Below are 72,089 nucleotides of genomic sequence, written 5' to 3' on the forward strand. Positions count from 1 at the left end.
TAAACCAATATATGCAATGTGTTAGTCTAGAAGAAGAAGAGGGAAAAAAGGACAGAGAGCTTATTTGAAGAAAAAATGCCTGAAAACTTCCCAAATTTGATGGAAGACACAAATATTAACATCTAAGAAGCTCAAACTCCAACCAGGCTAAACTCTGAGACTCACACTTGGCACATTATAATCCAAGTGTCAAAAGCAAAAGCAAAGAGAAAATCTTGAAAGCAACAAGACAGAAGCGACTCATCACATACAATGGATCTCCAAAGATTATCAGATTTCTCATCAGAATCCACAGAGGCCAGAGGCAGTGGGTTGATATATCCAAGTGTTGAAGGAAAAAAACCAAGAATCCTGTAACAAGCAAAACTGTCCTTCAAAAATGAGAGAGAAATTAAGACCTTGCAGATAAATAAAAGCCAAGGAGTTCTTTACTACTAGATGTATCCTGCAAGAAATGCTAATGGGGGTCCTTCAGGTTGAGATGAAAGGACACTAGATAGTAACTCAAAGCCATTTGACCAAATAAAGATCTCTGTTAAATTAAATACACAGACAATTATAAAAGCTAGTAACTTGGGTTTATAACTCCACCTTTTGTTTTCTACATTTAAGAGATTAACACATAAATAACAATTATTGACCTAAATTTTTGGACATACAACACACACAAGATGTAATTTCATGATATCAATAACTAAAAGGGATGGGGACAGAGTCATATAGAAGCAGAGTTTAAAAAAATATGATTGAAGCTAAGCTGGCATAAATTCAAATTAATTGTTGTAATTTTATATGTTAAATGTGAACCCCATGATTAACTAAAAAAAAAACCCAAAAACAAAACCCTCTAGAAAGTATACCAAAACAAAATGAAACAAAACCGCCCCCCCCCAAAAAACCCAACAAATCAGAACATTTCACTACAAAAAGCCAACCGAATACAAAAGACAGTAATGCAGAAAATGAGGGACAAAAAAGCTACAAGGCATATAGCAAGCAAATAGCAAAATGACAGAAGTCCCTCCTCATCAGTAGTTACTATAAATGTAAATAGATTAAACTCTAAACAAAAGACAAAATTGGTTGGATAAAAAACATGATCCAACTATATGCGGTCCATAACACACTCACTTTAGACCCAAAGACACAAGTAAGTTAAAAACGACTGCTTGGAAAAACACATTCCATGCACATAGTAATCCAAAGAGAGCAGGGGTGGCTATACTAATATGAGACAACAGAGACTACATCACAAAAGGTTATGAAACAAAGAAAGACACTATGTACTAATAAAAGGTTCAAGACACAAGAAAAGATAATAATTATAAACTTTTAGGCACCTATGACCAGATAAAACCTCTGTTAAATTACAGACCATCAAAACCTATAAAGCAAAAATTGACAGAACTGAAGGGAGAAATAGTTCTAAAATAATAGTTGGAGACATCAATGCCCCACTCTCAATAATATGGAATAAACACACCAAAGTAAGGAAATAGAGGACCTGAACAACACAATAAACCAAGTAGATCTAGCAGAATATACAGAATATTCTGCCCAACAGCAACAGAATATACATTCTTCTCAATTGCACATGGGACATTTTCCAGGAGAAAGCATATGCTCAGCCACAAATTAAGTGTTATTGGATTTAAGAAGACAGAAGTCATGCAAAGTATCTTTCTAATCACAATGGGTGATGTTAGAAATCAAAAACTGAAGGAAACTGGAAAATTCACAAACCTATGAAAATTAAATCATTTTTAAACAACCAATGGGTCAAAGAAGAGTCACAAGGAAAACTAGAAAATACTTAGATTTAGAGACAAATGAAAATGAAAAGACACTATCAGCAAAAATTATGTGAAGAAGCAAAAGCAGCACTAAGAGGGAAACTTATAAACACTTACATTAAAAAGGAGAAGATCTTGAATCAAGAGCTTAACTTTACAACTTAAAGAACTACAAAAAGATCCAAGAAACCCAAAGCTAGCAGAAAAAGAAATAATAAAGATTAGAACTGAGATAGAGACAAGAAAAACAATAAAGAAAAATCAACAAAACTGAAAATGCTATCAAAATTTAGACAAACTTTTGGGGTGCCTGGCTGGCTCAGTCAGTGGAGCATGACTCTTGATCTTGGAGTTGAGCTTGAGCCCCATTACTTAAAAATAAAATCTCTAAAAAAAAAGAAAACTGACAAACCTGTACCTAAATTGGCTTAAAAAAAAAAAAAAGAAGGAAAACTAAAATAGTAAAATGAAAAATTACAGTGGGAACATAACTACCAATTCTACAGAACTAAAAGAGATTATAAGAGTACTAGTAAGGAGACTGAATCACTAATCAAAAACCTCCTGACAAAGAAAAGCCCTGTGGCCCCTGGGTAGCTCGGTTGGTTACATAAGCATCTGCCTCCAGCTCAGGTCATGATCCCAGGGTCCTGGGATTGAGTCCCGCATCCGGCTCCCTGCTCAGCGCGGAGTCTGCTTCTCCCTCTACCCTTCCTCCCTGCTCGTGATATCTCTCTCTCAAATAAATAAATATTAAAAATAAAATAGGGGCGCCTGGGTGGCTCAGTTGGTTAAGCGACTGCCTTCGGCTCAGGTCATGATCCTGGAGTCCCGGGATCGAGTCCCGCATCGGGCTCCCTGCTCAGCAGGGGGTCTGCTTCTCCCTCTGCCCTCTGCCCTCTTCCCTCTCGTGCTCTCTGTCTCTCATTCTCTCTCTCTCAAATAAATAAATAAAATCTTAAAAAAAAAAAAAAATAAATAAATAAAAAAAATAAAAAAAAATAAAATAAACTCCATTTTCCTATGGAAAAAACAAAAAAAGAAAAAGCCCTGACTTGATGGTTTCACTGGTGAGTTCTGCCAACCACTTAATGAAGGACACACACCTATTTTTATAAAAAACAGACAAAGCCATTACAAGCAAACTGTAGACCAATATACTTGACAATTCATCAAGGTAAAAAATCATCAACAAAATACTAGCAAACTGAATTCAGCAAAGTAAAGGATTATACACCATGACCTACTGGGATTTATTTCTAGAACGCAAGGATGGTTCAACATACAAAAATTAATCAATGGAATACATCACATTCACAGAATCAGGAAAAAATTTTATGATCATTTCAACTGATGCATAAAAAACATCTATCGGGGGCGCCTGGGTGGCTCAGTCGTTAAGCATCTGCCTTCGGCTGAGGTCATGATCCCAGGGTCCTGGGATCGAGTCCCGCATCGGGCTCCCCGCTCAGCAAGAGGCCTGCTTCTCTCTCTCCCACTCCCCCTGCTTGTGTTCCCTCTCTCGCTGTGTCTCTCTCTGTCAAATAAATAAATAAATAAATAAATAAAAATCTATCAAAATTTAACACCCTTTCATGATGAAAATAGTCAACAAATAAGAACAGAAGGAAACTACCTTAACATAGTAAAAGATTACAACCCATGACTAATATATTCAACAGTGAAAGACTGAAAGCTTTTCTTCAAAGATCAGGAAGAAGGATGCCAACATTCACTACTACTATTCAAAATGGTATTGGAAACTCCAGACAGGAAAAAAAAAAGAGGGGGGGAGGAGGAGGAGGAAGGAGAAGAAGGGCATCCAAAGGGAAAGGAATAAGTAAAATTATCTTTGCTTGTAAATACATTATACACAGAAAACTAGGCCTAAAGACTTAAAAAGCTTTTAGAACAAATGAAGTCAGCAAAATAACAGGATACAAAAAAAACATAAAAAAAACATTTTTATTTCTGTACAATAATGAACAATCGGGGCGCCTGGGTGGCTCAGTCGTTGGGCGTCTGCTTTCGGCTCAGGTCATGATCCCAGGGTCCTGGGATCAAGCCCCACATTGGGCTCCCTGCTCTGCGGGAAGCCTGCTTCTCCCTCTCCCACACCCCCTGCTTGTGTTCCCTCTCTCACTGTGTCTCTCTCTGTCAAATAAATAAATAAAATCTTAAAAAAAAATGAACAATCTAAAAAGGAAACTAAGAAAACATTTACATTTATGATAGTATCAAAAGAATAAAATACTAGGGGCGCCTGGGTGGCTCAGTCGGTTAAGCGACTGCCTTCGGCTCAGGTCATGATCCTGGAGTCCCAGGATCGAGTCCCGCATCGGGCTCCCTGCTCGGCAGGGAGTCTGCTTCTCCCTCTGACCCTCCTCCCTCTCATGCTCTCTGTCTCTCATTCTCTCTCTCTCAAATAAATAAAATAAAAAATCTTTAAAAAAAAAAAAAAGAATAAAATACATAGAAATTAACCAAGAAAGTAAAAGATATGAACACAAGAAACTACAAAATATTGCTAAAAGGAATTAATGAAATTAATAAGTGGAAAGACATCTATATTCATGGATTGAAAGATTTAATACTGTTAAGATATCAGTAGTACCCCAAACCATCTACAGATTCAATACAATCCCTATCAAAATCCGAAATTTTTTGTAGTAATAGAAAAATTCACATGGAGGGGCACCTGTCTGGCTTAGTTGTTGATCGTCTGCCTTTGGTTCGGGTCATGATCCCAGGGTCCTGCAATAGAGCCCCGCATCGAGCTCCCTGCTCTGTGGGAAGCCTGCTCCCTCTCCCACTCCCCCTGCTTGTGTTCCCTCTCTCCCTGTCTCTCTCTCTCTCTGTCAAATAAATAAATAAAATCTTTAAAAAAAAAAAAGAAAAATTCACATGGAATCTCAAGGACACCAAATAGAACAATCTTGAAAAAGACTAAAGTTGAAGGAGTCACAATTCTCAATTTAAAATTTTACTCCAAAGCTACAGTAGTCAAAACACTGTGATAATATCATAAAGACAAATATAGACCAATGCAATAGAATAAACACTCCAGAAATAAACTCTTGCATATATGGTCAAATGATTTTCTACAAGGAGGCCAAGACTCTAGTCTAGACCATTCAATGGGGAAGATCCATTAGGCTGACATTAAGGCTACTGATCCTGAATCCTTTCCTGTGAGGGTTTGAAACAGCAGGTGTTGTGGCAATAAAGGAAGAGCAGCAGGCATGCACTCAGTACAGCTCTAGAAACCACAGCACCTACCCAGGGAATTGGGGAAGGCAACAGTATCCATCGTTCTGATGTGAGACAGAGCTGCTCCTACAGAAAAGAGAAAGGCAGAGCCTCGCCCAGGGCACAGGGGTAGGTGTGAGGGCCTTACCTAGTGAGGATGTGAGTGCAAAGTTCTCCAGCATCACATCATGGTACAGGCATCTCTGAGCCTCATCTAGGAGATCCCATTCCTCCCAGGAGAAATATAGGGCTACGTCCTCAAAAGTCACACTTCCCTGCCAGGATAAAGAAAGATGAAACCACGAAGAGCCTCACTCCTGAAGACCCATAACCCATATCCCCACACATCTACCCCACGTCCCTCCTCCTCCCAAGATCCCCAAATCAGAGGAGATATCAGACTCTGGTGTCACTGGTGTCTGCACTTTCCTTATACTCCCATTAATCGCTGTGTTCACTCTGTGCCCCACTCTGCAACCAGATGGAGTGTGTTAAGACCTAGATAAAATCATCTTCTAGGGCACCTGGGTGGCTCAGTCGGTTAAGTGTCTGCCTTTGGCTCAGGTCAAGATCTCAGGGTTCTGGGATGCAGTCCTGCTTTGGGCTCCCCGCTCAGTGGGGAGCCTGCTTCTTCCTCTCCCTCTGCCCTTCCCCCCCCCGCCGCCTCATGCTCTCTCTCACACTCTCTCTCTCAAATAAATGAATCAAATTTTTAAAAAATCACATTCTTCCTCCGATCCAGACCTTCCCTTGCCTCCAGATGGATGCCTAACTTCACGGTCATTCTGAGCTTGACTCTGGCGCACTGCCCCAGTTTGTTCTCACCAGAAAGAAAGGAGGCCCGCCATTACCTGAATGAGCTTAGCCTCACCTCCAAGCAGTTCCACATACCAACACCTGTTTTTGTAATAAGCTTCCACATCTCTTTCCTTTGATGGCCCCAAATGAGAATCCCTCCATATAAACCCTGGCCTAGACTGGACCCTCAGCTAGGATTCTTCAGGGCCCCCAAACTCAAGGGCTGGGAGAATGGCAGGTGAAGAGTCTCATGACACCCCAAATCTGGACAAAATGTGGGACGGGACCAGTGAGGGACTGGTACACCTCCACTCACCTGTGTAGGTTCCAAAAGCACTTCTGCAACCATGGAAACCTGTGGGAAGAGGCAGGTCTTCGAGGGATGTGACCATGGCGACTTTCCAGGGGCTCAGGCCTTCCCTGTGTCCCTGAGGGGCACCAGAGCCAGGTAACCTCGGGCAGACTGGCCAACCTCTGTGCTGTGTGTCCTTGGAAAAAGACTCAAGCTCCCCCTATCACCCCCTACAATCTGTTCTATTGGACAGACTGTGGAGGCTTTCTCAAGCCCTAGCGTACACCATGTCTCTCTTTTCTTCAAAATTCTCCACGGGTCCCAGAGCCCTCAGAACGAAGGTAGGGCACCTCGGTCCGCCAGTCCGGGTGTGACTCCGCCTCACGCTCTCTGTCCCCCGAGGGCAGAATCCTCCAGCCTCAGCCCCCCTCCAGCCTCGGCCCCGGCCGCCCTCGGCCCGGAGCCCGCTCCCGCACGGGGCCCCCGCCCGCCGCCGCCTGCCTGTCCCGGACACCGGGGCCTGGGCCTTCGGGGTCTGGGTGGGGGGACGAGCGCTTACCTGAGCCGGGTCCCTGCGCGCGGCCGCCGCCATCGGAGCCTCTGGGCGGAGTGAAGTGATGACAGCTGAGCGACCCGGGCAGTCGCGGGCACCGAGGTCTCCAGGCGGTCCTCGCAGGCGGCGATATCCCCGACCCTAGACCCGCCTCCCTACAGTGGGGACAAAGCCTCCTCTCGTGCCTTCCCTGTCCGTCGCCTGGGCCCCAACCCGTGTTCCGGGTCCTCTGACCGAGCCCAAAGACCCCCGAACCGCTAAAACGACCGCCACGGAAACGACGGAAGCACCGTCTCAAGGCGGTTCGTCCTGCCGGGAATGTTCCCTTTCTGGGGTTTCATTGGGTTATTACCGCTGCCGCTCAACGCAAAGCTTTCTGGGTAATGTAGTCCCTTCGTCGTTCAGGCCTGGAAGAGGGGCGCCCAACACCAGAAACTCTCAGAGAAGTGATCAAATGGCAAGGCGAGGCCTAAGGGAAATGACCCTCCTATACTTCTAGGGTGGGGGAAGGACTTCGGTTCTTCTTAAAGGGGCAGCGGGCCAACTTCTGGGGAGTCTTAAGTGCCCTTTAAAGTCTTTGGTGCTACTGATCCACTGAAGTGTTTCCACATTATTTCAGACTCTATGAAGCCAACTCTAGTGGACATCCACTGGTAGCTGGAAGCGAATAAGCATTATCTTACCGCTCTTTAAATACATGCAGCCTGACGTGTTAAAGTCATTTTTGTGAGCTTCAGTCGGTTGGGTCAGGGACAAAGAAAAGCATTTGGCCTTTTTTGGTATTTATTTGTCAATAAAATCGCATTCTGAAACTTTCGGTCACCAATCGTATCAGGTCCAACTTGGCTACTAATATTTCCAGTGAATTAAAGAAATACATCATTTGAGGGGCGCCTGGGTGGCTCAGTCGGTTAAGCATCTGCCTTTGGTTCAGGTCATGATCCCAGGGTCCTGGGATGGAGTCCCTCATCCAGCTCCCTGCTCAGCCGGGAGTCTGCTTCTCCCTCTCCCCTTCTTGTGCTCTAGTGCACAATCTCTCTCTCAAATAAATAAATAAAATCTTAAAAAAAAAAAAGATACTACAAGTTTTTTTAATGCAACCCAATTAAAATATTGGATACATAAATTATATAGAGGAAGCTGTCCTGACAATTTTCAGCACCCCTATTAATCAATTTGATAAAAGACAAAAATTTGAGCAAATTTTATTAAAAAAGTATTTTAGGAGGAAAATAATCATAAACACATATTAAATGCTCATCTCATATATGTTTATGAAAATAGAAATTAAATAATAAATGACATTTGATATTTCACCATTAAGGTACCTAATTTTCTATAATTTCTCATATGATCCAATTTTTATTATGGATCTCCTGATAAATATTTTATATCATCCTTTGTGTCTATAAAAAAACAAAAGTGAATTAAATACAACTGCTATTTAATTACTAGAGTTCTTTAAGTGAACTAAAGGGGCACCTGGGTGGCTCAGTAGGTTAAGCCTTCGGCTGGGGTCCCGATCTCAGGGTCCTGGGAAGGAGCCCTGCATCAGGCTCTCTGCTCATTGGGGAGTCTGCTTCTCCCTCTCACTCTCCCTCTGTGCTCTCCCTCTCTCTTTCTCTCTCTCTCATAAATAAATAAATAAATAAATAAATAAAATCTTAAAAAAAATTAGTGGACTAAAAATTTCAAAATGTTTCACAAATCGTCTGAGTACAGAATGTCATAGATTATATATTACATCCTAATCATTTATAGTTTTAACCCTCATATCGAATTTTATTGTAAGGACCTAAAATTTTTAAAGTGAGGAATTTTTAATTTTTATTTATTTATTTATTTATTAAGCATATGTGCTGATGAAGTGAACACTATTTTTTTTTAAGGAATCTCTTAAATAGAAACTTCTACATGCAATTGCATTCCACTGGTATACATTATATTTAATAAATGATAAAATTTATTTATTTTTTTTAATAATCTATTTTTAATTTTTTTATTCTTATGTTAATCCCCATCGATAAAATTTAAAAGTAACATTGGAATTAAGAATTTGGCAAGGAAATCAACTGAATTTTGATAAACATAAGACCCTCTGGTGGGAACAGAGGGCATGAGAGAACACATCATCCAAGCAATGATTTGCATTCTGGAACTTCAGTGAGTGTATTTTATAGAGCTAATGAGAAAATGATTAGCTAAGACAGAAGGGCAAGTAAGAGAGAAGGCACCATGTATTTCTTTTTTTTTTTTAAAGATTTTATTTATTTATTTGAGAGAGAGAGAATGAGATAAAGCATGGGGGGGGGGGTCAGAGGGATAAGCAGACTCCCTGCTGAGCAGGGAGCCCGATGCGGGACTCGATCCCCGGACTCCAGGATCATGACTTGAGCCGAAGGCAACCGCTTAACCAACTGAGCCACCCAGGCGCCCAGCACCATGTATTTCTAAGTAAACCAAATGCTTCTCAGAGAGCCCACACTGCTGACAAGAGTGCTCACCCCATGGATATAGAGGAGACACGGAGCGGCAGATGGCTTCAGAAAGCAGTATCTACTCCAATGTCTCTCTCTCACACACACACACATACACACACACACACGGCTCATACAGAACTTTCGTGGAAGATATTTTAATTCACATAGTAGCACTTAAAAAGAGGGGCATCTGCGTGGCTCAGTTGGTTGAGCCTCCAACTCTTGATTTTGGCTCAGGTCATGATCTAGGAGCCGTGGGATCGCGCCCAGTGCAGAGTCTGCTTGTCCCTCCCTCCTCTCTCTCAAATAAATAAATAAATAAATAAATAAATAAATAAATAAATAAATAAATAGACTTTAAAAAGGGAAGCACATTTAGGATAAAAATAAACTGAATTAATCAATGAGGCAAACTAAGTTAAGGGAGAAGGGAAAGAGTAAAATTATTCTAAATCGTGATGAATTTAGACAATAAACAGGTCAATCGACTTGATGGGAAAACGAATAAAGTTTGCATCACCTAGAACTCAACTGAGCCTGTGAATCCTAAAACTACTGTGGTTACTGATCCCATCTGTCCACTAAGGACTGATAAAGCTCAGCTCTTCTCTGCTCACAGGTATTCTATGGATAACTTCATGAAAAGCATCCTGCTCTCGGGAAGAAGGGAAAACACCCAGCTGGTTAGAATTATTAATGCAGGAATAATAAACCATCTTATTAATCGTGGGTGGACAGGTGGCGTGACTCCTAGAGTGCCCTTTGATGTAGAGGTCCTGTGAGTACCGATAGGTTAATACATTACTAAATGAACAGGAACATCAAAGCACATTTTAAAACTGCAGTTTTTGAGTCATTTTTCCTTTAAAGAGACTTATTTCTGTAAAGGGGAATTAGAAGTGTACTATCGTCCACTGAGGACAGAAATTCTGGAGACGTTCTGTTACAGACCAGTTAGGCTTAGGCACACTGGCTCCCAGAGATGATGAAACCAAACGCCAGCACCACCAAGTATTAGCAGATGCCAGGCGTCTCCTCAGGGCTGGGAGCTGACAAACGTATCTCCTTGCCCTTCATGTGTCTACAGAGAAGCGTCTTAGGGGAAATACTTTCAGGGTCAGTGGGTTTGTCAGCAACAAGATGGAGGAGATTTCAGGGCACAGAAAAGATGGAGGGGGAAGGCCTGGCAGTCCCAGAGGAGCTGGACACTGGCAACAGCATTTCTTTAAATTCCTCAGAACCCCGCCATCCTGCCTCTGTTTATGTGTCCGTCCATGTTCCAGCCCCAGCAGGCGGAATGGTTTCATCCATACACTGTTTCCTACTGGAAATATGGGATGATGAGATGGATTCTATTCCTCCTAAGAGTCTAACAGTTATTTGAAAAGAACAGCTACTTACCAAATTGATGGTTGATGCCAGGACAGTGACTGCAGGGGCAGCATTCACAAAGGTGTAGAAAGGGGTCTTCTGGACCATAAGATAAAGGTTTGAGACTCAGTGCGCTCACCTCCTTGCCGGGAAATAATCACCATTTCAACTCTAACTGCGCTGACAGTATCTGCACAGGGATTTGAGATTATCTCTGAAAAACATCTGTGATTTGTGCATAACACTGAGAGCTCTTAACGTTTATTTGTAAAGTTGCCCAAGAGGGGCGCCCGGGGTGGCCCAGTTGGTTAAGCGTCTGCCTTCGGCTCAAGTCATGATCCCAGGGTCCTGGGATCGAGCCCTGTGTTGGGCTCCCTGCTCAGTGGGGGAGCCTGCTTCTCCCTCTCCCTTTGCCTGCTGCTCCCCCTCTGCTTGTGCTCTCTCTCTCTCTAATAAATAAATAAAATATTTAAAAAAAAAAGTTATCCAAGAGGGTGAGGTGAACAGAAATAACTAGAGGACAGTCTTATTTTAGGTGTCGAAAAAAATGGTAAGGTGTCACGGGAAGGGCAGCAGAAGACACTGAAGATTTAATTTTTTAAAAAGATTTGTTTAGGGGCGCCTGGTGGCTCAGATGGCTAAGCGTCTGCCTTAGGCTCAGGTCATGATCCCAGGGTCCTGGGATCGAGCCCCACATTGAGCTCCTGGCATGGCGGGGAGCTTGCTTCTCCCTCACCCTCTGCCTCTCCCCCTGCTCATGCTCTCTCTCTCTCTCTCTGTATCTGTGTCTCAAATGAATAAATAAAATCTTTAAAAAGAAAGAAATTTAAAAATAAATACAAAGATTTATTTATTTATTTATTTGACAGAGAGAGAGAATGCACAAGCAGGAAGAGTGGGAGAGACGCCCCAACACTGAAGTTTAAGAAGTAAGAGAATGAAGCAGATTACGACTCCATGCCTCATTACTGCCTATATTGAGTGTCTCTTTTTTTTTCGCACTTTTTTTTTTTTAAGATTTTATTTATTTATTTGACAGAGAGAGACACAGCGAGAGAGGGAACACAAGCAGAGGGGGAGTGGGAGAGGGAGAAGCAGGCTTCCCGCTGAGCAGGGAGCCGGATGCAGGGCTCGATCCCAGGACCCTGGGATCATGACCTGAGCCGAAGGCATACGCTTAACGACTGAGCCACCCAGGTGCCCCTATATTGAGTGTCTTTATTCCATTCCCAAAATTATTATTTTTCACTCCTAAGAAACCCACACAATGGCCTTGAAGTGAGCAAGAGAAAGCAGCAAGGAAAAGTTGCTAGAGGGCACAAACCACTCATGTTTTGCTTTAGTACACACGTGGTAAGTAACTACTCTGTGCCAGATACTTTTCTAAGCCATCAAGATATAAAAGGAAACCAACTAGGCCAAGAATCCCTCATAAAGCTCACATTCTGGTTGAGGATGACAAACAGAAACAGTCATTTGGTGATCATTCTAAAAAGTAATGTTGCTGTGGACAATGACTATGGAGTGAGTGGTGAGTGCTATAGGGAGGTGGGCATGTGTGGCCATGGTAACTAGAATAGTAAGGGGAGGGGAGGGGGTCTCCCAAATTAGAGGGTATCTGACAAAGACCTGATGAAGATGAGGGTAAGGGGTTGAGCCAGGTGTGTATCTTGTTTTCAGGCAGAATAAAGAGCCGACCTGGCGTGTCCAGGGTAGAGCAAGGAGGGTGATGCATCTAAAGCCATGCCATTAGGAGGAGAGGGTTGGGAGAGAAAGTTAGAGGGGCAACAAGTGCTGAATTGTGCACACTGCAGAAGAAGCCAGAGCCTGTACAAGGCCTTGACCGGAAGTGGTATGCAGTTGCTCTGTTGAGAATATAATGTGGAAGGGACCACGTGGAAGCACAGAAACCATTTAGAAGATTCTGAGTGTGAGTCGGGGCACCTGGGTGGCTCAGATAATTAAGCGTCTGCCTTCAGCTCAGGTCATGATCCCGGGGTCCTGGGATTGAGCCCCACATTGGGCTCCTGGCTCAGCGGGGAGCCTGCTTCTCCCTCTCCCTCTGCCTCTCCCCCTGCTCATGCTCTCTCTTTCTCTCTCTGTATCTCTGGGCCTCAAATAAATAAAATCTTAAAAAAAAAAAAGGAATCTGGATTGAACAGATTTAAAAAAAAAAAAAGAAGATTCTGAGTGTGAGATGATGATGGTTCTGACTTGGAGAGAGAGGGGTTGACAATGAAAAGTGGTTAAACCCTGGTAAATTCTGAAGGTGAAGCCAAGAGGAAGCCTATGGAACAGAGGTGAAGAGTAAGAAAGAGAGGATTCAAGGGTGAGTCTGAGAATTTTTGCCTGGGCAACTTTGAATATGAGTTGCTATCAAAAGGAATAGGGAAGGGTGAAGTTGGGAGTAGGTTTTTAGGGAAGATCAGGAATTTGGTCATGAGCCTGTTCAGTCTCACGTGCCTACCAGACACCTAAGGATGATGTCAAGCAGAATTAGCTCTAAGTCTGAAATTTGGGAGTAGAAACCAGGCTGAATACCTAAAATTGGAAACTGTTAGTTCACAGATGGTACATCAGTCATAAGCCAGGGCGAGATCCCACAGAAATGAAATAAGGGTTCAGGATATGAACACAGGAAGTGCAGAAAATGCCCCTGAGAACCCATTGCATAAAAGTAAGAGACACGGAAGAAGCAGGAAGCACATTCATCCAAGGAGTCAGTGGAGAGACTATCATTTATGGAGAAGACAGTATTTAAATGCAACTTGTAAAAGAAAAAAACACAGCATCGGTAGCTCAAATCATCCAAGAGATTCAATCAACTTCAGGGTCAGATTCAGGTGGGTTCTTTTCTCCTGGAAGTTCTATCCCTTGTGCACCTCCTGTGTGAGCTGTCTGGATGCATGCAAGTATTATAGTACCAGGTTTTCACAAGAGATTGAATTTTTAATCCCTTGAGAGCAATCATGTCTATCTTGACATGGGTTTTAAAGAAGGATTTTTCTTTTATGATATATTACAGCTATATTCTAGTAAATATTTACCTGGTATAGCTATTTCCATCCTTTAGCTTTATGATTCCCCTGCCTTCATGCTTAATAGTATCTTTCAAAACTCATAGGACAGAATTTTGTTTGATTTGACTATGACTATATGGAACATAATGATGTGGCTATGTTTTTTGGTTATTTCATAGGATGCTGTCTCTATGCAGGAGCATTGACCTGTGGATTTAAATTAATAATAAATTAGTTACAGTTCTTAACTGTTCCACATATGCATACTATAAAGTATAGATAGATGTAGATCAAGGTGGCCAAAGTCATTGTGAAATTAGAACAGAATATGGAAAATGCTTTTGCTGGTAATATTTGATGCTTCAGTTCTCTATTTAATCCCATACCGATCAGTCGCTATTGATTATAAACGCGTAGTCTGTGCATTTGGTTGTCTGGTTATGCGATGTTGTTGACCATGCACACGTGATGAGAATTATTCAACCAGTTTGTGGGGGCAGACATGTGACAGGCTCGATCGCATTGCTGAATGCTATGACTTGCCTGAGATGCATGTAGGCAATTGGATGCTCTTCGAAAACATGGGTGCTTACGCTGTTGCTGTTGCTGCTGCTTCTACTTTCAATGGGTTCCAGAGGCCAATTATCCACTGTGTGATGTTGGGGCCAACATGGCACCTAATGCAGCAAATCCTGAACCACGACTTCTCACCTGAAGTGGAGGAGCAGCATGTCAGCACTCTGCCTGTGTTCTGTGCTTGGAAGAGGGGGATGAAGTATCCCCTTGCTATCTGTGCTTCAGCTAGCATTAACACGGACGTGCCGCTCCTGTAGCTGTTAACTTCGAGTTTATCTTGAATTATGGGATTTGGGGGGACTGTTTAACTTAATTACTGCTGTTTCTTAATAACTGCTAAATGTCTTCCTAAGTAGGGTTGGCATGGATGCAACAATATGGGAGACTAGGAGATGGGGTCGCTTATCTGTGTTCCTATGGAAACTATCTGAATATTTGTTTTATATGGATTTTTATTCACTTTTCAAACATGCTACTCAAGAGTGCCCCTCAGCTGCTGAGCAAGCATTTGTAGCTTGTACATTGAATGGGGCGAGAGTTTAGTGTTGACCTAAAGTATTTTGAAATAATTTTTTAAAAAATAAAGAATGAGGGGCGCCTGGGTGGCTCAGTCATTACGCGTCTGTCTTCGGCTCAGGTCATGATCCCAGGGTCCTGCGATCGAGCCCCACATCGGGCTCCCTGCTCAGTGGAAAGCCTGCTTCTCCCTCTCCCACTCCCCGCTTGTGTTCCCTCTCTCGCTGTGTCTCTCTCTGGCAAATAAATAAATAAAATCTTTAAAAAAAAAATAAAGAATGATTGTCTTGTCATAAAAAGGCCAAGGGTTACATGGGTAAACCATTCTGTGAGTTCAGTCCAGCTGGTCTGAACTAGCCTGAGCTGTTTTGCTGAAAACAGTGCACAACAGTGACTCATAGTCAAAGCATGCCACATAGTGATGATTGGTATTGCTTTGTACTTATAAATTCGAGGTGAGTATTGGGGCAGTTTCTACAAGTTTATTGATAGTGTTTATTGATACTTATGACATTGATGATTTTCGCCAGGGGTCTGTGAGTGCCTGAGGCTCTCTGCTGTTGAGGCTGATTATACAGAGGGAATATGCCTACAGGACCAGAAGAGTATAAACTTCATTTTGGGTTCCCTGCTTCCCAGGTGTTCTATCTACATGTTAGTGGTTCCTGATTTGAGAGTAAAGTCATGCAGAGCTACTTACAGAGGGAAGACAACCTGAGCTACATCTGGCTTCTCTAGCCTTTGCTGTGAGACAGGCCTTGCTTGGAATAGATATTCTTACTTAAATGTTGTTATATTTTATTCTTTTCCCTTCAATAAACTGCCTTTTGGTGTCAGTCGTTTTGAATCATGTGAGGCTTCTTTAGCAATTAAGCCCCATCTGACCACTACTATCCATACAAGTCTAACAAGAGACTTTTATTTTTTTAAAGATTTTATTTATTTATTAGAGAGAGAGCACAAGCAGAGGGAGCAGCAGGCCGAGGGGGGAAACAGGCTCCCTGCTGAGCAGGGAGCCCAACGCGGGACTCGATCCCAGGACCCTGGGATTACGACCCAAGCCAAAGGCAGACGCCCAACCATCTGAGCCACCCAGGCGCCCCTAACAAGAGACTTTTAAATAAAAAGTCAATCTACTTTAATTTTTAAATGCTTAAGGGTTGGATTAATTTCTAACTTTTGTTATTTTTCCATAGTCATAAATTTATGTACCTCTCTGTCCTTTCTTTCTACCTTTTGACCTGTTTAAAATCAATTTAATTCCCACCTGTATAGAAAACCCTTTTCCTACTTTCCTTGGAGGCTACCTTGTATATTTTAACTTTCATCATTGTTGTGTCAGTATCTAAAATTAGTAATTATTTTAACCCCTTTTCCCAAACGCTTCAAAGCTTTAGAATGCTATTATTTCAAATGCTTTTGTTCTATTCATGTGTATATCCTATTCTTACCCAGCATAACTTTCTCATTTTGATCACTGTATTGATGCTATGATAGTTTCCATTTATTTAGGAAACATATTTATATATATATGTATATGCCTGTGTATATGTGTGTGTGTGTATCACCTCAAGAGTTAAAATGTAATTTCTATTTATGTATCATCATTGTATTCTATTTCCTAAATTTTTATTAAGGATGTTTTGCATCTGTGTTCATATGGGTACTGGTCTGCAGTTTTCTATTAATAGTATTACCTGTGTTTGGTATCAAATTAAACAAAAAAGCTAAAATCATAAAACTAGTTGGGAAGAGTTCCATCCTCTTTTTTAAAAATATAGTTTTAGTGGGATTGGAATTATTTCTTCCTTAAATGTTTAAAAGAACTCACTAGTGAAGCCATCTTGGCATGAAATTATGGTGGGAAAATTTAAAACTACCAATTCAATGTCTATATATAATAGAGGGCATTTCAGATTACTCATTTCTTCAGTGAACCTGAGTAGTTGAAGTATTTCAAGGGAATTTTTTTGTCAGTTTCTAATTTTCATAGAGTTGTTTAAAATATGTATCTTTTTTTTTTTTTAAGGTTTTATTTATTTATTTGCCAGAGAGAGACACAGCGAGAGAGGGAACACAAACAGGGGGAGTGGGAGAGGGAGAAGCAGGCTTCCCGCTGAGCAGGGAGCCCGATGCGGGGCTCGATCTCAGGACCCTGGGATCAAGACCTGAGCCGAAGGCAGACGCTTAACAACTGAGCCACCTAGGCACCCTATCATGTATCTTTTTTAATGTCTTTAATATATCTAGTGCTAAACTATCTTTCATTTCATATATATATTGGTTATGTGTCTCTTCTTTTTTTCTGAACAATCTACCTACAGATCAACTCTATTGATCTAGTTAAATGACAGCTTTGGAGTTCATTGATTTTCTCTGTTCTTATATTTTATTAATTTCTGCTCTTTAATATTTCTTTCCTTTTGCCTACTTTGTTTTTAATTTGTTTTATATTTACAGTGTCCTAGCTTGAGTGTTGGAAGTATTTATTCATCTCCTATTTATTTCCAAAATAAGTATTTAAATCCATACATTTTCTTCTAATCTCAGCTATAGCAAATCTTGATATATTGGGTTTCATTTCACACAGTTCAAAATATTGTCTACTTTTTCTTGTGATTTCTTTTTTGACTCAAACATTATCAATTTTTTTAAATTTCCAAATATGTGGGCATTTTCTTCCCCAGAGTATTCCTTTATGATGTCGAGTTTAATTCCCTTATGGTCAGAATTCCCTAGTATAATTCCCTTATAAAACAGTTTCATGGTTTTAATCATTCTACATTTATTGACATTTATTTTATGGCCTATGGTCAATTTTGATGAAGATCCTTTGTGGACATAAAGATTATGTGGACATAAAGATTCTCTAAATGTCCATTAGACCAAGTTGGTTAATGTGTTAGTTTCCTATGGCTGATGTAACAAATTATCATAAACCGAGTGGCTTAAAACAACAGCAATGTATTCTATCATAGCTCTAGAGGCTAGAAATCTGAAGCCAAGATGTCAGTAAGGTCATGCTTCTTCTGAAGGCTCTGGGGAGGATTCCTTCCTTGCCTCTTGCCTAGCTTCAGATAGTTTTAAAATCATTTTATTTTATTTTATTTTTTTATCATGATAGTAAGTGTAATCTCTCACTTTCCCACTAGTGTGATTCCTGGATTGTAGGGTAGTTCTCTTTTTAATTTTTTGAGGAACCTCCATACTGTTTCCACAGTGGCTATACCAATTTACATTCCCACCAACAGTGCAAGAGAGTTCCTTTTTCTCCACATCCTTGTCAACACCTGTTGCTTCTTGTGTTTTGTAACCAGTAGTGATAAAAAAAATTTTAAAAGCAGCAAGAGAAAAGAAGATAGTTACATACAAGGGAAACCCCATAAAGCTATCAGAATATTTTTCAGCAGAGACTGCAGGCCAGAAGAGAGTGGTATGATATATCCAAAGCACTGAAAGGGAAAAACCTACAGCCAAGAATACTCTATCCAGCAAGACTACCATTCAGAATAGAAGGAGAGATAAAGAGTTTCTCAAACAAATAAAAACTAAAGGAGTTCATGACCACTAAACCAGACCTATAAGAAATATTAAAGGGGACTCTCTGACTGGAAAGAAAGACCATAAGTGAGAGTATGAAAAGTAAAAAACACAAAAGCAGCAAATATAAATATTTCTGTAAAAATCAGCCCAAGGATCCATAAAATAAAAGTATGTAAAATATGAGACAGTACACCCAAAATGTGAGGGGGAAAGAAGTAAAGAATGCGTTTAAACTTAAGCAACCATCAACTTAACATAGACTGCTATATGCAGATGTTATACACAAACCTAATGGTAACTGCAAATCAAAAACCAGTAATAGATGCGCAAAGAATAGAGAGAAAGAATTCCAAGGATATCGCTAAAGAAAGCCAACAAACCAAGAAAGAGAGCAGGAGAAAAAAGGATAGGAGAAAATCTATAGGAACAACGACAAAACAGTAACAAAATGGAAATAAATACATACCTATCAATAATTACTTTGAATGTGGGCACCTGGGTGGCTCAGTCGGTTAAGCGGCTGCCTTTGACTCAGGTCATGATCCCAGGACGCTGGGATCGAGCCCCGCATCGGGCTCCCTGCTCGGCGGGGAGCCTGCTTCTCCCTCTCCCTCTGCCTGCCTCTCTGCCTACTTGTTCTCTCTCTCTCTCTCTCTTCAAATAAATAAATAAATAATAATAAAAATAATAATAACTACTTTGAATGTAAATGGACTAAATACTCTAATCAAAAGACATAGGGTGACAGAGTGGATAAAAAAAGACAAGACCCATCTATATGCTGCCTACAAGAGATGGCTTCATAGATGAATTCTACAAAACATTTAAAGGAGTTAATACCCATTCTTCTCAAACTATTCCAAAAAATGCAAGAGGAAGAAAATCTTCCAAATTCATTCTGTGAAGCCAGTATCACCCTGATACCAAAACCAGACAGACACCACACACACACACAAAAAAAGAACAGGCCAATATTTCTCATGAATAAAGATGCAAAATCCTCATCAAATTATTAGCAAACCAAATCCAACAATACCTTAAAAAAATCTTACACCACAATCATGTTGGATTTATTCCTGAGATGCAAGGGTGGATCAATATTTGCAAAACAATCAACATGACACATCACATCAATAAGAGAAAGATAATAACCACATGACCATTTCAATAGATGAAGAAAAAACATTTGACAAAATACAACATCCATTCATGATAAAAACCCTCCACAAAGTAGGTCTACAGGGAACAAATCTCAACACAATAAAGGCCTTATATGAAATATCCACAGCCAACATTATACTCAATGGTGAAAACACAGAGCTTTTCCCCTAAGGTCAGGAATAAGACAAGGATGTCGACTCACCACTTTTATTCAACATAGTACTAGAAGTCCTAGCCACAGTAATTAGACAACACAAAGAAATAAAAGGCATCCAAATTGGTAAGGAAAACTATTTGCAAATGACATGATACAATATATAGAAAACCCTAAAGATTCTGCCATTTATCAGTTTTTACATCTATTTCTCTTTTAATCAAGTTCTTGTTTTTTCCCATCCTTCCAAGAACAAATGCAGGATATTTGTTTATTTATTTAAGATTTTATTTATTTGAGAGAGAGCACAACCAGGGGGAGGCAAGGAGGGAGAAGCAGACTCCCTGCTGAGCAGGAAGCCCCACCTGGGGTTCAATCCTGGAACTCCAGGATCATGACCTGAGTTGAAGGCAGATGCTTAACCATCTGAGCCACCCAGGTGCCCCCTGGGTGAGAAGCACCCCTCTTGTTCACATTGTACTGCACACGCTAGGGTTTCCCTCAAACCCCGGTATGATCTCACCCCCAGAGGAGGTCCACAGCTTCCTGGGCCCTTTGGAATACCTCCTCTCACCCCAGACTATACTTCTTATTTCAGTGTTTCCTCTGAGTGATTTTTTTAAAAAGATTTTATTTAGAGGGAGAGAGAAAGAGCACGAGCAGGGGGAGGGGGAGAGGGCAGAGGTCCAAGCAGACTCCCTGCTGAGCAGGGAGCCTGATGTGGGGCTCAATCCCAGGACCATGAGATCATGACCTGGGCTGAAGGCAGACGCTTAACTGACTGAGCCACCCAGGCGCCCCAGAGAGGGAGTGGTTCTGCAGCAGGCTCAGCCAGGCAGAGAGAAGCTAAAACCTCGAGGTTCCAGGGATAGGGCACAGGGGCCTGCAGCTTGAGCCTGAGACCAGATGGAAGGAGGTGGGTTATAGGGGCTGGCACAGAGTAGGCAGCAGTGCAGAAGCAGGTGAGAGAAGTAGCCTTGAGGACGCAGGGGGCGGGCAGGAGGAGAGCATGGGGATAGGGGGTACAGAAGCCAGCATAGAGGCCGGGCCATAGAGGGAGTGGGTTGCCAAGGATGCAGAACAGGGCAGCCACAGGGCTGGGTGTCTTGATAGTGCAAGAGGTCCAGGAAGTCAGTGCTGCCGCCAAGGAGCCATTAGGCGAAGAGGGAATTCCTAGGGCCAATAGGGCACATGGAGAGCCCTGGGCTGCCAGGGACTGCAGAGGTGGGAGGCAGCAGAACCCGGTGCCCGGGGGCCAGAAAGCCCAGAGAGGTACAGCCAGTTAGACCAGAGCTCTCTCTGACTCTGCCTGGGTACCCACCTGACACCCCACCTCTGAGCCAGCAGTTCAGGGTTTAAGGCTCTGGCTTCCTTCCCCTCTGAACCAAAGCCTCTCTGCAGGCCAGTCCTACCCTGGCAGGCCCCAGCTCCCTCATACCTTTGATGCAGTGCACCGGCCAGTGGAGCTCTCCCCTGTGGAGCTCCAGCTGTGCCTGAAGTTGGCAGGCTGTTTCTTCCTGTAAGCTCTGGGAAATCAGATTCCTACTTGTGTGCTTTGTTCGCAGAATTCAGCTGCATGTGGTTGTAGGACTGAGGTTTCTAAGCTTCTGGGATGCTTTCTGTAATGAGGTGATCTGCAAAGTCACATAATTTCTTCAAAGGGCTCTGTGTGTGATTAATACTTTGACCTTCTGATCTTGCTGAGCCCCAACTAAAGATGCTGTCAGATGTGGGGTGCTCAGCTTAGTTCCTAGCTTTATCTCAGGACCAGCAATGGGGCATCAAGGGCCTGATACAGCCACGCCTGACTCTTCTCTCTGCCTCTTTCTCCCTACAGCTGGAAAAGGTTCTCTATTTTAAAGACTCGTGTGAAGGGCGCCTGGGTGGCTCAGTCAGGTAAGCATCTGCCTTCAGTTCAGGTCATGATCCCAGGGTCCTGGGATCGAGCCCCACATTGGGCTCCTTGTTCAGCAGGGAGCCTGCTTCTCCCACTGCCTGCTGCTCCCCCTGCTTGTGCTCTGTCAAATAAATAAATAAAATCTTTAAAAAAAAAATTAAAAATTAAAAAAAAAAAAGACTCATGTGATTAGATTGAGCCCACCTAGGTAAGTCTAATGACAAAGTCCATTATATATGCAAAGGCCCATTGGCCATCTACAGGAACATTCACAGTTTCTGGGGATTAGAGCATGGACATCTTTGGGAGCAGTGATTCCATCTACTACAGTTTGCTGTCTAGTCCTCAGATTCCTATCTGACCTGCTTGTAAAATATATGCTACCCATCCCAAGATCATAAAATGTCTCCTTCCATTACAGTATCAACTCAACACCCAAATCTCACCAGCTCAAAGATCCCAAATCTCATCATCTAAATTGTCTAAATCAGACATGGATATGGCTGAGGCTCTGGATATACTCCACCCTGGCACACAATGCTCTCCCATCTGTGGATCTGTAAAAATAGAAAACAAGGTATCGCCTCCCAAAATAAAATGGTGGAAGAGACCTAGGATAATAGTTATATACATTGTTTCAAATGGAGAAAATGAAAAAATAAATAGCCACAAGTTCCAAGAAATTTTGAAATCAAGTTTAGCAAACTACATTAGGTATCAAGGCCTGGGAATACCTTCTATGGTTCAGGGCTCTGGCCACTGGGCTCTCAGCTCCCCACCCTGTGTCCTACTCTGTCCTCCACCTCCTTTTCTCTGACAGGTAACAAAGGTTTGCAGCTTAGTAATTTTCTCACGTGGTTTCATGTGTGCAGAATATTGTAGGTCCTAATTTCATATTCTGTCCCTTTAAGATTCAAGGTGTTTCTACTAGAAAGGAATTTTCAAGAACTTTGTGGTTCTTCTGTATATACCACAGAGATTTGTTCCATCAGACAAGAGGTTGGTTCACACATTTTTTCCCCTGGATAATCCCGTACCATTTTTTTGGCTTTTGCTGCGATGGCCAAGGGATGCCTTTAAACTTCCTAGATGGTCTCTGGTTATACTGAGACCTGCTTAGTCACAATCTCTTCAAAGAAATTTTATGTGACTAAATCTGGCCTTTTGATCTTGCTGAGATATTACAAAAGGTTGTACAGCTACACCCTTGGCTATCTCTCCAGAACATGCTTTCTTGACCATGAACCACTTCATTTCAATGTCTTTTGCAATTAAGATGGAATAAGAATTTCCCAAATCATAAAGTCTTGGGGTCTTTTCTGTTTAATAGTTCTTCCCTACATTTATCTCTTCCCTATCACATTTTACCATAAACATTAAGAAACAAGGCCACACTTAAAATACTTTGTTTAGAAATTTCCTCAGCTAGGGCGCCTGGGTGGCTCAGTCGGTTAAGCGACTGCCTTCGGCTCAGGTCATGATCCTGGAGTCCCGGGATCGAGTCCCGCCATCGGGCTCCCTGCTCGGCGGGGAGTCTGCTTCTCCCTCTCCCACTCCCCCCTCTTGTGCTCTCTCTCTCTCAAATAAATAAATAAAAAATCTTAAAAAAAAAAAAAAAGAAATTTCCTCAGCTAAATGTCCATATATGGACTTGTACATTAATATTTGCAGCAGCTTTGTTTTTAATATCTAGAATTTGGGGAAAAACATGTCAATTAAGATACAGGGGCAGCTCTTTCTGCCCACGGGGACGTGCTTTAATAAAACCACCATTTTGTACACACACACAAAAAAGAAGATAAAGGGATAAACTGCAGTATATCCATAGACTATTACTCACCAATGAAGAGAATGAACTATTTATACAAACGATTCTCAAAATAATGTTGCATGAAAGACAGTGAACGATTAATAAACTTCTAAGGTTCCACTTAAATAAGATTCTAGAAAAGGCAAATTTATCTATATGGAAAGTAAATCGATGGTTGCCTACGGGAAGGGATAGGAGGTATTAAGAAGGGCATTGAGATAAGCAAAATAAGTCAACCAGAGAAAGACAATTATCATATGATCTCACTGATATGAGGATCACAGGGGAAGGGAGGGAAAAATGAAACAAGACTAAACCAGAGAGGGAGATAAACCATAGGAGACTCTTAATCTCAGGAAATAAACTGAGGGCTGCTGGAGTGGAGGGGGATGGGAGGGATGGGGTGGCTGGGTGATGGACAATGGGGAGGGTATGTGCTATGGTGAGCACTGTGAATTGTGTAAGACTGATGACTCACAGACCTGTACCCCTGAAACAAATAATACATTATGTTAACAAAAAAATATATAGTTTAGATATTAAAATATATATATATATATATATTTTTAAAAGAAGGGCACTGAGAGGGATTAGGAAGGGCCATGAGGTTACTTTGGGGGTGGATATGTCCAATACAACGGTGAGTGATTTCTTATGTTTATACATATATTAAGGATTACAAATTGCACTCTTTACGTATGTGCAGCATATGGCATATTGACTACACCTCAATGAAACTATAAAAAATGATCCCACTGCAACATCTGGGTCTTCCACTTCTACTGGAAAACCAGATTGAGCATCAATATAGTGACTCTACCATCTTTCTCCAAATGCCTTCTAAGAGAACCTCTTCCCCAGCAGCAAGAAAAACTGGCAAGCAGTGAAGGCCGTTTCCAAGCTGAGTCACCGGAAGCTCTGGCTGGTCACAAAATCTACATCCTTGCACCAGTGTCTACCCCAGAGTTCTTGCCCATGCAGCAAAGACACTAGGTATAGAGCCTAGAGAGGTACAGAAATCAATAAACCTTACATTCTTTGCTCTGACACTGACCTTGGTCATAGAGTGATACAGCCCTGGAGATGCTAAGAATTCCCATGCATTCCCATCTCACAGAGCCACAGTGACAGGAATGTTTACGGATGTCTTTTTAAAATGGGCACATCCACTCTCATTTGCTGCAGTCTCCCCAAACCCAATTATTCACACCCAGTGTTTCTGTATCCATTTTGTTTCCTTCCTGGGATGGTAAGTCTTGCGGCCAGACTTGGGTACCACATCAGATTCTGGCCTTCAGGGCATACAGCACTTGGCAAGTCCTCAGAAACAGCTTCCCCTCAACAGTGCTGCGAAATATGGTACATATGCTGGAAATAAGACACACAATCCATGCTGCTCCCAAACATAATGAAGGTTGTCACCCCCAGGGTGATGTCTGGGCCTTCAAATAACTCTGAAATCCAGACAAAATCAGGCCCATAAACCCCTAAACTGGACTGAAAATGGTTCTCTGCCAACCTGCTCTTCCATCTGAGGCACATGAAATTAGAGCCCCCCCCCCCCCCCCCACACACACACTGTTTATCTCTTCAGTTTGGCAGGGCCTAAGTGTTTTCAAACCATTCCAAACAGTAAAAATAATATCCAAGATTAACGATGGCTTAAATAATAAGGTCTTTATTATCACAGAAACCAGAGCAACGTAAGACAAGTAGTTCTCCAGGTTAGGTGACTTGGAGGCTGGAAAATCTGTCACAAGTACCACATGAGACCAACAATGTCCATGAAGAAAGTAAACCTTTTCTGTAAGCCAGAACACAGCTCAGATCCTCTTGGCTAAAGATGTACAGTAAAGTCCACACCTTTCATCAGTGGGGAGGAAATGAGAAATCCCATTTAATTCAGGATTCTTGTAATTCCCTCCAGGGACTGGAGATTACAAAGTTCTACCTTCCCTGAGGATGTTATGGTAACTAAGCTGGTAGAGCTGAGATGGTTTCAGCCACAGGCATTGCATGACAAATCTGGCAAGGCCCTATTTGAAAGTGCAACACAACCCATGAAAGCTTCCCTGTACCTGGCATTCATAAGGTATCACCCTGGTGATAATGCTGATATATGAAGTTCAACATCTGATTGATGTCTTCCTCTCAAAGGGTAAACACAGAGCTCCTCTCCCTATGAGCCCCATTGTGTTGAAAGCACTCCTAAAGCCTTCCTGCAGTGTGAACTTTCTGGTGCCGAATGAGGTGGGAGCTTAAACTATAGGCTTTCCCACATTCACTGCACTCATATGGCCTTTCTCCAGTGTGAACTTTTTGGTGCCTAACAAGGTGGGATGTTCTGATGAAATCTTTCCCACATTTGCTGCACACAAATGGCCTTTCCCCCGTGTGAACTCTCTGGTGCGCAATGAAGTCAGAGCTTCGACTAAAGAATTTCCCACATTCGATGCACTCAAAAGGCCTTGCCTCAGTGTGAATTCTCTGGTGTTTAATGAGGGTGTATTTGTGGCCAAAGGATTTCCCACAATCACTGCAAACATATGGATTTTCCCCAGTATGGATACTCTCATGTTGAACAAGTGTGGATTTGTGTCTGAAGACTTTCCCACAATTGTTGCACTTGTAAGGCCTCGCTCCATTGTGAACTCTCTGGTGTACAATTAGGTTGGAGTGATGGCTAAAGTATTTTCCACATTCACTACACTTGTAAGGCATTTCTCCAGTGTGAATTCTTTTGTGCTGAGTAAGGTTGTCTTTGCGGCTAAACGCTTTCCCACATTCTTTGCACTCGTAAGGCCTTTCTCCAGTATGGATTCTCTGGTGCTGGATAAGGGTGGCTTTGCGGCTGAAGGCTTTCCCACATTCACTGCACTCATAAGGCCTTTCTCCTGTATGGATTCTCTGGTGCTGGACGAGTGTGTCTTTGCGGTTGAAGGCCTTCCCACATTCGCTGCACCTGTAATGCATATGTCCACTGTGAGAGGCCTCCCCACTCTCGGTACTCCTTGTCCTCTTCTTGCTATGGGTGGCCTTTTGCTGGTGACTGCCCAAACTGGCCTGGAAGTTCTGCTCCTCCTCACATGGAAAAGGCTTTTCTGACAGGTGAGGTTCTTCATAAACTCTACAGTTCTTCACAAAGGAGGTCTTGCCTTTGTCTCTTCTTAAGGGTTTCTCTACATTGTACTGCTTTTGGTGCTGAAGAAAGTTTGCACTGAACCAGAATTGTCTCCCACATGCCCCACATGTGTAAGGTTTCAGTCCTTGGCGTGTTTCCTGGTGTTCATCCAGGTGCAAGATATCTTTCAAGATGGGGCCACATATGTCACAAGGGTGAGCCATCTGGGTTGATGAACGTGCCTTAGAAATACTATCATGTGACACTTCTACAGAAATGCTCTGCTCAGAAGGTGCCTCTTCATCCTCTTCACTTCTGCCTGCACACCAACAACCTGAAGGCAGAAAAATGCTGTTGAAGTGCATGATGACTTTGGTGGGAAGGGGCAACCCCATCACAAATGTGTCTAGTATACCCAGGATTCAGTCCATGCTGGTGTTGGCAGGACAGCAGCCTTGGCATCAGGTTAAAGAAAAAACTGCTGTGCAATACTGGGCCTCAAAGAGTGACAGAATGAGGAAGTCTGCACAAGGGACAAAGACACAAGGATGGGGTGTAGCTCAGAGAGAACCAGCAGGCAGGATGTCCAATTTACTCCTGTGCAAATGATTTTTAGAAGGGCCTTGGCTACTGGTGAGCACTTTACGGAAATGTATGTCTAGGCCCAGGAAAATGTGATCTAAAATGAGCAAGTGGTATTCAAGAATCATTTCAGGATATACATATGTCTCCCGACACATTAGCATTGTCCAACATAGGAGAGCACTGCAGAAGGAGCAGTAGAGAGCACTGGTAAGTGGGCGTGGACAGCCCTGGGTTGGAGGTCAGAACAGAAACAACAAGTGTGTAAAGTGTCCAGAATGAGGAGAAAAAGACAGAAAGAGGTATGGTCTATAACCTAGGCACCAAACAGGAGTGGGGCCAGGACAGGCTTCTGGCACTATTTGAACCCAGCTCTGAAGTCACACCCTCCCCAAGCTCCCACTCACCAGGGCCTGTCCACGTCCTTCCTGCCATGGCTAGACTCCCTCTAAGTCAGGCACTCAGAGTTCTTTCCCCTGCTAAGTTCAGCAACCACAAAGGATCTGGAAGAAAACAAGTCATAGAGGAAAGACAGGGAAAGTAGGAAAGCAGTGGCCCAGAGCAGCCCACCCACAGGAGATTAAGACAACTAAATATTACAAAATGAACATCAGAAATGTCTTGCAGGATCAGCACACTGGGCCTACAGCAGTGACCATGACGGCAATTCATAAGACAGGTAGGTCCAAGGAAATTACAGGAAAGGGGCAGAGTCTAGAGTACAGAGGTATCACGAATGTGGGTAGAGCCATACAGCCAGGGAAAGGGCAAGCAGGGTAGTCCACTGGGCTGACCACTAGACTCCTGACCCTCAAACCCTTTCTGGTAACAGCTTAGGGCAGCAGGGGCTGGGAAGCACAGGTAGTACAGAGGAAATACACAGCTAAGTCCCAGTACCCAGAAAACCTATCTTAGTGAGGGAAAATAGCAGTGCCCGTGGCAGCTAGGAGAAGAAAATGGCAACCTATGAAGGAAGAAAGAGTAGAACACAGCCCAGAAAACTGGGGTATTTGGGGCCTTATCCAGGAAGACCGTAAGCACATAAGCACAAAGCATAGAAAACACCTCGTGTGACACAAGTCTCTGGGCCTTATCAAGCAGCCCCCATTCCTCCCAAGAGAAATATACAAACACATCCTTGAAAGTCCCATGACCCTGCATGAAGTCAACAACTGAGCACAGGGGCAGCAGCTCTCCCCAGAACTCCTGCTCTACCCACCACACATTCACTTTCCTCCCCAGCTCCCCAACTCCGACCAGATACCAGGCCCTTGTGACTGGTGCCTACTCACTCTCCCCATTTCCTAATAATCTTTTTGTCCAGCCCAGAACAACAGGCGGGGGACAGATAGACACTTCTTTTTTTTTTTTTAAGATTTTATTTATTTATTTGCCAGAGAGAGACACAGCGAGAGAGGGAACACAAGCAGGGGGAGTGGGAGAGGGAGAAGCAGGCTTCCCGCTGAGCAGGGAGCCCGATGTGGGGCTTGATCCCAGGACCCTGAGATCATGACCTGAGCTGAAGGCAGACGCCTAATGACTGAGCCACCCAGGCGCCCGAGCCACCCAGGCGCCCCCAGAGAGGCACTTCTGCCAGCTAGTTCCCCTGAGGTCTAGAGTTTATGCCTCTCATATACAAATTTGAGTTCAGAATTCTCCTTAGAGCCCCCAGGCTATGAATTCAGATTCCATCTCCAGTACACATCACTCTTGAGACCATAGCTCCCTCATGTCTATGGATACCCACAACACAGGTATCTCCCACATGCAAATCTGCACATAGCATCCAGAGAATTCTTCGTTAATGCATCCAAGATCACATATGGCTCCAGTCAATGGTCCCCACTGCCATTTAACTCTGAACCCAGCTTTTAAATCCTCCCTTCCTGGCCCTATTCCTTGATTCAACTTCAGCAATCCAGAACAACATAAAGATACCAGATAAACCCAGCCCCTTCCCACTTTGCCGTCATATACTAAGGATGCTATATTCTCAACAATAAAAGACTTAACACTTAATATTAAATTCTCATTCAAAGCCCACACCCACTGTCCTACCTCAAGCATAGGTACTCTGCCAGCTGACCCAATCTGCCCCTGAGCTCTTCTACCAGCTTGACTGCAACTCCCCACATCCCACTAAAGGTCACCATGAACACCTGGGAAGCACACGGAGAAGGGAAAGCACCTGCTTTGGCCTCACTTTCATCTCATCTCTAATACTGCTCTACCCCAGCATCCATGTCGTGTCCACGCTCTCTGGAAGACTTCCCCACCTGCCAGATCCTACTCTCTCCCTCCAAAATGGACACTAACCTCCCTTTTCCTGTCTCTTAGATGACTCCTATCCCACTCTGCCAGGTCTACCCCCTCCCAGGCCCTTAATGGCACTGCCACTCTGACATAAAGGTTCTCTCTATAAATCTGATAAGCAGCTCTACTCTAATCCATACACTGACTGCCACCTTGTGGACTTGAATCCCTCCTCTGAAATCCAAACCTGTGTGCCCAGCTGTCTACCTGTACCTCCACTCAGATTCAACATGGTCAAAGCCTAATTCTTGATATTACTTCTCAAAGTTACTCCCACCACCAACTTCACCATCTCAATGGAGGATTTTTCCATCCTTATACCTTCTCAGGCCAAAAACTTTGAGAGCTGTGGAGTCATCCCTGACTCTTCCCATTCTTTCCCTCACCAACCACATCAGAAAATCTGGTTAACTCTACTTAAAGAAAAACAAAACAAAACAAAAAAAAGGAACCAGAATCCAAGCATTTGTCCCTCGCTTCCAGAGTGACCAGTCTAGTCCAGCCATCATCAACAGTGCTCCTTCCTCACCCCAGAGTCTTTTTTTCACTGTGCTGCCAGAGAAAGCCTGTTAAGACCACAGTCAGATCACTCCCTCCTGTTCCAAACCTTCCATGGCTCCCACCATTCTCAAAACAGAAGCCCAGTTCCACAAGCTGCCATTCCAGAGTTGAATCCTGTCCCCTGCTCTCTGATCACACTAGACGTAATGGAGACCTGAGGTTCCCTTAACACTCCTAGTTCAGCCTCAAGTGATGTTTTTGCACATGCTGGTTCTCGTGCCTAGGGCACTGTTTCACACTTCATCCCACAGCACTCAATTCAAGGCAAAAGACCATTGGTAACACCGGCATCCCCAAACTCAATGGCAAGTAGAAGGGTAGGTAAAGTGAGTGCAGAGATCCTCAGTGCTTCTACCATCAAAGCAACCTGGTAGAAAGAAGGAGTTGAGAGTGGCGTTACCAGAGTGGGTATCATGGACTGAACTATTCCCCTAACTCCTGCCCTGCCTTTTGGTGAGAATGATTTCTGAATGTCTAATCTCAGATACTAAGACCTTAGTGTTGTCTCCTAGCAGATGGGTGTCCATGAACAAAGATGTGTTGCAGTGTCCTCATCTGTAAAGCAGGGATAATAGTGGTACCCACCTCACAGGGCTACTGTTTGTATCAGACACGTTAGTAAATGCCAAGGATCCTTGAATTAACTTTTACTGCCCACAAGCTTCACATTTTCCCAAATGGTTCTGGAGCAAATGAAGGGATAGGTTTTCGATATTTGGGATTTGTTTTCAAGCTTTTAAGAAAATGTGATATTTAAGACTTTCATCATAATCAAACACAGGCAACCACTTCAATCAATTACTAAGCATTAATATAAATTTATCATATCTATACATTTTACATTTTTAACCGCTTCTGTATACCTGCCAAGTGTCCATTAGTCCTCACCAAACCAGCCTACCCAGTACATACTCCTCTGAAGGTGAGCCTGCCGGTGGCCCTTCTTTAGAGATGTTCATAATCTCTCCTGACCTAAGAGTTGGAGAACTGATGTACCAGGTCCCTGGACCGGGCTGAGGCCAACTTTTCCTCTGTTCCACAGGCAGTGCCTTTGCTGAGTCCAAAGTGGCAAATCTAGAGCGCCTCACACCTGCCTCTGCATCTCAGGCCAGGTTCTTTATACCCTACAGCCCTCTCCTGCTGAGACCAGCCAGAACTCCTTCCCATGCTTCTTTCTGGAGGGAATGAAGGATGTCCACCCCTTCCTTCCTGCCTTCCAATCTCTCACCTCAAGGACTACATAAGATAAACACATCCTTAATATTCTTCCTCCGAATCTGATCTCCAGGCTTTGACCTGAGGCCTCATCCCTCAGTGGTCTCCAACACAGCCCCCCCCCCCCCACCGCCGGCCAAACTCCAGACCTGCATGGCCAGATGCCCATGGGACACCTCCTCTGTGAAACACCTTAGCTTTACAATGTCCAAAATGCAACTCCTGATTCCTTCAAAGGAGCTCCCTGCTTCAACGGACCCATTCCCACTGAAGTTCAGCGGGGGGAAAAGGAAACAAAAGTGTTTAGGCCCTTCACTGCCTACTTTCACGTACAGCCATTATCCGACACAGCAAGAAATCCTGCTGGTTTTACCTTTAAAATCCCACTTCTCCACCTCCAAGCTCCCCGCCACCGCTCTGGTCCAGCCACAACACTCCTGGAGTCTGCAGCCTCCTCACCGGTCTCCTTGCCTCCATGCTCATCACTCCAGCCTCCCGTAATCTATCCCCCCGAGCCAGATCACACCATGTTCCTCCACGGCTCCCAGCGTCCTCGCCACGAGGGCACTCGGCTCACCCAGCCTTTCCACGCAGGACTACGACTCGCCCTTTAGGCTCCCTGCAAATACGAGGACCCGGGTTTCCTGAATCCTGCCGGCTCAGTCGCGCCTCCAAGCCCTCGCTCGTGATCACCGATCGGCCAGGAACACTTCGACGGCTCATCACACCGGCTGTTAGAAATGGGGGCTCCCCCCATAAGCGCCCCCACGGCCCAGAACACCGGAGCCTGGGCTGCAAAGACTTCAACAGGCGCCCCTCATTCAGGGCTTCGTGATTCAGAGTGAAAGACCGAAAGGCGCCAAGGTCCGGCGAATAAAGTACCCACCTACGCGGGATCCATCACCGGGGCCGCCGCCATCACAATCTGGACCACACGGAGCCGCGAGGAGTCCCAGGTCGGGACCCACGCACCGCCGTCGCTTGGCCCTGGTCGCGGAGCCTTCGCGGGCGCTGCCACCGCCGAGCCTTTCCGCAATTGGCACAGGGTCTCTTCCCGTCCCTTCCCGCTTCCGTCACTCTGAACCGAACCTGCGTTCCCAACGATCTGCTCCGAGGGCTCCACCAGGAGCGGACAAAATGTCCGCTGCGAGGAAGACGCCGGAAGTCCCGCCCAGACGGCTTGGGCGCTTTTAATAGTGCCGCCACCGCGCGGCGCAGAGATTTCTGGGTAATGTAGTTTCCCTGAGCAATCGGCCCTAGTGACCGCGGACTTGCTCCCCGCTGGGCCTAGGCAGCGCGGTCCCGCGAGGGGCGCTGGGAAATGTGCCTCAAGGCTCAGATGACGGGGCGGGGCTTCGGCGCCCAGGTCCCGTGCTGTGCAGTCGGCTGCGGGGTGAGTCCAAAAAATGCTGGGAGCATTCTTGTAGCTATTCCCAAAGCCACAAAACCACATGGACACATCGTGTGAAATGTCATTTTGAGTCCACTCACAGTCCACTCGTATTTCCTTGCTGGTTTATAAATCCATGTAGATGGAAGCCTTAAGTCAGTTTTGGGCGCTTTGGCGGGGTCAGGGGCCCGGGATCAGGGGTCAGGTCAGCGGACAGGGCCCGGGGAGGACCCCCGGGAGGGCTACGGGGGGGCGGGCCGACGAAGGCACTTTCCTGCCGGTGGGGGCGCTGATGGCGGCCAATCCAGGGTGTAGCACCGTGTAATTCAAAAGATGCTTCTTAGCCCAAAGCTGAGATACATTGATTTCTCTCTAGGAATATGCCGCCTATCTGAAAAGGGCCATTATAAATGCCTTTTAATGTGCCAGGACTGGTGGCAATAAATACGCAAAGGTGATCATCTGAACCCAGAAATAAAGATTTATAGCTTCATGATCTCATTTCTTTGCTAGGAAGTGATTTTCACTTCACTTGCAATTACAGGGACAGTGTCTGAATTGGGAGTTGAGATTATTTTTGGTAAACGATGAAGAAGAGGAGAGGGAGGGTGAAGGCAGGGGAAGAGGAGGAGGGAAGAAAGGAAGGAGGGAAGGAAAGCAAAGAAGGAAAGGAAGGAAGGAAAGGAAGAAAGAAAACATTTATGAATTGTTTAAATTACTGAAAGCTATTAATATAATTCTGTGGTTATGCACAGATATACTAAAAAATGGCTCTGGGGGACATATCTGTGACAAGTGAAAACGGTTAAGTTGTCTGAGAAGTGAGAGAATGAGGTTGAGCATACATGGGGGCTGAAACATTGAATACAACAGGGTTTAGTCTCCAAAATGTAATTTCTTTCCATTCTTGAAAATGCTGAATATCTACTTTGACGGAGAATTAAAACATTTAGAAGTGTTGCGAGAGGGCAACCCTCTCGGGTCCCCTCCCTCTTTGGGAGCTTTGTACTATCACTCAATAAACCTTGCTTTGCTGCCCACCAAAAACAAATGAACAAAAAAGTGTCGCCAGATGATGAAGATGAACAAGGATACTGTAATACCATGCTTATTCGCGGCTCTAACAAACATTCAATGAACACCTGTGCATTTCAGGCACTATCTTAAGTGCATGGAATATATTTGAAAACAAGAGACAAAGACCCAGCCATCAAGGAGCTTACACTCTACAGTATTCAAGAAAGACAGAGGAAGAAATATGAAATATATACTGAATTATGTACAATGTTAGAATGTGATAGGCACAATAGAAAAGAGAGATGAGGGCGCCAAGAAATGGGGTATGAGATGTAGTATTATACAGCCAGGGGAGGCTGATTTGAACCCATGTCTTAGTTTATAAAGGTGACTTAGTGACAACATGGATAGGTCAATGCCATTGAGAGAAAAGCTTAATGTTACTTACCATTTCCCTAGAAATGAGAGGCATAGCATACCATAAAAGCCCAAAGAGGGAACACCAGGTTTTAGTTAGGACACAAAAGCAGGAGCCAAGGGAAGGCCTAGCCCTGAGACTTTATTGTGTTTCTACAGGCAAGGCAAGTCAAGGAGAACTGGCTAGTTTGAATAATTCCAGTGGGCTTTGGGTTATAGGGGTCGTCCCCAGTTGCCTAGTACCTGGCCCTGGGATGATTTAGGGCAGGCAATTTTCTTCAGGAAACACTTAAATGATTCAACATTCCTAGGTAATGGAGCTCCCCATTTAAGGTAAGCGACTGAGTGCTTATTTTTTTTTTTTTTAAAGATTTTATTTATTTATTTGAGAGAGAGAGAATGAGAGACAGAGAGCACGAGAGGGAAGAGGGCAGAGGGGGAAGCAGACCCCCCGCTAAGCAGGGAGCCCGATGTGGGACTCGATCCCGGGACTCCAGGATCATGACCTGAGCCAAAGGCAGTCGCTTAACCAACTGAGCCACCCAGGCGCCCCAGCGACTGAGTGCTTATATAAAACCTTGAGCCCATGAAAAATATTAACACAAGTTAAACTCCCTAAAGAAAACATGCAGAGCGGCGCCTGGGTGGCTCAATTGTTAAGCGTCTGCCTTCGGCTCAGGTCATGATCCCAGGGTCCTGGGATCAAGCCCCGCATCGGCCTCCCTGCTCAGCGGGAAGCCTGCTTCTCCCTCTCCCACTCTCCCCGCTTGTGTTCCCTCTCTCACTGTGTCTCTCTCTGTCAAATAAATAAAGAAAGAAAATCTTAAAAAAAAAAAGTGCAGATTTTCAATTAGAAGACAATTGAACAGAAAGAAGAAAAAGAACAGCTCTTTCTATGAGACACAATGTTTCTCGAGTTAACTAAAAGCCAGAAATTTATTTCATTATGATTTATCATTCATAACAAACAGGTTGCTTAAATATATTGGATTAAAATGGTATTTAGATAATTTAGGTACATGTTTTATTTCTATATATATTAAACTGTATTTTACATGAGATATTTTCAGAACTATAATAGGAGTGCCTGGACGGCTTAGTCAGTTAAGCGTCCAGCTTTTGATTTAGGCTCAGGTCATGATCTGAGAGTCATGAGATCAAGCCCCATGTTGGGCTCTGCTTAAGATTCTCTCTCTCTCCCTCTCTCTCCCTCTCTCTCTGCCTCTCCCACACCCTCTCTCTAAAAAAGAAAAAATATATATATAACAAATAAAATTAATTTTAATACAATTTTAGATGTAGACATAATAGAAATGCAGAATTGTACATTTAACCACATATATTTTTAATGACTAAGTATTTATGAAGTTAGTGATAAGTCAAGTGATTATTTTTTTTAAGATTTTTATTTATTTATTTGTCACAGAGAGAGAGAGCACAAGCAGGGAGAGCAGCAGGCAGAGGGAGAAGCAGGCTCCCTGCTGAGCAAGGAGCTGGATGTGGGACTTGATCCCAGGACCCTGGGATCATGACCTGAGCCAAAGGCAGATGCTTAACCAAGTGAGCCACCCAGGCTTTCCAAATGATTATTTAAAGATGAAAATAAAGGTGAAATAAAAATGGAACTCCTTGAAAGTTTCCTTTAAGTACCAACAACTGACAAAATTTTCTAAAAATCAATTTTATTTCATAAAGAATAATAAGTTTCAAGATCTATTAAAGAAAACCAGAGCTGAACAGTAGGGAAGCAGTAAAAGCAGGTTTTAATCAGGAATTGTTGTAATAGTGGAAAAGAGATTCCAGTATAGAACTTGGCTCAATTCCAAATATAGCATGAACAATTAGGGGTTCATAGGCAAGAAGCAGATAGAGGACCAAATCAACATCCAATAAATGGATGTAAATGTACTAAGTAGTAGGAAACCTCAGGGGTAAGGGGGATTCTTGCTGAAAGCAGGCAAGTGTGATTAGTACCATTAGTACTGGGGGATGTAGGATGAGCAATTTGATCAGATATCAAGGGTTATCAGCTATTAATGAGGGATGGATTCTGGCTAAACTAACTTAATAGAATTCTTGCTAAAATTGGGCAATGCAAAGATGGGCAAAGAAGTCCAAATGTTGAGGTCCAGTTGGGAATAGGATTCTGAGGAACCTGACTAAAGTTTGGTCAAGGAGAGACTCTTTCTCAGCTTTGACTCCTAAATATTGCTAAATTGGAAGTGCATTATTTTACCACTTATTTTTTTAAGGAAAAAATATTGTAAATATTTTTTATAAAAACTATAATGTGTACTAAATTTTAATTAATTTTAATTAAATTAAATTATTTATTTAAATTATTTATTTACAATTTTGATTATTTCACTGACAAAAATTCTCAGAGATCCATGATCTTTCCTATGAAAGGTTTTGATCATTGACATGACCTCCAGCACCTGCCAGAAGATATCACCTGCTTTCCTGCCTTGCCACATTGTATACCACATACTCTTAGCTAAACATCATGAACTTCTTTCATTCTTTGAAGTCCACCTGTGTTGTACCAATTCAGGGTATTCCCCAGTCATTTTTTTTTTTTAAAGATTTTATTTATTTATTTGATAGAGAGAGTGAGAGAGCACAAGCAGGGGGAACAGTAGAGGGAGAGGGAGAAGCAGGCTCCCCACCAAGCAGGGAGCCCGATGCGAGACTCGATCCAGGGACTCCAGGATCATGACCTGAGCCGAAGGCAGACGCTTAACCATCTGAGCCACCCAGGCGCCCTCCCCAGTCATTTTCTTTTCCCTTGAAACATTTTTCACTCAATTGCTTTAACAATGCAATAAATCTTTTGGATGCCACTTCAGAGTTTGAATCAACAGTGAGTTTCCATTCCAGAGCTCCTGAACACTGAAAATCTCCCCCATGTCATTATCATTATTGCCTGATATTCTCCAGTGAATAGCTTATGCAGTTTTAGAAAGTCATTGTCGCATGTACACCATGTTCATTTTTGGCAATCATATAAGCAGTATGAGGCCAGGGTTATTTTTTTTATTATTTTTTTTAAAGATTTTATTTATTTATTTATTAGAGAGCAAGCGAGAGAGAAACAGCATGAGAGGGGGGAAGGTCAGAGGGAGAAACAGGCTCCCCGCCGAGCCGGGAGCCCGATGTGGGACTCGATCCCAGGACTTCAGGATCATGACCTGGGCCGAAGGCAGTCGCTTAACCAACTGAGCCACCCAGGCGCCCCGAGGCCAGGGTTATTTTTGCTGTTATTCCATACTGATCCCTATGTGATAATAGATCATCTGGCATAAAACATGAATGTTTTATGTGTAAACACACACAAAAAAGTGATTAAATAAATAATTTAATAAATAAATTATAGGATGCCCTATAGGGAACTTGTCCAGAGAGCATACTTGGAAAAATAATTTTCTTCCCCAGAAACCAGAGAAGAACTAAGAGGCACGGGTGTCACTGCCAAGGAAGACAAAGAGGCTGAATGTTGGAAAGCCAGAAAATGCCAGCGCACAGACCCTCACCAACCAGTGGCTTGGGTTCACAATAAGTGTTACTTACAAAGACAAAATGGAAGAGAGAAAATAAAAGGAGATGAATATGCTCACCAGGACCAGGATGGTACGTGTGGCTCTAGCCTCATGGGAAGGTCTAGGGAAAAGGTTGTTGCTGTGATGTGTTGGACTCTTTGCTTGTGCCTGAGCAGGACAAAGACCATGGAGCCACTAGACCAGGCCATGAGGCCGAAACAAGATCAACGAAGGGGAACATGACTGCATGTAGTAAAACTACAGATTTGTTCGGAATGGGCGAATTACAATATTCATATGCTTTTTCCATACTGGTGTTTCTCTTTTTTGGTCCAGTAACATACAAAGCAATAAAGATATTTAACAGGAGATGCAGGATCTAGCAGAGGAAACAGCAGAAGCCAATGCACTTTGGGAATCTAATCTTGAGCTCTAACCACATAGAGGTGTTAGTGTTGAGCTGACTGGCCTGGAAACCCCTGAGGAGGCAGGTGGTGCTGAGGGAAACCCCTCTGGCCATTCGGTGAAAATAGAAGACAAGCTTACATCCAGCATCATCCATGAAAGATTCCAACCCAAATGCTGCCATTGTCTAAGGAATTCCTTTATTTTTTATTTATTTTTTTAAAAGATTTTATTTATTTATTTATTTGACAGAGAGAGACACAGCAAGAGAGGGAACACAAGCAGGGGGAGTGGGAGAGGGAGAAGCAGGCTTCCCGCAGAGCAGGGAGCCCGATGCGGGGCTCGATCCCAGGACCCTGGGATCATGACCTGAGCCGAAGGCAGACGCTTAACGACTGAGCCACCCAGGCGCCCCAGAATTCCTTTATTAAAAAGAACCAAGTTGTTAGCTATGACTAGCTGGATGAGAATCAAGTCTGTGGGTCTCAACATGTGCCTAGTAAGTGAAGTAAAGATATAAAGACAAAGAAGTGAGGAGTTTCCAAGGATCCCAGCTCCAGCCTGAGTGAGGAAAATAATACCCACATTTAAGTTAATGGAAACCATTTCATCAATTTAAAGGGGATACTGGTGGCTCTTTTTATTTGAATCACAGGAATCTGGAGACTAAAATAGAAAATTTTGTTATTCTTAATACACTAAAACATCTCTGATCACATAATTTCTCAACTCAATATGAATATTTAGACATGCCTTTCATACATGCAAGACAATTTTTTGCAGGACTATTTGTAATAACAAAAATTGGAACCAACCCAATGTCAATGAAGAGGAGACTGAAGGAATCATAGTGCATTTTCACAATGGGGCACTAGGCAGCCATGAGTAAAGTTCTTTCTACTGCTGCATTTCCAGGACATACAATTAAGTGAAAAATAGAAAGTGTCAGAATATTGTGTGCAGTTAGCTATATTTTCCTAATAAAGGGAGTATAACTAATATCCATTTATCTGTGTGTATATGACCATATTTTTAAAATGTAAGAACACATTTAAAAATTATAAAAATGAGCACCTGTAGGTGATAGTGATAAAAGAATAGAGGAGAAAGTATGAAGTCAGACTGCTCTCAATATATCTGGTTCATGGTTTTGGTTTCAATTTTTTTACATATTTAAATATATATGGTGCCAAAAATATTATAAAACATAACTCGAACATAAAACCAAAAAAATAAATAAATAAACCTAAATGTGTGCCAAATTCAGGTTAAATCCAAAGAAAAGGAATTACTTCTATATTTTAAACACCATAATTTGAACATATATTCTATATTAATACATATATAAACAAGATAAGAACAAATTACTGCACGTATTGTAAGTAAAAAAAATAGTATTTTAAAAGAGTATTTATTTATTTTTGCGAGAGAGAGAGAGAGAAAGAGTACAAACGGAAGGAGGGGCAGAGGGAGAAGCAGACTCCCTGCTGAGCAGGGAGCCCAATAGGGGACTGGATCCCAGGACTCTGGGATCATGACCTGAGGTGAAGGCAGACGCTTAACCAACTGAGCCACCTTTGGAGAATGATAGAAGACCAAATCAACACATTCTAGAAGTCCATTGCACTACAGAGCCTGCCAAAATCAACACATTCTAAAGGGAAAATAAAGGATTCAGATCTTTTTGCTATCTAAACTTTCTCTTTTTGTAGAAGTTTCAACCTGATAAGAAAAGGGAAACAGAAGTGGAACACCACCTAAATGGAGGCAATATTCATTAATGACTACGGAAACCCATAGGTGCCGGGACCATGATGAATGTCATAATGGATGGATCCAGAGGGCAATACAAGGACCTATGAATTTTCGCTGAAGGAAAGATGGGGTAGGTTCACAGATGAAATGAGTGTGGCCTTGGGTGGTTTCTGTTGTAACCATGTGAAGGATTCATGTGGTTCATATCATTACCGGCTTCTCTTTTGTAGATGTTTGAAAAGGTCTATATTAAAGTTGGAAAGTATTTGTTGCAATAACTGACAAACACTGTTTGTTCTGTTTGCCATAATTTTGTTTTCATTGTCTACAGCACCATTCTTTTTTATTTTGCATATTTACCCTGTCATTTTCAGATATGAGTTCATTGAAATCTATTTATATTACTCTTTTTTTTCTAGTATTTTTCCTAAGTCAGCACCAACAATTTATATGCCTTCATTACAAGGAGAGGAAAGTGATAAAAGGAAAGCCAGCCACACAGGTAGAGTTGCAAAGTGAAACATGCAAGACCCAACCAGGTGGGTGGGTATTTCCCAGCTCTGACCAATTTTTAACTTGTATTGCCGTATCAACAAACCCAGGTCGGTTTCTGCAATATTCTCAATTTTTATTAAAACACTATACAGGCAAGCAAAACATATCTATTGTTTAGGAGTAACATCTGGGCTTCCAATCATGGTCTCAGCAATAAAGATGCAGTATATTAAGGAAATACTACCTCAAGCACAACTTCTATTTTTTCCAAAATTACTGGGTATTGGTTTTTTTTTTTTTGCCTTTCTTTTTTATTTTTGTATTATAGTGGATAAATATTATTACAAATTTTTCTGAAATAAGATCACAATGCTGTACACCACCATTTTTTGCTTAATATATTTCAGGCATAGTCTGTCAATAAGCCGAAATATAATCCTGGATGTATTTATGGAAATCACAAAATCACATGTATAACATTCAGAGAAGATGCAGGAGCATAATGGCTAAATACAATGAATAAAATGAATTATTATTAATACTAGTAAGTGTTTAGAATATACACAAATGCTACATTTAAAAAAGTAATAAATTACATTTTTCTCTCTAGAGACAGTGTTGTATTTAAAACTGTAAGCACAAAATGTTATGAAAGATATGCTTATTTATATAATTTGATAATAAAATTATAGAAATGTGGAAGAAACAATGAAAGAAAATGCATGAATTTTTTTTTTTTTTTAAAGATTTTATTTATTTGACAGAGAGAGATACACAGCGAGAGAGAGAACACAAGCAGGGGGAGTGGGAGGGGGAGAAGCAGGCTTCCCGCAGACCAGGGAACCCAATGTGGGGCTTGATCCCAGGACCCTGGAATCATGACCTGAGCCGAAGACAGACGCTTAACGACTGAGCCACTCAGGCGCCCCTAGATTTTATTTATTTATTTGTCAGAGAGAGAGAGTGCACAAGCAGGGGAAGCGGCAGGCAGAGGGAGGGAGAAGCAGGCTCCCCGCTGAGCAAGGAGCCTGAAGCGGAACTCGATCTCAGGACCCTGGGATCATGACCTGAGCCAAAGGCAGACGCTTAACCGACTAAGCCACCTAGACGTCCCCATCTCATTTCTCTGAGCAAACTGCTCTCTGTAGAGGCACAATTAGGTACTATGGTGGGGGGCACCTGGGTGGCTCAGATGGTTAAGCGTCTGCCTTCGGCTCAGGTCATGGTCCCAGGGTCCTGGGATCGAGCCCCGCATCGGGCTCCTTGCTCAGCGGGGAGCCTACTTCTCCCTCTCCCCCTGCTCATGCTCTCTCTCTCTGTGTCTCAAATGAATAAATAAAATCTCTAAAAAAAAATCATGACAGAATAAAAGCAACTGCTAAGGTTCAGGGAATATCAAAGGACTTTTATAAATCTGGTTAAACGTCAGGGTCACATGGAGCTTTTAACACAGTAATATTACCTGATGATTCCTGCTCCCTAACCTCAGAAATTCAGAGAGGGCTATGACAGAGAAGGCAGAGGACAGACATCAGCTATTAGGTTTCTTGGGAACCCTCAGAAAATATCTCTTCTGCATATATTTGTGTCCATGTTCCTACCCCAGGAAAATGAGATTATACTAACACATAATATTTCTTAAAATGTTTTCTTAGCAATGTCATTTTTCTCTAAGAATCTATCTAAAAGGAAGCTCTAGGGCGCCTGGGTGGCTCAGATGGTTGAGCGTCTGCCTTCGGCTCAGGTCATGATCCCAGGGTCCTGGGATCGAGTCCCGCATCGGGCTCCCTGCTCCTTGGGGGCCTGCTTCTCCCTCTGCCTCTCTCTCTCTGTCTCTCATGAATAAATAAATAAAATCTTTAAAAAAAAAAATTAAAAAAAAATAAAAGGAAGCTCTACTGGGGCGCCTGGGTGGCTCAGTTGGTTAAGCGACTGCCTTCGGCTCAGGTCATGATCCTGGAGTCCCGGGATCGAGTCCCGCATCGGGCTCCCTGCTCAGCGGGGAGTCTGCTTCTCCCTCTGACCCTCCCCCCTCTCATGTGCTCTCTCTCTCTCTCATTCTCTCTCTCAAATAAAAAAAAAAAATCTTTAAAAGGAAGCTCTACTTACCAACTATCATTCCCCATAGAAACAGCAGATTTTGTGGTCACATCAGAAGCATGTGGGCAAAGAGTGTATCTTATCCCTGAAATAAAGTTTTGGGGCATCATGATCTCATCTCTTTGCTGGGAAGTGATTATCATTTCACTTAAAATTGCAATGACAGTGTCTGCATGGAGTTGAAATCATGATCTCATCTCTTTGTTGGGAAGTGATTATCATTTCACCTATAATTGCAGTGACAGTGTCTCCACGGAGAGTTGAAATTATCTCTGAAAAAAAAATTGTAACACAGACAAATTACTAGAAGCTGTTAGTAGTGATTAATTAATCCATTTAGAAAGAAAGAAAAGCAGGAAGCAAGAGGAAAACAAAGCTAAGTTGTCTGAAAAGTGTCAGGTGGAAACAGATGACACTGGTCTCATGTATGTATGAAGTGAAAGAAGGAAGTTTCACTCAAGGCTGGTCTGTGTTTCTGGGCAACCTGAGGATTTTGCCTACCCCAATATGATTCTTACAAAGTCCAATTGTATTCTGAAAGACGGGGAAAGAAAGAAACATTAAGTAAAAATCGCTAAAGTGTTAAAAAATAAACATGAGGAAAGTGAGGCAACATTTTTTTAAAAGATTTTTATTTTTTAGGAATCTCTATACCCAACATGGGGCTCAAACCCACAACCCAAGATCAAGAGTCACACACTCTACCAACTGAGCCAGCCAGGCACTCCCAAGGCAACTTTTATTCACTACTTCAATAAACAGATGTTAAGCACCTAAAGTGTGTCACACATTATTCTTGGTGTAAGTGATCTATAGGGGGTGAGAGGAAGGGGGAAGCTAGCAAAGAACTTACCTGTATTGAGACAAATAGTAGATAATAATGAATAATAAATTATCCACTATGCTATATGATGATAGGTACCTTGGAGGGGAATAAGCTAGAGTTGGGGGGATAAGCAGGGAATAAGAGGGTGCAATATTAAATAGAATAGTAAGGGAGACTTCATGGCAAAATGAAACTTCAGGCAATACTTGAATAAAGATCAATTAAGCCATGTGGCATTTTTGAGCATATGATTCAAGCACAGGTATCGGCCAGTGTCATGTGCCAAGCAAAGCCAGGTATCTATGCCCATGCAACTAGAGTAAAGCAGAGGGTTTAGTCAGAGAGGAACATAAGCTAAAGATCTGTGAAGCTCCCTTAAGGTCCTATGAGAATTTTGAATTTTCTCCAAGTAAAATGAGGAGTGCTTCCAGGGTTTTGATCAAATATGGACATTACCTGATTCATACTTTGAAAGGGTCATGTTGGCTGGAGAGTTGACAAAAGACTGGAAAAGAAGAAGCATAGGATAAAGATCAGTTAGATGACCATTGCAGAAATTCGGGTAGAGGATGGTGGCTCTTCCCAGGCTAAGGGCAGGCATAGTGATGAAAAGGGGTCAGATTCATGATGTTTTGAAAGTAGACTTAATCAGATTTCCTATGGGACTGGTTCTGTGGTATGAGAAAAAGAATGAGTCAAGAATGAGCCTGAGATTTTTAGTCTCAGCAACTGAAAGGATGGAGTTGATATCAACTGAGAATGGGAAAGCTATGGTCAGAGGAGAGTGAAAAGAAAGCTCACAGTGATACCACCAAATGCTGGCAAGGATGTAGAGCAACAGGAACTCTCACTCATTGCTGGTGGGGATGCAAAATGCACAGCCACTTTGGAAGACAGTCTGGCAGTTTCCTACAAAACTAACATAGGCTTACCAGGCAATCCAACAATTGCATTCCTTGGTATTTACCCAAAGGTGCTGAAAACATATCCAGACAAAAACCAGTATATGGATGTTTACAGGCAACTTTATTCACAATCACCAAAACTTGGAAGCAACCAAGATGTCTTTCAGTAAGTGAATGGATAAATAAACTGTGGTACATCCAGACGATGGAATATCATTCAACACTTAGAGCACTGTCAAGTCATGAAAAGACAAGGAAGGAACTTAGATGCATATTACTAAGTCAAAGAGGCCATTTTGTAAAGGTTACATACTGCATAACATTCTGGAAAAGACAAAGCTATGGAGACAATAGAAATATCTGTAGTTGCCAGAGGTTAGGCAGGAGGGAGGGACAATTAGTGGAGAATTTTTAGAGCAGAAACTGAAATTTTAGGGCAGCGAAACTAATTTGTATGAACTATTATGGTGGACACGTCATTATAATTTACCTAAACCCATAAAATGCACACCAAGAATGAACCTTTATGTAAATCATGGTCTTTGGGTGATAACAAGTCATTGTAGGTTCATCAATTATAATAAATGTACCACTGTAGAGGGGGATGTTGATAAAGAGGGAGACTATGCATATGTGAGGGCATGGGATATACAGGAGATCTCTGTACCTTGTTGTCAATTTTGCTGTGAACCTAAAACTTCTCTAAAAAATATAAGATTTATTTTTAAGAAGTTTTTTAAAGAAAGCTCAGGAGAAGTTTAAAGGTGTTGAGTCTGTGATGTCTACTAGATGTCCAGGAACAGACTGCAAGTAGATCATTAGAGAGGATCACAGGATTTTTACATGGAGATACACACTAAAGTTTTGAGCTTATAATGATATTTACAACCATGCCACTGCATAAGATAGATGACCAACAGAACATAGAAAGACTGTGAAGAAATAACTGCTGATTGGGCTTTTATTCATTACAGTACAAAGAGAATGCTTTTTTTTTCTTTTAAGCCAGCATATTCAGTTAAGAATACAAAACAACAGCAACAACAACAAAAACCCCATGGTACAAAAGCTGCTGAAACGTTAAAAGAAAATTTTAGATGTCATTACTGTGTTTTTAAGTTCATTAATGGTAATGGAGTTGTGAAGACAGAAACTTTCATACACATGAGTAGAGAACTACATAGGAATTGAAGTAATAGAAACAAAAGGAGAGAAAATGCTTGTAAAAGTTTAGCAATAAAAGACGAGGGAGAGCAACAGTAGAAAAGAAAATGTACTAGCTCAGAGTGAAGGGTAGTTATTTTATGAAGTACACAAACTGTATTGATGTTTTTTGTCAAGGAGATTAAGAGACTGAAGATCAGTGATGGTGATTTATAAGTCAAGAGATTTGATAAATCAAGAACAAAACCTCTCAGAAGCTAAGACATGGGAAAGTCATAGGCGGGATGGAGGGATTGATGCTAAATGGAGGGGAGGCATCATTTCCATTTCAACACAGGCAGCCCACAAGGGATTTGTTTTAGATTTAGGAGGCAGGGATGTTGTCAGACAATATCAAATAATGATCTTCTGTTCTCTGTATAAATGTGGCAGAATATTAACAAAGACAAAAGTAATACTGGAGGAACTTCTTAAAGTAAAAAACAGATTTGGCATTCTTGAGATTTTAGTGAATATATTGAACTAGGAACATCAAGATGGACAGGCAAGTAACAGAAGAGTAAAAGGGGCTGCAGGAATAGAGGACAGCTGGAAGATTGAGGTAAGGTCCTTGACTAGGATTTCGGAAGCTTTTAAGTGACAGATCAGTAATGACAGCTCTTTGAGTATATGGACTGACCTCTTTATAGATAATTATTAGGACAATTCAGGTTAGAAGAGAGGTCCTAGATTTTCTGGATTCTCCAACTGAATGATGTGAGGTTTGATGGTGGTGGCAACAAGCCCAATTAGTAATCAAAATATGGAGTCTTTTTTAGCCAATGGCAACAGCGGAATGTTAGAGCAGTAATTGTTGAGCGCAGGGATGTACAGGGCTCTAGAGTAGAGAACGTGTTTGTGACCCCAGACGGTGGATCTGGCTTTCCCCTCTATCTGCGACCAGCTTATGCTCCATGATATAAATGGCAGCCATGTGCCACTGGGCCAAGGGTTATTGGGGTAGGGTGCAAGTACACTTCCCTAATTTTTTGGATCTAGTGGTTTTGCTGTAAGGAAAAGTTCCCATCAGAATCATAAATAGGAATTATGTATTCTGCTACAAATAGCCTATAACACATCATAAAGATGCTACTGAGTTCATATATGAAGTGTGGTTAGTGTACAAAGCAAAAATAAGATTTCAAGAAGCTCTTAGCATCTGGATGTCAGATCAAAGATTGCAGATTTGGGGTATAAACAATAAAACACCTTAGAATTGGGGCGCCTGGGCGGCTCAGTTGGTTAAGCAACTGCCTTCGGCTCAGGTCATAATCCCGGAGTCCCGGGATCGAGTCCCGCATCAGGCTCCCTGCTCGGCGGGGAGTCTGCTTCTCCCTCTGACCCTCCTCCCTCTCATGCTCTCTGTCTCTCATTCTCTCTCTCGCAAATAAATAAAATCTTAAAAAAAAAAAAAAAAAAACCTTAGAATTGTATCTCAAAAAAAAAAGAATTGTATCTCAGCTTTGCAAGTGAGGCTCTTTTTTTGAGATGATGACTGAGCAAATGGAACATGGAGAATGCAGCAAAGGTTCTCTGGGCCGATAAAAATCTAAGTGGACGTTGTGCAATGAGGAAGTCACCATCAATGGTGTCAATAAGATTTCCATTACTAATGAGGCCTTTTCTTTTTTTTTAAAGACTTTATTTATTTGACACAGAGAGAGTGAGCACAAGTAGGCAGAGCAGCAGGCAGAGGAAGAGGGAGAAGCAGACTCCCCGCCACGCAGGGAGCCCGATGAGGGGCTCGATCCCAGGACCCTGGGATCATGACCTGAGCCGAAGGCAGACGTTTAACTGACTGAGCCACCCAGGCGCCCCCTTTTATTTTTTTTTCAAAGATTTATTTATCTTTATTTCAAAGATTTATTTAGAGGGAGCGAGGGAGGGGGGGAGAGAGAGAGAGCACACAAGTGTGGGGGAGGGGCAGAGAAAGAGGGAGAAGCAGACTCCAGGGAGCCAGACCCAGGGCTCGATCCCAGGACCCTGGGATCATGACCCAAGCCTAAGGCAGACGCTTAACAGACTGAGCCTCTCAGGCAACTCCCAAGCTCCCATGAGGCCTTTTAAAACTGGTCTTAAGGGGTGCCTGGGTGGCTCAGTCGATTAAGCATCCAACGCTTCATTTCGGCTCCGGTCATGATCTCAGGGTCATGAGACTGGGCCCCACGTCAGGCTCTGTGCTCAGTGGGGAGTCTGCTTGGGATTCTCTCTCCCTCTGCCCCTCATCCCAATCATGCACATGTATGCACATCCTCTCTCTCAAATAAATAAATCTTAAAAAAAAAACAAACAAACCCTGCTTTTAATACTCAGGCATCTCAATAATTTCAGAGAAAAATTAAGCACTTTGCATTTTCCTAATTCATTTTAGACAATCAGGCCTTAATGTCATGTTCAAGCATAATTCAAGTGCTGCTGATTTCCATCACTGTAACTGGGAGAAATTATCATGTACTAGCCTTTTCCAAAAGCGTTGGTTGTCACAACTCTACCCTCCTCAGGGTGATCTTTGGGCCTACAAAAATCCTGGCATCCAGGCCACAAATTAGGACCACAGATACCTGTAGTCTTTCTTACAAGGGCTTATGCAGTATATGGCCTTTTCTGATACCAAATGTGTCATTCCACCAACTGGGTGTTCAGTTCAATTCTGACACTAGCTGCTTGGGAGTTAGCACAGACCCCACAGGTTAAGGACTCAGTCCTACAACTGTCTCTTCAGATGCCAGCCGCAAATAGGGTCCCTAGACTACCCCCACGTCTACCAGGCTGACTACAAATTTGGAGTTGCCTTGAGTCCCCACCCACTCAGGTTTGCTAATTTGCTAGAATAACTCACAGAACTCAAGAAAATGCTGTATTTACTATTAGTTTATTATAAAGGACACAAATCAACAAAGATATGAAGAGGTACATAAGGGTGAGTTCCAAAAGAATTCCAAGAGCAAGAACCTCTATCACAGTAGAATCAGTGTGCAACCCCCGTCCTGGCTGGCTGGTGTTAAGCCCTACTGTTTAGGGGTTTTTATCAAGGTGTCATTACATAGGCATGGTTTACTAAATCACTGGCCACTGGTGAATGAACTCAATCTCTAGCTCCTTCCCCTCCCCAGATGTCAAGGGTGGGGCTTAAAGTTAGAACCCTCTAATGTCTGGTGACCAGCTCCCATCCTGAAGTTCCTTTATTGTCTTCCATCTTGAGCCATTTCACTATCATAGAAAAGACTCTTATCCAGGAAATCCCAAGGGTTTTCGAAGCTCTGTGCCAGGAGCTGGGGACAAACACCAAATTAATTATTCTTTTTTTTTTTTTTACCCAGATAGGAATGCTGATTAGGTAAAAACCATAGTGAGAGGTAGTCTCCGATATTATACTGCCCCGTTGAGGTCCTCAAGAAAGCTGTCTTTCTTGGCAGCTGACTGTGGCAGAGCCCAACTGTTTTCAACCCACTCCACACAATGAATAAAAATCTTAAGATTAAATGTGACTTAATAAGACCTTTATTATTGCACAAATCAGAGCAAAGGTGAGGCAGACAGGTCCCACATCAGTGACTTGGAAGGCTGGAAAATCCATAAAAAATATTGCCTAAGACCAACAATGCCATGAAGAAGGTAAAACTTGCAAAATATCAGTGGTTCCTAGACTGAGTTCTTTGGGCAAAAAGTGGATCAGGTCCATGCCATAGTCAGAGAGAAGGGAATGGGAAGCTCCCACCCCAGGGGTTCAGACTATGATTTCCAGCAGACAACGGGAGAGAGCACAAACATCTGTCTTCTCTGAGCATGCTAGGGTGACATGCATGCCATGAGGAGGACCTGCTAGGTGTCAGAGGGAGATAACTTTTGCCACCACTGGCAGTGACAGAGTTCTGGCAAGGTCTGAGCAGGTCAGAATATGAAATGCAGCTCCTGAAAACTCCTGATTGGAATGCATGGTAGATGGCTCCTCACAGAGGCTCTCTAGTGCCTTCACACTGAACAAAGAGATAGCATATTCCCTGAAGGTTTAAGGCCATTATCTTACATGGAATTTCCTTTTCATGCTGAATGGGTTTAGATCTTGGCTGAAGGTTTTTCCACATCTGATTCATAAAACTGATGTGAGTAATGAAGTTTTTGGTGTTGAATCAGAGAAGACTGTTAAATGAAAACTTTCTCAGGCTGGCTGCACTCCTGAGGCCTTTTTCTAGTGTGAAGTTTATGGTGTTGAATGAGGCTATAGTTTTGGCTAAAGGATTTCCCACATTCACTGCATTCGTAAGGCCTTTCTCCAGTGTGAATTCTCCGATGTAGAATGAGGCTAAAACTTTGGCTAAATGATTTCCCACATTCACTACACTCGTAAGGCCTTGCTCCCGTGTGAACTCTCCGGTGCTGAATGAGGCTGGAGCTTTGTCTAAAGGATTTCCCACATTCACTGCACTCATATGGCCTTTCTCCAGTGTGAACTCTCCGGTGCTGAATGAGGATAGAGCTTTGGCTAAAAGACTTCCCACATTCGTCACATTCGTAAGGCCTTGCTCCAGTGTGAATTCTCCGATGTTGAACAAGGCTAGAACTTTGTCTAAAGAATTTGCCACATTCAGCACATTCATAAGGCCTTGCTCCGGTGTGAATTCTCTGGTGCCGAACAAGTTTGGATTTGCATCCAAAAGCTTTCTCACATTCACTACACCCATAAGGCCTTTCTCCAGTGTGAGTACGCTGGTGCTGAACAAGTTTATATTTGAACCTGAAGCCCCTTCCACATTCACTGCACTCAAAAGGCTTTTCTCCAGTGTGGACTGTCTTATGCTGAACAAATGTATGCTTGTAGCTGAAGGTTTTCCCACATTCACTGCACTCAAACAGTCCTTCTCCAGTGTGAATTCTTTGGTGCTGAACAAGTGTACGTTTGCGACAGAAGGCTTTTCCACATTCACCACATTTGTAAGAACTTTTTCCACTGTGAAAGGAACCCTCACACTTAGTACTGTTGTGTATACTCAGTACCGCTTTGGGAGTGGCCTGATGCTGGAGAAGTCCCAAACTGGCCAAGAAGTCCTTTTCAACCTCACAGGTGAAAGGCTTCCCTAATGAATGACTTCTATAGGTCTTCACAAAGGAAGCCCTGTCCATGTCCTTGCTATTGGGTTTTCTCCCACTGTGCTCATTCTGGTGTTGGTGAAGATTTGCATTGAAACAGAATTGTTTCCCACATGCCACACATGTGTATGATTTCTGCCCAGTACGTGTTTCTTGGTGCTCAACCAGGTACAAAGTATCTTTCATGACAGGAACACACATCTCACAGAAATGAACCTTCTCAGTGGATGGATTTGGCTCTGAAGACCTGATTTGTGGCATTCTTCCCAGAGAAACATTCTGTCCAGAAGGTACCTCCTCATTCTCTATGCCACACAAACAATCTGAAAACAGAGAAATGCTAGTAAAGTATGTTGTCTCTGGGGACAGGTGGCAGCCACATTATAAATATGTGCCTGACATACCAAAGAATGAATACATGAAACTGTTCTCAGGATGAAGAAGTTGGGAGGCAAGATGAGGAAGGGGCTGTTTTGCAGTACTGGGATTCTAAAAGGCTCCTCTAAGAAATAGGGAGGCCTCACAAAATGAAAGAAGTTAAGAATGCAACGCAGCACAGTTAAGGAGAAGCAGGCAGAGTTTCCAACCTACTCCTCTCAGAATGACCTCCAGGAGGGGTGTTGCTCACATGTGAGTATTATGAAGAAGTTTTTGTCCAGGAACAGAAAAATGATTGCTAGTGAGTAGCTAGTGTTCAAGGACTACTGAGGATATGTGCTCACCAGCTGTTATGCATGAGCCAATGCTGGGAACACTGCAATGGCAGCAGTGGAAAGGAATGGGCAACTGATAGATGCAGGGAAGTTGCCAGCAGCCAGGGATGAGAGGTCAGAGTAAAAATGACAAACTAGTCAAGTATCAAGAATAGGGAAGAAAAGGTGAAAATGAGGTGTGGCCATTGGTAATGGCACCAAAACACTAGTTTGAACAAGTTCCCGGTATTAGGTGAACACAGCCCTGATGTCATGTCCTGTTTCAGCTGCCAATCAGCAGGGCCAGGCCTCCTCTAGCCCCTCCTGCCATGGCAGGAGTCACATCATTCTGTGAAGTGCCCCGAAGTCTCCCCCACAACCCAAATTGAGCAACTACATCGGACATGGATAATGTAAGTCCTAAGGAAAAGACAGGACATGTAAGTGGCCACTACCAGCCCACATGACAAATCACAGAAAACTAAACATTACAAAAAGAACCTCACACAAAGGTCTCCAAAAGCAGCCCATAGTGCACATAACAGTGTCCATGTCAGTGATGGCAATTCCTGGCACATGTAGGCATGTAGAACTATCAGAAAAAGGGAGCAAAACCTGAAGTAAGTAGGTACCATGGATCTGCAGAAGTCACCCAGCCAGGGAGGGAGCAAGCAAGGTGGGATCCATCTGACTGATTGCAAAAACTTAGAAGGATTACCTAGAACCCTTTGCTCCTAGACTTCAGGGCAGCAGGTGTTGAGGTAGCAGGGAGAGAAGAGGGCAGTGCGAACAATCCAGTCCTAGCAACAACAGCACCTACCCAGGGAACTAGGAAAGGATGTAGTGCCCATGGTCTGGATGGAAGAACAGAGCAGCCCGTAGGGAAAAGCAGAAAGGCAAAGTTGCTACCCAGGTCATTGTGGTAGGTGTGATGGACTTACCCAGAGAGGTTATCAGTGCCAAGTTTTCCAGCATCACATCATGGTACAGGCGTCTCTGAGCTTCATCAAGGAGACCCCATTCTTCCCAGGAGAAGTACACAGCCACATCCTCCAAAGTCACATTGTCCTGTTGTGTTGGGGACAGATGAAACCACAGCCTCCCTCCTGAGGACCCACAATCCACTCTCACACATCTACCCCATGCCCATCCCCTTCCCAAGCTCCCCACCTGAGAGGAGAAACCAGGACCTGATGCCATTGGTACTGCTCTTTCCTCATGGTTCTATTAATCAACGTGCCCAGCTCTCAGCAACTGCAGGCAGGTAGGCAGAGAGACACCATCTACATTCAGGAACTGGATTACAGGGCTGCATCTCTTCCTGCCAGGCAATTTCCATGGAGTCCTCCATATCATGCCTCACAATAAAATTTGGGGTCACCTATCATCCTTAAGGCTCCAGTACCAGGGCCCAGGACCGTAAATGCACACTCCCTCTCTCCACATGCAGCTCTCACATCCTCACACCCCATAGTTGCATCCCCACAGCCACTGCCAACTCCCTGCCCCACACCATATGCATCTCCCTGGACTCGCTCCATACTACTTGGTACATGGCATCCAGAAAGAACTTGGCAAATTCAAATAGGATCCAGTACTACCCCAGACCTCCGATGGATCCCAACACCAGGGATAGCCCTGGATGCTGCTTCGAAGGCCTTCTCCGCCTGTCTCTAATTCTTGCTTCAACATTAGTCACATGGAGCTGTATGTGAATTTCAGATACACACAACCCTCTCCCACTTCTGTGTGCACTTGCCGACCCCCAGCAGCCACAACCCTCCTCTTTCCACCTAACCCTCATTCAAAGCTCAGCCATACTGGTACCCATACCAAGCACAGTGGTTCTCACAGATGGCCACATTTGCCCCAGACCTTACACACCAGCAAGTACCCCAGAACCCACCAAAGCCCACCACAAAATTATAATAAACCCGTCTTATCTCAAATAGTTCTCTTCATCTATCTCACGTCCACTCTTCCCTTGGAAGTCTTGGCCACCTGCAAGACCAGCCTCCCCACATACTCCCTTCGTGGTTATTTCTCTCCTACATCTGTATTTATGATACCCATAACCCCCAAACAGGTACCCGAGCAATAGATCCAGCCCTTGGAACTCTTACTCTTCTTTCTGACCTGCTAATAACATTACTGCCATGAGCTGAATTCTACTTTCTAAATATGATCCACAGCTCCACCTTGGTGCACATACTAGTCACCACTTTTGGATGCCTCCATCCTAAACCCCACTCCAGATTTCCAGACCTGTGTCCAGTGCCCATTTGATGCCACTACTCATTGGGTCTCTGAAGTATCTAGAATCTTAACATGGTCCAAAACAAAGCTCCTGATATCCCCAATGGGGGATCACTCCTACTACTGATTTTCCCATCTCAGTTGATCTAACTTCCACACTTCTTGCTGCTAAGACCAAACTTTAGTGTCATCTCCGACTCTTTCCTTTCTCTCTCTCGCCCTCAAAATCAGCCCTTCTTGAAAAATGGATCCAGAATCCAACCACTTCTCCCACCTCCACAGCCAGCACTCTGGTCCATGAACACTCTCCTAGACTATCGCAGTTGCCTCTTCCCTGGTCACCCTTCCTCTTCTCTCAATCCCGAAGTCCGTTTTCCACTCTACAACCAGATGGAGCCTACTTAAACCTGGGTAAGATCATCTCCCTCCTCTGTTCCAAATCTCCCATTACGTCCATTACAGTTGCCCAACTTCTCAGGCAGCCATTTCCAAAACTAACTCCAGTCCCCCTGCTCTTTGTTCCTAAGAGTTTCTAAATGCTGTGCCCTGTTCCTGGGATAAGCGTCTACACTTCTTTCCGTTGGTGGCCAGAAATAAGAACTCCATATAACCTGGACTCAAAGTGAATCTAGATTGCCCCCTGCCCTTGGGATCTCTCCCAGATCACCAAACCAAAAGGGCTGGCAGAAAAGCAGGTGAAGAGTCCCAGGACACCACAATCCCAAAGTTGATATGCCTGGGATCCAAACCAGTGAGGGGAGGGACACCCTCCACTTCACTGTGTAGGTTCCATAAGTGCTACTTCAGCCTCAGAGAACTACGAGCAGAAGCAAGTCAGAGAAGCTGGGGACCATGGTGTATTTCAGCGGGCTCGAACCTCCCCTGTACCTCTAGCCAACCCTGGAGGCCAGACCTTGGGCTGAAAGGCTAAGTAAACTCTGTACTTCGGTTCTCAGTACTCCCTCTTCCCAATTCTGTGACTTGGACTCAACCTCCCAGTGCCTCACTGTCCTCATCGCTCCCGGTCCAGCCTGTTCTCCCTCGGAGCAGCCCTTGGAAACTTTCACAGCCCTAAGACCGTGTCCCTCTTCTCTTCACAACCATCGATGGCTCCCAGGGCCCTCGGGACAGAGGAACCACACCTCGGCCCGCGAGTCCAGGCGTGACCCCCCCTCACGCTCTCTGTCCCCCGAGGGCAGAATCCTCCCGCCTCAGCCCCCCTCCAGCCTCGGCCCCGGCCGCCCTCGGCCCGGAGCCCGCTCCCGCACGGGGCCCCCGCCCGCCGCCGCCTCCCTGTCCCGGACACCGGGGCCTGGGCCGCAGGGACGCGAGCCGGCGCCCCGCGCTCGGGCCTTCGGGGCGTGGGTCGCGGGGAGCGAGGAGGACGAGCGCTTACCTGAGCCCGGTCCCTGGGCGCGGCCGCCGCCATCCGGCTCGGTGGGCGGAGCGGACACCTGGACCGGCGGTCCCCGTCTCGGCCCCCGGCGCGGGGCAGCCCGGGCGGCGTCGCTAGCCGGGGGCCCCAGTCTGTGCGGCAGGGACAGCTCCTCTCCTTGCGCCTTCTCGGTCCTGTCACCAGAGTCCCGAACCGGCCTGACGGTGCCGGAACAAACCCAGGAACACCCAAAACCACCGCCACCACGAGGACGCCGGAAGTCCCGCCCCAAGCGCTGTTAAACGCACGGAAGAGCTCTTATCCTGGGCCTTCATTGGCTCAACCCGCAGCTTCTCCACGCGGCGCCCTCTGGGTAATGTGGTAGAGGAGGTAGAGGAGAGGATGCTCCCCACCGGAACCATCCCAAAGGCTCTGAGGTTCTGCGAGGGTCTAGTAAGGTTCCGGAGGCTTCCTTAAGGGATTCACGCAGATTTATAGGAGGTGCTGTCTGCAAGTGCTCAAAAGTTCTTAGAAACATGATTTCAGACCCCATGAAGCTCAGCAGGCTCCCAGAGAATAAAAACAGTATTTTAGGTGTCCCCAAAGGCTACTGACACAAGTGGACATATCATTCCATCAAGTCATTTCGACATAAAATATGTACGTTCTTAGCTGTAGACTAATAAACATCATCTTATTGTTCTTCACATGCATGAAACCTCAAGAGTTAGAAGTGAGTTTTGTGAGTTTCAGTATGTTTGGTCAGGAACAAGAGGAAAAGACTCTAGACAGGTTCATCAGAAGAGGGAGGTGGAGGCTGCCCTGAAGTAACTGCACAAGGGTGAAGCTTTGCCTCTGGTTCCCACAGAAAACATCTCTCTCGCGTATATACTGTGATTGTGTCCTACCCACTGAGGAACAGTTTAATCCATAGGATATTTCTTTCCCCATATTCCAAGATATCCAACTCCTTTCAGGAATTTGATATGTATCTCAAATGGAGAACAACTAAACAAATGCTGTTTTTAAAAAATATTTATTTATTTGAGAGAGAGAGAGAGCACAGAGGGAGAGTGAGAGGGAGAAGGTGACTCCCCGATGAGCAGAGAGCCTGAGGTGGGGCTTGATCCCAGGACCCTGAGATCATGACCTGAGCTGAAGGCAGATGCTTAACCAACTGAGCCACCCAGGGGCCCCAACAAATGCTACTTTGGTATGGGACAGTAGCTGCAGTTTTCACACCTGCAGCACAAGTGCAAAAGGAGCATCTGAACCCCAATACTAAGGGGGTATCTGAATCTCAAGAGGAAGGGAGCACCTGAACTGCATGGTCTCATCAGCTTGCTGGGAAATGATGATCATTTCTGTTACTGAAGGGTAAGTTCTGCAAGGGGAATTCAGATTATCTCAGAAAGACAGTAGTGAAATAGAAGTGACAGAGTTATTGATAATGTTTATTTATTTCTTTAAAGATAGTGGCAGGGGGCGCCTGGGTGGCTCAGTTGGTTAAGCGACTGCCTTCAGCTCAGGTCATGATCCCAGGGTCCTGGGATCGAGTCCCGCATCGGGCTCCCTGCTCAGCGGGGAGTCTGCTTCTCCCTCTGACTCTCCCCCTCTCATGCTCTCTCTCTCTCAAATAAATAAATAAATCTTTAAAAAAAAAAAAAAAAAAAAAAGATAGTGGCAGGAAGCTCTGGGGAAACATCAGGGAAGGGTGAAAAAATTCAAGACCTCAGTGACTTTGAGAAGTCATTTAGGTATGAGAGCATGTGTCTGTGTTGGAACCTTGGTCACTCTGAGGATATTGTCTCCAAAAGGTGATTCTTTTTCATTCATGAGCACAGTGAGCAATAACAGGTTGGAGAGAGAGTTGAAGAGGACATTTAGAGTAGCCAGAAGAGTAATCATAAACACGGAATCTGAAGTGTCAGGTTTACGCACTGTTCTAACAAGTGTGTATGGAGCACATAAATAAACCAATTAGAAATGTGTGTATTTCTTCCAAGAGTTACGGCAAATATTTAGTAAGCAATGCCAAAAATAGAAGCTAAAAATTACGTAATTCAATGAGAGTATGTAAAAGTGTACAATTTATGTAAGATGAAAGTCATCAAAAAATTTAAAAATAAAAAAGGTGAACTGAGTCTACAAATGTTCTGTGAATCTCAGTGAATTCTAGATTAACATGCTGCTAAGAACTGCAGTCATTCATGGACAAATAAAGTCCTATCTCATTTCCTTGTGCAGGCACAATTAGGGATTAAGCTGGGTGCATCTCTCTTTCAGGGACAGTAATAGGAAAATGCCCACCCCACAGTTTTTCTGGCTGGGACTTAAGCAGTTAGACAGACTAAGTTATCACTAATCAAAGGCTGAGAGGGGCGAAAGCTTTAGAAATCCCAACAAATTCCGCAGATCCAAAGCGAATGCTGAGTTCAGAGTCTATCAAAGCACTTTTACATCTGGTTACATGTCGGGGTCACATGGAACCCATCTACAATTCCTGGTCATTCCTGCTCTCCAACTTTTGCAACCTTTGTATCACTTTTTATTTAGCATGACTTCTATTTCTCTAAATAGGAGATGAAGTTTAATCTACTTTGCATCGGCCACAGATATTTACTAGAAATCTAATGTCACAGGCACAACAAAAAGAATCCTGAACCCACAAACAAAAGAGAAGAAGGTGGAGGTTTTCAGTCTCACGCTTATCACTCACTATTTTTAGAGACATGCTATTAGAGACATCCAAACATAACATAGCCCATAAAACAATCAAACAACACACTCAGTGAACTAAAATTTTTAAACTTCCTATGTCCCTGATGCTTCAACATCCCCACAAACAGGCTGTGAACACCAGGTGACCAATGCACCAGTGTGATAAGGCTGGCCCCTGCCACAAGTGTTCCTTCTTGCTTTCTCCTGTCTCTGACTCCTGTTGGTCTTTGTTCTGTGTCTCTGTCTCTCTCTGCTCCCCTCCTGCTTGGTTGAACCGGCTTCCTGGGCTCTCCTCCATCTGGCCCCTGAGTCTGCATCTGGCCTCTCTCTTCTAGGATCTGTGAGTATAATAAATTCTTTTTTTTTTTTTTAAAGATTTTATTTATTTATTTGAGACAGAGAGAATGAGAGACAGAGAGCATGAGAGGGAGGAGGGTCAGAGGGAGAAGCAGACTCCCTGCCGAGCAGGGAGCCCGATGCGGGACTCGATCCCGGGACTCCGGGATCATGACCTGAGCCGAAGGCAGTCGCTTAACCAACTGAGCCACCCAGGCGCCCAATAAATTCTTTAATATGCCTCTCCAAGTGTAATTTCTGCTGCTGTGTTGCAGTGATCCTTAAAGATTAGTAATAATTAATAATTCCCTTAAAGGGGAATTATTCCTCCATTTGGCCAGGGGGAGGGGATGATTCTGAACTCTGGGGAAAGTCCCCAAGAGATGCCTTTTTTTTTAAGATTTTATTTATTTATTTGAGAAAGAGAATGAGAGAGAGCATGAGAGGGGGGAGGGTCAGATGGAGATGCAGACTCCCTGTTGAGCAGGGAGCCCGATGCAGGACTCGATCCCGGGACTCCAGGATCATGACCTGAGCCAAAGGCAGTCGCTTAACCAAAACTGAGCCACCCAGGCACCCCCAAGAGATGCCTTTGACTGAGCACTTACTGCCTGGCTTGTTTACTGCGCCAACTGTCTGAGCCCTCCGGGAAGACTTCCTGTCTTGGCATTCAGTGCCCTGCTTGGCGCTCCTCGGTGTTGCCCCTTCCTTCCGAGTGTAGCCAAGTCTGCCTCTCAAAGCGCGGACCCTGTCCCCATCCCAACAATACACCTGAGATACCGCTCTCCAGCTGCGATCCCAACAAGAAGGGGTAATTATCCCCTGGCTCCCGGATTCCCAGCCACCCAGCATGTAAAGCAATACTTCTCAGTGCGCCTCTGGTGACAGGGATTTCAGGAGGTCTCCAGCCACCGAGCTGCGCACCTCCCCCGAGGCACACCGCTGCGCGCTGCCTGGAGGCTGGGCCGAGAGGGAGACCCGTGCGAGCGCGGTGCTCGGTGCTTCACAGTAGCCCTTGGGGAAGATCACTCGCACCCCTCCCTCTGGGGGCAGGCTGCACGTTCCCCGCACAGTCCTCCCTGACCCCTCCTAAGGGTCCTGGCTGTCCCCACCCCACCCGTCATCCCTCCTGGGGTCGCTCGTGGTCCCAGCCCCTCTGAGGCTGATCGGGACGCCCTGGAGAGGGAGAACACCACTTGGAGAGATGGTCAGGGGACAGCCTACGGGGGTGGGGGGGGTGTAACAATTAGCTGCCTACAGATAAGAGCCATTCTAAAAGGTTTTGCTAAGAGAAGAGGGAAAAGAAAAGAAAGAAAAAGAAAAAAGGCAAAAAAGGCTGATTATCCTGTAGTTGGGGACTTACCAGGGAAGGCTACTGCCTGGATAGACCAGGACCCTTTCTCCTCCCACTTTCAGCTTATCAACCAAAGACAGGAGCAAAGCCTCAGGGGGGAAAAAAAGGGCTTGCCGCTCTAGGGGGCATGGGCCTAAAATGGAGGGGGGGAAAAAGAACTTTACACCCCAGGTACTAAGCAAATGCAGGTGTGGCGAGCATAATGCTAGCTCTTAATTACTTACTGATTTGAAAACAGACCCCTAGATGCAGGGGGAGAAAAATTAAAAGGTGATTAAATAAATTGTGCATCTTATGTGTATATAACTAAATTAAAACAAGTTTCCATAATCTGATCTAATAGGATAAAAATTTTACATACTAAAGAATTTCTGTAACAAAAACAGATTGAACTGGCACAGACTGGCTTTCCTGCCTGTACAATCTAGTCTCTAAAATAGAATTAACATTTGCTTACATGTAAGAGGATGAAGACTTTGAGTTCAGTGTATTTACTTAGGAAGACTCCAGATGCAGCAATAACAGAGAAGACAGAGGTTAAATCTCATGCACCCCTGGACAGGAAGATGAGGACTAAACATTTGAGGAACACTTGGAAAATATGCCTCCTACCTATATTTATCAGGGCTCATATTGCAACCTCAGGAGAAACAAGATCATTAAATTTCCACACACTATTTATTAGGTTTTCTTTTTTCCTTTTCTTTTTCAATTCCAGCATAATTAACATACGTGCTATATTAGTGTCAGGTATATTAGGTTTTCTAGTAAATATTCTATTTCTGTGCTTTGCCTAAAGAGAAGGTCTATTTACCAAATTACATTTCCTTGGGGGGACAGCGGCTGTCATGGTCACAGAGCACAAATGAAAAGGGGGCATTTTATCCTCAGGAGAATGGTTTGGCCCACCATGAGGTCAGCCCCCTTGCTGGGAAGTGATTATCATCCCATCTGTAACTGTACTGACCATATGCCTGTACAGGGACTTAAGATGATCCCAGAAGGAGGTTTGAGAAGGGTTTACATTCCTGTATACTGTAGTAAGTGAGACTTACTTTATCCAGAGAGACTTGGGACGGGGGCAGCTGTGTTTGCGGCCAACCTGAGGGTGTGTCTCCCAACTAGGATCACGTTTTATTTCAGAGAACCATGTGCAGTAACCACCTTGAAGAGCAGAACAATGAGGGGGAAATGAGAAGGAACTGCCAGAGTGTTAGAGATGAACCTGTAGAAAGTGGAGAAAACGTTAGGCACTGTTTCAATCAACAAATCCATGAAGCACATAACCTGTCACCCATTATTCTCAGTGTATGAGAAAGATCACGGAAGAAAGCCAGAAAACCAGCACCAAACCAGTTAGGGGAGGGGCGCCTGGGTGGCTCAGTTGGTTAAGCGTCTGCCTTCCGCTCAGGTCATGATCCCAGGGTCCTGGGATCAAGTCCCCCATCGGGGGTCCTTGCCCAGAGGGGAGCCTCCTTCTCCCTCTGCCCACCACTCCCCCTACTTGTGCTCTCTGTCAGATAAGTAAAATCTTAAAAAAAAAAAAAAACAGGGGAAAGAGTAGGGTAGGGTTGGGGATAGGATGAGATATAAGGAGAGGCCTTAACTGTGAGGCAAGAGTTGAAAAGAGATGCGGGGGGCGCCTGGGTGGCTCAGTCGTTAAGCGTCTGCCTTCGGCTCAGGTCGTGATACCAGGGTCCTGGGATCGAGCCCCGCATCGGGCTCCCTGCTCAGCAGGGAGCCTGCTCCTCCCTCTTCCACTCCCCCTGCTTGTGTTCCCTCTCTCGCTGTGTCTCTCTCTGTCAAATAAATAAATAAAAATATATAAAAAGAAAAAGAAAGAAAAGAGATGCAGCGGGAGGCTCACATGGGTAGTTGGGGAGGTGAGATTAAAGCAGAGGGAAGAGGCAGCAGTTGTGTTCCAGCAAAGCTGGCAGCCAGTGCATATGGAACCAGGAGAGCGGAAGGAGCTTGTCAGAGAAGAGCTTAGAGAGGTAACACGGCACCAAGTCCAGTGAGGCTCCCCAGGACTCTGCAAGGATTTTGCCTTTTCTCAGAAAAGCTAGGGAACATTGCAAGGTTTTAACCAAATGACTGACATTCTCTGACTCCTACACTGACAAAGGAATGTTGACTGGTGAGTTGAAGAGGTGACCATTTTTTTCTGTCTTCACTTCTTGTGTACTTCAATTAGTTGTACAGGAGGACTTAATGGAGAGGAAGCTTCCATGTCTTTTCCTTTATTTCTTTTAAAGATTTTATTTAGTTATTTGACAGAGAGAGACAGAGCACAAGCAGGGGGAGCAGCAGGCAGAGGGAGAGAGAAAAGCAGGCTCCCTGGGAGCCCGATGCGGGGCTCGATCCCGGGGTCCTGGGATTGTGACCTGAGTCAAAGGCAGACGCTCAACTGAGCCACCCAGGCGCCCCATGTCTGTTCCTTTCAGAGCTAAAAGCGGGTACCTACAGTCTGTCCCTGTCTGATGGCAGGCTGCCCCCTACTACCCACGGGCTTCGGCCTGTACGTCCTGCAGGACTGCTGTCAGCATGGTCAGCTGAAGTTTATGGTCACTAAATGCAACGGTCACTTCCAGGTCTTTTAAAAGTAGCCACTCTAGTATCTTTGGATGCTTTTAGGCTCTTTCTTTTCTTGAAATCCAATCTATACTCTCCCAGTCTTCCTTTTCCTCATTATCTATCCACAACTCATTTTCTTGTTCTTTTGTAAGATGTTATTTCTCTGCCCACATCATGAATAAGGATGCTTCTCTGAGGTCTGAAGAATCGTTAATATTAATAATAAATCTGGGGGCGCCTGGGTGGCTCAGTCGGTTAAGCGTCTGCCTTCAGCTCAGGTCACGATCCCAGGGCCCTGGGATCAAGCCCCACATAGGGCTCCCTGCTCGGCGGGGAGTCTGCTTCTCCCTCTGACCCTCCCCCCTCTCCTGCTCTCTCTCTCTCTCATTCTCTCTAATAAATAAATAAAATCTTTAAATAATAACAATAATAATAAATATGGATAGAAACCTTATCATGGAAGCACACTGTCCACTTAGACTATCTCCTTGGGCTGCAGTATCTCCTGACCCAGATCTCACTATTTATTGCCCCCCCTCTGGGGAGATTTTCAGTCTCCACAGATCACAGGAAAGTTTCTCTCACTAATATTTCCCCCTGCTTCTTGAAAGAGCATTATTAATCACTACTGTTTCTGCTAATCGATAGAAGAGACAGAAAGCTTTCCAGAGTTATTCTCAACTCCCCAAGCAGGCCCTGTCATTACTGCACCAGGTGACTGGATAATTTGAGGTGAGATTAGAGAATTTTAAATTATGTCTTAGGGTTCTGCTGATTCCCCACCACCCATCCTCTGATTGTGGTGACTGTCACCACAGGCCCAGCCTCCTGAAAAAAGACATTTTGGATAACTCTCTCCTCATTATTCAAGTTTTTATGAATATGTAAGGATGTTGTAAAATAGGTATTTAAAATATATGTATATTTATTAATGCTGAGATATCTGAAAATTATTAATTTTGTATGTTTTTCTTATATTTGGGTATCATTAATTCTACTGCATTTTAAATTAATCCTCTACATATAAAAAGAAGGTAATTATATCCTCTACAAATGAGATCCTTTAATGTTTTTCCTTTACAGTGTTTTTATTTTATTTATTTTATTTTTTTTAAAAGATTTTATTTATTTATTTGAGAGAGAATGAGAGACAGAGAGCACGAGAGGGAAGAGGGTCAGAGGGAGAAGCAGACCCCCCGCCGAGCAGGGAGCCCGATGGGGGACTCGATCCTGGGACTCCAGGATCATGACCTGAGCCGAAGGCAGTCGCTTAACCGACTGAGCCACCCAGGCGCCCATGGATTTTATTTTTAAAGATTTTATTTATTTATTTGAGAGAGAATGAGAGACAGAGAGCATGAGAGGGAGGAGGGTCAGAGGGAGAAGCAGACTCCCCACTGAGCAGGGAGCCCGATGCGGGACTGATCTCGGGACTCCAGGATCATGACCTGAGCCGAAGGCAGTCGCTCAACCAACTGAGCCACCCAGGCGCCCTACAGTGTTTTTATTTTAATTTGCGTGCCCTATTGTTTGGGGGTAGTAATAGTGTGGTAGTGGCCATTGTACATTTGCATCTGAATGAAACAGGAGTAAATCTCTGACTTTGCCATCCTTATATGGAACTGTACTCACACAAAACAATCCAATTTGCTTATGGTGAATTATTCTGTTACTATCCTACTATAAAATAGGTCATTGATATTATAATTTGGATTCCTTTATTGTCATACAAATAGGAGACTGCCCTCTGGAATGATTACTCAACCAGCAAAGGACAGAGAGAAAGTGTACAAGCAGGGGCAGAGGGAGAGGGAAAAGGAGACTCCCCACTGAGCAGGGAGCCCAAGATCATTGTGACCTGAGCCAAAGGCAGATGCTTAACAGAGCCACCCACCCCGCAGGTGCCCCAGTTTGGCAGTTTCTTAATAAGAGAAATATCTACCTACCCCCTGACTCAGACACTCTACTCCTAGGTATGAACTCAAAAGAAACGAAACATATTTCCATGAAGACTTCACATAAACATCTGTGGCAGATTTATCTGTAAAAAGCAAGAACTGAAAAACAATCCAAATGTTAATTAACAGATGAATGAATAAACAAATGGTGTTACATTTGTAGAGTATAAAATATATATCTATAAAATATGTATCTTTTTTTTGAGTATACTACTCAAAAAAAAAATCCTAACTATTCATGACACCGCAGAGATAAATGCCAAAATAACTGTGCCACGTAAGAGAAGCCACACAAGGAGTAAGGATTAGATTTATGTGAAATTTTAAAAAAGGCAAACTAATCTATACTGAATAAAATAAACACATTTACCCAGACACCAAGTATCATCCACTTCCCAACATTTCCAAAAACACTTCCAACATTCCTAAAGAACCCTTACCACCAAAGCCAGAGGCATGTCATCTACAGCGTGTGAGCTCAGATGTGAGGCACTTCCTGCAGTGGGCACATATTCCTTACTTCGCTGAGGTGACAGATATGGGGAAGATTAACTGAGTGAGGCATTACTGGGGCCCTGAAGAGGCCAGACATATGGTTGGTGTTCAGGGGATGTTAGCTCTGTTTTTTTTTTTTTTTTTTTTTAAGATTTTATTTATTTGAGAGAGAGAGACTGAGAGAGAGAGAGCATGAGAGGGGGGAGGTTCGGGAGGGTCAGAGGGAGAAGCAGACTCCCCGCCGAGCAGGGAGCCCGATGCGGGACTCGATCCAGGGACTCCAGGATCATGACCTGAGCCGAAGACAGCCGCTCAACCAACTGAGCCACCCAGGCGCCCTCTGTTTTTTTGTTTTAATAATTTCTTCCCTAGGGGCGCCTGGGTGGCTCAGTTGATTGAGCAGCCAACTTGATTTTGGCTCAAGTCATAATCTCAGGGTCCTGGGATCAAGCCACGCATCAGGCTCCCCACTCAGCAGGGAGTCTGCTTGAAATTCTCTCCCTCTCCCTCTGCCCATCCCCCGACTCACTCACTCACTCTCTCAAAATAAATAGATCTAGGGGCGCCTGGGTGGCTCAGTTGGTTAAGAGGCTGCCTTCGGCTCAGGTCATGATCCTGGGGTCCTGGGATCGAGCCCCGCATCAGGCTCCCTGCTCCGCAGGAAGCCTGCTTCTCCCTCTCCCTCTGCCTGCCTCTCTGCCTACTTGTTCTCTTTCTCTCTATCTCTCTGTCAAATAAATAAATAAAATCTTTAAAAAAATAAAAAAATAAATAAAAATAAATAGATCTTTTTTTTCTATTCTTATGTTAATCCCCATACGTTACATCATTAGTTTTAGATGTAGTGTTCCATGATTCATTGTTTGTGCAGAACACCCAGTGCTCCATGCAGAATGTGCAAAATAAATAGATCTTAAAGAAAAGTAATTTCTTCTCTTTAAACGGATACACATTTTATTTTTCTTACATTATTGTAGTCTTTACATCTTTCTGGTAAATGGGAAAAAGTTTTCCTTGCCATAAAGGATAGGTTACCATGAAAACACAACAATAAAATCAAAATAATGCTATTACATCCCAGCAAGCTCATGGGGCCTGCTTAGGACTGCTCCCTGTTTGCCAAAGGGGAAGTCAGTAATATTTAGGGGGGGGCATACAGACTCAGCACTAAACCAAGACTTTCTCCTGATGCCAATCAGGAAGCAAAGAGAAGGGAAGAAGGACTGGCTCCCAGAATGCCCACCTATGCCACCTGATGCCACGTCAGCACGCCCTCTAAAACCATCTCCCCAACCTAAGGACCGTGGCCCAGGCCTTAAGGAAACAGGGATGAGTATAAAGGCCCCACCTCTGCCCCCATCAGCGCACTCTCAAACCTGCAGTGACAGAGGAGAGGGCTGTTCCTTCCAAAGCAGGCTGCCCCTGCCACACCGTACTTTGTCCAGGGGGACTGAACAATGACTGCGTGGCCCACACACCCCACTCAGTAGTGCCCTTGTACGTGCCTGTCCCGAGTCCCAGTGGAGTGTCTGTGCAATTTGTGTCCCCGTACTTACTAGGAGGTGTCAAGACCTCATGTCTACCTCTCGGGTCCCCAGTGAGTTTTCCATACACCAGCTGTGAGTGCCTCACATCTGTGCCACACCATCAGTGTTGTGGACATGGTGTCTGCATGCATGTCCATGCAATGCTGAGGATGTCAGCAACGCACGGTCGTCACGCACGTTCCCAGGGTGTATGTCAGGTCTCCCAGGATGGGCTAAGGGGAGTCAGTACCACACGCCTGCCACACAGGGCTCCCTGTATCTGAGTGTGTGTGTGTCCCCAGGCTGCACCGCAGTGTCATCGCCACGCATCCATTCCATCGAACACCTGAATGTGTTTCCAGGTGGTGCCACCGCCATACGCCCATCTGCTGGGACCCATCATTCATTGACACCTAGTGCACAGGAAATTCGGGGGAAGGGTCAGCATGTTATGAGATACAGGGAGCCCAAGCTGGAACGCTGCAAACTGAAATGGACACATGGCTCCTCACTTCAGCAAGTAAATACTAAGAAAGAGGTAAGTGGCACCTGTCAACCTCTGAGAGTCGGGGACCTGGGGCAGCGAAGTAACTGAGAAAAAGAGACGACAGCATAGCGAGGCACGGGGGACCCCGAGCAAACAGCCCGAGGCGCCGAGGTTTATCTTCCATCCTCTCACATACCTTTTTTTTTTTTAAAGATTTTATTTATTTATTTGTGAGAGAGAATGAGAGACAGAGAGCATGAGAGGGAGGAGGGTCAGAGGGAGAAGCAGACTCCCTGCCGAGCAGGGAGTCCGATGCGGGACTCGATCCCGGGACTCCAGGATCATGACCTGAGCCGAAGGCAGTCACTTAACCGACTGAGCCACCCAGGCGCCCTCTCACATATCTTCTACAGCGATATAGATCTATAATGATTTACAGCAGGGGCGTAGTAAGACACATTCCTCCACGTACACAGGATTAGTCAAGCACGCAAGAATCTTTAAAACAGAATAAAGGAACAAAGAGGGGAGTGCCCAGTGTGCTGTTTACAGCTGGCTTCCTATCTACTAAGCATCTTCTGCTGCCTACTTTAGAACTGACCACACACGTCCCAAGGGCATTTCACTCTGATCCTTTCGGGTTATTTTTAACCCTGCAATCTCAAGTTTTCTCAGAGATCTCGGAGTCTGAACGAACATGCACCAGTGGTCGTTGTGGCGTTCTGTTTCCTACAGCACCTATAGGTTAACAGACCCACAAAACACATTTTGTACCCTTTTTTTTTTTAAGAAAAGATTTTATTTATTTATTTGAGAGAAAGAGAGCACAAGCACAGGGAGTGGCAGAGGGAGAAAGAGAAGCAGGCTCCCCACTGAGCATGAGCCCGATGTGGTGCTCGATCCCAGGACTATGGTATCATGACCCGAGCTGAAGGTAGACACTCAACCGACTGAGCCACCCAGGCGCCCCGTATTTTGTATCCTGATTGTAACTAGTCTACCTTTTTTAAAAGATTTTATTTATTTATTTGACAGAGAGACATAGCGAGAGGGAACACAAGCAGGGGGAGTGGGAGAGGGAGAAGCAGGCTTCCCGCTGAGCAGGGAGCCCGATGTGGGGCTTGATCCCAGGACCCTGAGATCATGACCTGAGTCGAAGGCAGACGCTTAATGACTGAGCCACCCAGGTGCCCCTGTAACTAGTCTACCTTAAAGAACAAACCCATTTTTGAGAAAACTGATAAAATTCATCATTGAATTTTTCATATTTATCATAATTTAAAATATTTTTATTCTGGGAGAAAGTTATTAGCATTATGAAAAAGCTCTTACATTTTAGAAAAGCATTCTTTAGTATGCACTGAAAAACATGATGTCTATGTTTCATGGGTAAAATAGCCCACTGATATGTACAAAGGAAGATGAAACCAGAAAGACCATAAAAAACGATGGAAGACTGAGGCTCCATGAGAGTCTTTTCCACTTCTGTTTATATTTGAAAGTAGCCATTACTTATTCAAATGGTAGAATATGTCCTCGTATCAGTAATTCTATATGGTGGGAAGAACGAATTTAAAAAGGGCACATGGAAACTTTAGTTTTTTGTTTGTTTGTTTTAAAGATTTTATTTATTTGACAGAGAGAGACACAGCGAGAGAGGGAACACAAGCAGGGGGAGTGGGAGAGGGAGAAGCAGGCTTCCCACCGAGCAGGGAGCCCAATGCTGGGCTCGATCCCAGGACCCCGGGATCATGACCTGAGCCGAAGGCAGATGCTTAACGACTGAGCCACCCAGGCGCCCCGAAACTTTAGTTTTTATGACTCAAAACATCAAAATATACATTTCAAATATGTGCATTTGTCACTTATATATCAAACTTTAAATTACAAATACTCAAATAGCATCACTCCCTTATCATTCTACTGTTTTATCATATATGTTCTTGAAGTTTTCTGTGGCTACTGTATCAACAGGGTGAAGAGAACGGTGTGCTACTGCCAACTCGTCCCAACCTCGTTTTCGGTTTGAAACTGGCCATCGTGGGAGAACTTATACCAAGGAAGCTGGCAAATGCTGCAAACTAGGGCTTAATTTATTGTATTGCTGAATATATCAAATGTCTACACCTAGAAAAGTGATGGAAAATATGCTACTAAATGGTATAGGTAGCCACTACATTGCACATGCCCCCAAGAAAAATTAAAGAAAAAAAATGACAGAATATTCTTCCAGTATTCAAAAACAATTATTCCACACAACAAAGAAGTTGCTCACATTACTGAAGAACAAATAAAATTCCAACATAAGTCTTTGTTGTTTCATCATCTTACGTGTTATTAAAGGGAAAATAACCAAATTTCATAAAATAGAAACTAGCCCGAAGTGAAGAACAGGCATTTTATTAAAAAAGATAAATAGAGGGGCGCCTGGGTGGCTCAGTCGGTTAAGCGTCTGCCTTTGGCTCACGTCATGATCCCAGGGTCCTGGGATCGAGTCCCACAGCGGGCTCCCTGATCGGCGCGAAGCCTATTTCTCCCTCTCGCTCTCCCTCTGCCTGCTGCTCCCCTTGCTTGTGCTGTGCTCTCTTTCTCTCTCTGTCAAATAAATAAATAACACATTTTTAAAAAGATAAATAGATGGCAAATACATGAAATAATGCTCAACATCATAAATCCATACGGAAATGCAACTAAAATGAATGAGATACCAATGCTTATTTTAAAACAGTAAAATTAAAAAGTCATCTTATCAGGCATTGACAAGGGTGTGAAGGAATTGGAAGTCTCACACACTGCTGGTGGGAGTACAAAAAGACACAACCATTTTAGATTACAGTTTGGCAGTATTTTTTAAAAAGTTATATATTCACCTACCCTATGACTCAGACAGTGCACTCAGTCATTAATATAAGAAAAATTAAACATATATCCATGTAAAGAATTATAAACAAATTTTTACATCAGATTTCCAATAGCTGAACAGTGGAAATAACCAAAATACCCATAAACTGATGAATGGATAATATTGTTGATGACACATGAAATAAAAAGCATAAGAATTAAATAGTCCTATAAGCACCATTTATGAATCTCAAAGCAGTGTCAAGAAAACAGAAAAAAAGAGTAAACACTTTATGATCAATCATAAAATTCTAGAAAATGCAATCAGTTGTAAAGGAATGTAAATCAAAGGTGGCCTGGAGGGTCAAGGAGAGATTATAAAAGGGAATAAGGAAAAAACGCAGGTGACGGACATGCTCATCATCACTGATAACAAGGATGGTTTCCTAAGTGTTTATACATGTCAAAACTTACCATGTTGTATGTGAACTCTCCAGTGCTGAATGAGGTCAGATTTCTGGCTAAAAGATCTGCCACATTCTATGCACTCATAAGGCTTTGCTCCAGCGTGAACTCGCCAGTGTCAAACGAGATGGGTTTTGTGGCTTAAGAATCTCCCACATTCACTACACTCGTAAGCCCTTTCCCCAGCGTGAATTTGCTTGTGCTGAAGAGGTCTGTATTTGTAGCTGATGGCTTTTCCACATTTGCTAAATCCATCAAGACCTTCTCCAGTGTGGAATCACTGGTGGTGAAGGATGTGAGTGCTCCTGAAAACTGTCCTGCATTCAATCCACTTGTGACTTATTCCACTGTTAAAGGGCTCCCCACACTCAATGCTGCACTGTAGCTTCTCACCGCTGGGAGTGTCCAGGTGCTGGAGAAGGCCTGAGGTAGCTGGAAAGTCCTTTCCACACTCCCCACAGGTGAAGGGCTTCCCTGATACATGGAATCTGCAGCTCATCACAAACAAGGCACTGTTCACATCTATTCTGAAGATTTTCTCTCCACTGTCATGCTTTTGGTACTGGTGAAGGTTTGCACCAAACCAGAAGCCTCTGGATGCCCCACCCAAGTATGACTTCTGCCCAGAATATGCTGCTTGGCTCAGAAGGGTGCAAATCGTCTTTCAATACTGGGACACAGGGACGTCTGGGTGACTCAGTCAGTTAAGCGTCTGCCTTTGGCTCAGGTCCTGAAGCCCCACACTGGGCTCCTTGCTCAGCGGGAAGCCTGCTTCTCCCTCTCCAACTCCCCCTGCTCGTGTTCCCTCTCTCGCTGTGTTTCTGTCAAAAAACAAATAAAATCTTAAAAAAAAAAAAATACTGGGACACAATTCTCACAGAAATGAGTCTTTTGGATTGATGAGTCTGCCTTAGAAGTCCTGACCTGTGATACTCCTTCTAACAGAAAAGCTCTGCTCAGAAGGTACTTCCTCATCCTCTGCTCCAAACCAACAATGTGAAAAGTAGAGAAATACTGATACAGTATATTTTAACTTTGCAGAGAGTGAAGTCCCATCAAGAATGTGTGTTATAGGGGCGCCTGGGTGGCTCAGCTGGTTAAGCATCTGCCTTCGGCTCAGGTCATAATCCCGGAGTCCTGGGATCGAGTCCCACATTGGGCTCTCAGCTCAGTGGGGAGCCTGCTTCTCTCTTTGACCCTCTCCCCTCTCATGCTGTTTCTTACTCTCTCTCTCAAATAAATAAATAAAATGTTTAATCCATGGGAGTAATTTCAGAATGAGGCAGCAATGTGAAGGGAGGGCTGCTTTGCAGTACTGGGCCTCTAAAGATGAGAATGAGGGAGACCTTTTGAGACAAAGGGCACAAGTATGGGGTGCAACACAGGGAGGGGAGGCAGAATCACAAATTCACTCCTCTCCAACAGCCTTCAGCAGGAACTTGTTGTCTAGGGACAAGTCCGCGCTACACAGAATGATGGTTGTGTCCAGGCCGAGGGAAATACAAGCGGGACTGAGTATCTGGGTTTAAGGCTACGTGCATACCTCACAACACATTATGTATGGGAGAACTGCAGACCGTGCAGGAGAGGAACAAATGATACATGCAGGTCAGAAACCTGGGGATGGCCAGGGAATGGAAGTCACAGATGAAATGTCACTCAGAATCAGAAAAGCGTCAAGTACGCAGAAAACAGTGTAAATGATGTGTCCAGTGGCAATGTACCAAAACACTGGTGAACATAGGGCAGGTTCCTGGTATGCTCAGAACACAGCCCTGATGTCATGCCCCCCACCAGCTGCCACTCACCAGGGCCAGGCTTCCTCTGAGACCATCCTGTCATGTTCACCCTGTGAAGCAAGCAGGGCGCTCCCCAGACTCCCAGTTGTGTAACTACATGGGACCCGAATGAAGCAAGTCCTTAGGGAAAGACAGGACAGGTGAGTGGTCAGCACTGGCCCAGAGCAACTCAGGAAACATTAGACCACAGAAAAGAACATTACAATAAAATCTCAAAAGACGGTCTTTCAAGAAAGGTCTATGGACCACAAAGGGGGCGCCTGGGTGGCGTAGTCAGTTAAGCATCTGACTCTTGGTTTCTGCTCAGGTCAAGATCTCAGGGTCATGAGATCAAGCTCTGTGTTGGGTTCCATGCTCAGCGGGGAGTCTGCTTGAGATTCTCTCTCCCTCTCCTTCTGCCCCTCCCGCTCATGCCCTCATGCGCGTGCGCTCTCTCTAAAATAAAACTAAAAAAAAAAAAAAAAAAAAGAAAAGAAAAAGAAAGGTCTATGGACCACGTAAATAGTGACCATGACAATGCTTACAATTCCTGATATAGGCAATCACAAGGAATCTTTAAAAGTTCTCATGACAAGAAAAAAATATTTGGAACTCTGTATGGTGATGAATGCTAATCAGATGTAATGTGGTAAGCATTCTGCAATACATACAAATATCAAATCATTATGCTGTACACCTGAAACTAACATAATGTTATGTCAATTACATCTCAATTTAAAAAAAAGAAAAAGAAGGGACGGGCACCTGGGTGGCTCAGTCCGTTAAGTGTCTCCTTTGGCTCAAGTCATGATCTCGGGGTCCTGGGATCGAGCCCCGCATCAGGCTACCTGCTCAGCGGGGAGCCTCCTTCTCCCTCTCCCCCGACTTGTACGCCTTCTCTCTGTCAAATAAATAAATAAATAAAATAAAAAGAAGGGGCAAAACCTGGGGCACAAGGTGCCATTGATCTGGACACAGTCATCCCATCAGGGAGAGAGTGAATGAAGTGAGGTCCATTAGGGTGGTTGCCAGACTCCAGACTCCTAGACCTTTCCCTGCACACTATGGGGTCGCAGGTGTTAGGGC

General features: G+C 43.9%; 2 protein-coding genes across 2 annotated transcripts in view; both read right to left on the reverse strand.

The window, feature by feature from the left end:
* Window positions 1–6,724, reverse strand: part of LOC110573647 (zinc finger protein 211-like) — a 38,432-nt gene extending 31,708 nt beyond the window's left edge. Inside the window, exons 1-2 of the mRNA XM_044911295.1 lie at window positions 6,692–6,724; window positions 5,191–5,317 (exon numbers count right to left, since the gene is read on the reverse strand). Coding sequence (XP_044767230.1) covers window positions 5,191–5,317; window positions 6,692–6,724 — 160 coding nt within the window. The remainder of the gene's footprint in view (window positions 1–5,190; window positions 5,318–6,691) is intronic.
* Window positions 6,725–24,877: 18,153 nt separating this feature from the next.
* Window positions 24,878–54,712, reverse strand: LOC110573722 (zinc finger protein 134-like). The gene is made up of 4 exons (XM_021682331.2): window positions 54,490–54,712; window positions 51,779–51,905; window positions 49,232–50,468; window positions 24,878–26,175 (listed from the first exon to the last, which is right to left on the reverse strand). The coding sequence occupies exons 1-4, from the start codon at window positions 54,520–54,522 to the stop codon at window positions 25,422–25,424; spliced, it is 2,151 nt and encodes a 716-aa protein (XP_021538006.2). The 5' UTR covers window positions 54,523–54,712; the 3' UTR covers window positions 24,878–25,421.
* Window positions 54,713–72,089: the final 17,377 nt, after the last annotated feature.

This window comes from Neomonachus schauinslandi, chromosome 16 (assembly GCF_002201575.2).
Source record: "Neomonachus schauinslandi chromosome 16, ASM220157v2, whole genome shotgun sequence".
Classification (NCBI taxonomy): domain Eukaryota; kingdom Metazoa; phylum Chordata; class Mammalia; order Carnivora; family Phocidae; genus Neomonachus; species Neomonachus schauinslandi.

Bases quoted from the DNA above. Each gene is read 5' to 3' on its own strand.
- LOC110573722 (XM_021682331.2), bottom strand. From the start codon at position 54,522: ATGGCGGCGGCCGCGCCCAGGGACCGGGCTCAG. The intron at 51,906-54,489 runs GTAAGCGCTCGT...CCAACACAACAG, and splicing joins CGCCCAGGGACCGGGCTCAG to GACAATGTGACTTTGGAGGA. The intron at 26,176-49,231 runs GTGCAGCCAGCC...TATGCATTACAG, and splicing joins ACTAGAAAAAGGCCTCAGGA to GTGCAGCGAATGTGGGAAGG.